The 72089-nt window shown below is 39.6% G+C and overlaps 1 protein-coding gene across 1 annotated transcript; it reads right to left on the reverse strand.

Annotated features, from left to right (window-relative positions):
• Positions 1-2523: 2523 nt before the first annotated feature.
• LOC113943374 (chondroitin sulfate proteoglycan 4-like) lies at positions 2524-43897 on the reverse strand. The gene is given in 13 exon segments (XM_027635045.1): positions 2524-8377; positions 8959-9521; positions 9524-10279; positions 10778-10961; positions 14846-15018; positions 18981-19112; positions 23107-23305; positions 28998-29174; positions 29785-30255; positions 31110-34679; positions 35273-35315; positions 35317-35431; positions 43809-43897. Coding segments are annotated over 13 exon segments (7182 nt in total). The 5' UTR covers positions 43882-43897; the 3' UTR covers positions 2524-7651.
• Positions 43898-72089: the final 28192 nt, after the last annotated feature.

Raw genomic sequence — 72089 nt, forward strand, 5'->3', positions numbered from 1 at the left:
GCACTTGCTGAAGAAAGGCAGTCATAGCCTCAGAGGACTCTGCACTGGTTGCACAAGTGGCCTTATCATTTTTGCTGTATTTTGTTTATGATGTCAATAGCTAAGAAAGAAACAGGTCCGCATCTTGCATCATCAGAAAAGAGTTGGAAGACAAAATACATCTTCCTATTTATCTCAAACTATTCCACAGTTACCCATATGTAGCAGGGTTGGTGTATTTTTTTTCCTAAAGCAGAAAAGGTGGAGAAGTTGCCAACAGCAGCCATGCTATTTCTTGAAATACACTTACCAGCTCCAAGAGTTCTGGAGTTACAAAGACTTTGAATCATTTCAAATAGAATTTTTCTGTTGCAAAGTCTATGCACTGGAATCCCTTCTCATTGAACTTTCCCATAATTTAAAGAAACATGTATTGGTGACTTGTGACCACTGAGCAATTAAACCAGCTCCCTAACACAAATAATTCCTAGGCAGTCAGACTTGTTTGAAGAAAATGACACAATGGACACATTAACTGTCACTGAGGTAATGGACAAAGCTGCATTCAGGTTTGTACATCCATCCTATACAGATTGTAGCTCTAATGCCTGGGAGGAGATGCACTGTTTACAACTATTACAACTGCTCCTGGCAGAGGCTCTGATTTATATATGATTTATATATATATTATTATTCTGTGTTTGTGTTTCTTAGAAAAGAAATAGGTTTTCTCTTAAAGAAAGCAGAACATGTGTACATATGGGTTTCTTAGAAAAGTACTGCCCTCTGCTAACAGCAGGCAACCCGAGAATTTCCCAGCTGGGTGGAAGGAAGGAATCTGTGAAACTAGATCAGGGCTCCACTGCTTGACAGCCATTGAGAGCAACTCCCTCTTCTGCAGCTGCACTCAAGATGCAGGAGAGGACCTCTCTCTGACAGCAGCAGCAGTGCAGAGGCCAGGCAGTGAAGGCTTTCATCCTCTGTCTGTGGAACAGCGCACTATGACATGAAACAGGTTGCCAAATGTCCAAGGTCTGCCAAGCACAGCACGAGCTGCAGCTGAGCTAGGTGTTGAGGGAACAAGCTGCTTCTTCCTGAGCTGTGGTGTCACTGAGTGGCACTATGAATTCACCATTTTAGAAACTTCCAGACTTTCTAGGGAACCAGTGAAATGGGAATGGGATTAAATGTGTCTTTAACTGTAACTCGTGGGTTCAGATTAGAGTAGGCTACAATAGAGATCTGTGATGACCAACTGTGACCTGCCTATTGGCTCTTGAATGGCACACAGAGAAGTACTGCACTTCTGAGGGCAGATCCCATGCTCAGAAGCAAGGAGATGTCTCCAAATCCCAGAAATGAGCACCACAGGGAAGACTAAATGAACATAAGTCCTGCAATCAGGAGCAAGGTGATTCAAGGAAGAAAAATGAGCAACTTGTCTCACTGATGATTATACTATAGCATTCCTAGAAGCGTATAGAACCTGAGATGGCCAATACAGATTGGCTAAGGGATTCTATAAAGTAGCCACTTGATTGTTCTAGTCAATTCATCATACTTCTGCTTACTTCTACTCCTTGGTCTAATTTTATCCTAGTGCTGCTCTTCAACAGTATTTTGTTCAGCCATGTGTAAGCAAGATCACTTCAAAAGCTACTTTCCTTTCTTTCGAGGACTAAGCTCAGGTCCATCTTTGTTTGCATTACTTAGCTCAGTGCCCAAAATCAAGACCTCTGTTGCCTTTCTTGTAAATACCTTTCAGTGTCTGCAGATAACTAGATTTACCATTAGTCATTAATTACAACTACAATCAGTCAAAAGCCCAAGCAAGTTCACCTTACTTCACTGTACTTTGAACCTTGCAGCTCTGTTTTTAAGGTAATATTCATGCCAACAGACTTTAACATCTGAGTTACACCCTAGGCAACTTAGCTCAGCCAGACTGGGAGATGGGTATATAAGAATTTTGGTAATCTGATCTGATGAACCCACAATTGGACTTCTTGAAAGGCAGCCACCTTCCTAAGTCAACATTCAAAATGTTCATGCCATAGGAGATTTATTTCTACTAGATTTCTTGCTAGCTGCAGAGGGAAGCAGAAGAAAAGGCAAACTGAACTTCTAGGTCTTCATACCCCTCTCTCAATACAACTGACCCCTTTAGTGGGAACAAAACTCCTCTTGATACTTTCTCTTCCCATTCTCTCGCGGTGAGGTGAGCTCTACAAGTAGTAGTGGCTCACAGCCTACTTGTCTGAGGCTGAACCCAGCACATCACCTCTGCCTTTCAAAGAAGCTCATAGGTCTGCTTCCAAATGACCTTCCCCTGCTTTTAGAAACTCTATCTAATGCCAGAAATCTTGTCTCTGTAATCCTACTACCTTCCCCTGCCTCTGTAAACAACCTCTTCCTCAGCACCCACTGCTAAGCAAAGCAGCTTCCCTGGTGGCTTTGCATGTCTCAAACCAACCTCCTATGTGCTTCTGCCTTTCATTTACATGTGCTTGAATATGTACTTGTATATGAAATACAAACTCTTGATTACTCTGATTTTTTTATTCTCTTAAGAATTTCTTCATCAATGTGCTTCCATGCACCATATATAAAAGGACCTGTGCAAGATGAAGTTGTACACTGTATGAGCTGGAGCAAATCTCTGTGATCATTCACATGCTATACATTGCATGAAGTTATTCTGATCTACTGCTTGTGTTCTTCAAAGAAGTTCTGACACTTGGTAACATCCCATATCAATGCTCAGTCTGCTCATCCTACATTTTTACTCAACAAATTTAGGCAAACTAATGCCCCTCTCACTGTGATGCTATGCAAATATTTTGCAGCTGAAATCTCAGCCTATAAATAACTCCATGTCTGGCAGTGCTGACCAGCATGTATGAAGCGTTCCCACAAATATAACTAAGCAGCAAGACTAGAAACGAGGAAACAATCACATAAAGCTAGCACTTCACCACACAGAATCTCCGTACAAACAGATGTGAAAATACAGATTTCCCCAGTTGCAATGAAAGAACATTTTGTTCTGGGATTACACATGCAAGCTCTAGCACAAATTATTTAGCTTGAAACGGGTGAAGATAAATTAATACAGTTTCCATTGAATATGCCAGGACAATTATTTTCAGCCCATTTAAAAATATTCACAGAATGTACTTCAGCATAGCATCACAAGGACTGATTGAAAAAACCAGTGTAGGTAGGATGGAAGCCTATAGTTCAGGACACGTAAGTACATTCACTCTGGATTTGGCCTTGTAGTAGGGAGTAATAGGATACTGCAGGGAAAGTTGTAGCTGGCCCTTACTAATATTTTAATAAAAGGAAAACCATAAGAGGTTTATAACCATTTCTGTCCTATTTTATCTTCTTCCCAAACCAACATTTTCTGAGCTGTAGGAGGGGAACTCGACTGGCTACTGCTGAGACAGATTTCTGCGCTCAGGACGCTGAGTCATGGTGCAGGGGAAGCTGCTCCCACAGGCCACCAGCATTTCTGATGCATCAAGAGAAAGTTCCTTACTTCAAGTTACAGGACAACTACGAAGCACCCGAGTTCTAATTAAGAAAAAAAAATCAGGTTGAACAATGCATTTGGTGTGAGGCTGGAGTAAGTGCATACTTTCGATCAAGTGAAAAATCAAAGACAAAACACCACTGATGTATTAACAGTTAACAGTGATATTTTAAAATCTTCTAATCATGTGTAGTTAAATAACAGAAAATCTTTCTGAAATTAGCCCAGTGTAGTCCTGTTTGAGCAAGTTCAAATCAATGCATTTATTCTCATGTTACTTTCATTCAAGCGCTGGACATGGCCAGGTTAGATGCACAATGAGAGGTCTCTCCTTTCCTAGCCATACACATTGTGTTGCACTGGGCACAGCAAAACAGCCATCCCAGCATATGTGTAATTTAAAAAATAAACATCATAAAACTCAGAAGAATGCTGTTACTGGCACAGGGATCCTGTTCTGTCTCTTCACTGTTGTGACACAGCATTTCACAGGTCTTTAAAGAAAGCATAAAAACTTAACCGTGTAGATTATAAACAAAACAGTTTATGGATTTAATAGATGTTTTCAAGGGACTTCCATGTTGCAGTTTAGAACTCCATTTGGTAAAAAAGGGAATCCTTCACAAACCTCATCTTCACTAAATAAAACATATAACTTTAAGGTCAAGTGAAACAACCAAAATATTCAAACCAGATCCTGACCATTAACTATGTAGGTTCCTGGAATTACAAAAGAATCCATAAGCACAAAAAGAGGGGTTTTTTTGAGTTTTCTAGATTGATAGTAATTTAGGAAACCCAGTATGTGATTCATCCTAGCTAGACTGTACCATCTCAGAGCTGGACTTCTAGCTAAGCCAGGACTGACTTCTCTTATCTATATAAAACATCTTTGTGTGAACAACATAGACTGTCCTCTGGCAAAGATTACTCTGTACCATCCACAGAGAAAGTTCACATTATTGTAATCAGATTTTTTACTTTTTTTTTAAATAGGGATTCAAGGTGAGGTATTAAAGCAAAATTCATATGTAGTAATCAGCTACAATATTACCTCTGCATTTTGCATTAAACCAAGTAATCACTGACACAATAAGCTCACATCATACACAGTTTTCATTAAAACATTGCATAATATGGTAGCCATTTTGGCACAGCTGCCTCACAGTAGCAACAGCTGAGGCAGAAAACTGAATGCTGGCACACTTCTCTGATGAATTAGGTGTTTAGGCTGATTTTAACAATTAAAAACAAACAAAAAAACAAAATTGGAAAAAACCCTCAATGTTTTAACAATTGAGCCAAATGCTCAAGATTCAATCCCATAATTCCTGATCTACTTGAAATGAGCATCTGTTGTCAGCCAAAGCCATTTTGGAAACAGAGAGTAAGACTTATGCTAAAACCAAAAGAGCCTGCACAAATTCTATCACTTTTTCTGAGGTTTTCATGTAGGATTCCTTGCTCAGAGCATGCAAGTGCTCAAACTCAGGAATGCTCAGTTGTGGAGTTCTAATTGCATTGCAGCTTCTTGTCTTCTTGTCACTATTATGTCATGGTCTCACTTTTACATTGCCAGCAATAGGGCAGCCCCATGCTCCATCTCTACTACACATCCCGATTTGGGCACACCTGTCCTTACACCAATATCTTTATTAAAATCTCACGAAGCATGCATTTCACTTTCGTATTTTTGTTCAGCCTGTCACAAGTCAGCAGTGTGCATTTTGTCACCAGACTCCACGAGCTTTCGGCATTGTCCAAACTGTACCAACCTGTTTGCTTGATCTCCTGGTCAGAATTGGAGCATCAGACCTCTTGCTGTTAACAGGACAGTCTCAGTGGTAGAGCAATGTGAGGCAGGCTTTGTTAGGTGTCAGGAAAGTGTCAGAATTACAATTCTTTACTCCTCCTTGGAGTGTGGCCTTGGAGAAGGGTATAAAGGGATCAGGTTGCTGCTACTGTCCAGAAGGCATTGGAAGCAGCCTGCAGCTGACAGCTGGGATCTGGAGGAAGCTGCTGTCTGCTTGGTATTAGTAGAAGAGGTCTCAGGAAATGGCAAAAGACATACAGCTGTACGTCCACAAAGGATGCTGGGTTGCCTCTGTGATGGCTGACACTACCACCTCAAAACAGGGCCAGAGATCTTCTTGGAAAAGCAGAAAAGTCCACAATGCAGATCTACAGTGGTCCATAAGAGACACATGAACATTCCGAGCCTTTTACACTGATCAGTTACTTGAATTCACATGCTGCCATCAGGGAAAATATGGTAATGACAGACAAAAACCCTTGGTGTTCAAATACATTTTAGTTTGAGCATATAAAGGGTTCATATCTTTAGTCTCTGGTGCCCTAACAACTTGACCAGCTGAAGAGATGGTTTGCATATTTTCTGGTGACAAGCTACTCTTCTTGAAGTGGGCTCTGAAAAATGTATTGCTTAAAAATGCACCGCGATCATGGCTGAACATGGCAGAGGTGGTAAAAATGAGAGGGACTATCCCTGGTGCTCCTGTGTTTAGTTATCAGAACACAGCACTATGGAGTTTAGGTCTGGCCCTCCTTGTAGGTAAAAATTTCCCATAATTGAAATATATAAATTACAGAAACATACCTAATCATCAACAATAAAAAAATCATCCAAAACAAAGCAGTATGAAATGAATAGCACCAAGGCTCTTGAGATCCATAAATCCATTGTATAAAAGTGAAAATTACAGTACCTAGGCCTAAATAAAAAAAGTATTCCAGTGTTAACTGAGAGAGTGCAGTCCTGAGAGTGCTGAGAACAGTGTTTTTACAAAGAAGCTATCTGGAAGCTGTAACAATATAGAGGTAGAAAATAGATGAGAATTTGAGTGGTAGTAGGAAACTGGTTATGATCACAACACCATTCCCTTGAGTTTATTCAGTTCATTCTTTGAAGTCAACAGGAATTTTGTCATTTGTCCTCTGTGGAAGAAAAACTGGACCTTAACTGGAGGCTGCACATCACTGTAGAGCTTGGATTTCCAAAAATGCTAGAATATTCCCTTTGAACAGAAACTATTGCACATTTTATCACCAGAGCAAAGTTAGTAAGTAGGTAATACTCTGTTCGTAGCGTGTAAGGCGTATGTGTCAGTGTTCTGGGAGATGAAGAGTAAATTGTGAAACTTCAGAATAGGATACATGCTACCTCACAGGATTGTTTCTATCAGCAGCTCCATGACACATGACAATATGCAGCACAGGACTTAATTCTACTGTCATCTGCTTGAATACACAGACTCCAGAGAAAGTTACGTTTGCTTCACTGAAAGCAGAATTAACCCCTTTGTCAGGAGTAGGAAATTTTGATATGCACATCTAGACATAACCTAAGCCTGAAGATAATTCAGCAGACAGGCTGGCTGGCAGATACACAGTTTTTGGCATGTAGATTACGGGTCATAGATGTATTTTGCCAGCCTGCAGACACTGAAGGCTAGAGTTCAGTATCAAATAAGGAAAAAGAAATCAAAAGAATAAACAACATCTCACAGCATTTTACCAGAATCCTTATTCAGTACTGTACTATTGTTGCTGAGTTGAATTCCAGATTTCCAGTTCAGTGACCTGGATGAACACCCGTTCAAAATAATCACAGCTTTGTTTCTTCAGTACTGGCCTCTGAACAGCCTTCAGGTCAAAATTATATTATTGAGATTAGCACCACGGCAATTACCTATTGGAACAGTTTAAATTTCTTTGAATGCAAGTCACGGTTCAGGAAGGAATACAAGATGTTTATAAAAAATTAATTCTTCCAAAAAAAGTAATTCTATTAAAAATATATAATCCATGACAGAACATTCCATTTTACCTGTCATGGAAAATAAAAACTAGTGCATACATAGAATGCACTACATGAGGCCAAATTCTGCACTGAATTAAGTGAGAACTTTGCTGATGTATGAGCTGGAAATCTTCTTTTATGGCCACTGTAATCACTAAGATTTTTATTATTATTATTATTTCACAGGTATTTAGATTTCATCTAGTGCATCATTTGACCTATAATAAATGAGTGTATAAAGAACAAATTATATGTCAACAATGTATATTCTCTGTTCCATACTACATCAATTAGCATGACCAAAACTGGAGTAACTACACCCAGTACTGATTGCGCTTCAAAGTTGGGTTTGTTTTCTGACAATATTGGATGACTTCAGCATCAAGATTTAAAATGCTGTTTTGCAGAGGCCTTTCTATAGTTGGAGAAACCACTGCAGGAAGCAGCTGCTCATGTCTTACTACCACGAATGTTGATGCTGTACTTCTCTCAGCACCCTTCAGAAGAGGAGTCACTGTAACAGTAGGTACAGTCAAGCTCCATTCCAGACACCGACCTGGACTACTGAGGATTGCATCTGCTTCACTTTTGACAAGTGATTTCGTCTTCTCTTTCTTCTGGCACATTAACAAAATGCACACAAACGTAACAGCAACAATGAGTAGCACAGACACCAGGACCAAAGGGATAATGAGGTACCAAGCATTGCTGATTTCACCCACTTGCTCTCTGGGACTCTTGGCATTAACCTGGCTTGTAGCCTTTATCTCCTCAGATACACTTGTTCTCATTGCCAGATTTAGCAATGGGCCTTTCTCATGTAGATATCCCCAGTGATTCTGCCCTGGCCACTTAGTTGATTCAGGCTTCTGTGGTGCTACTGCAGGCTCTTCCTCCTGTGAGAAAGCTGGTGCCTCATACTTTGAGGTAGTGTGAACCTTTAAAGTAGTCATGCTGGTTACAAAAGGCACTTCTGTCGTAAAACCCTGCACAAGTGGAGGACTGTGTGGCACAATGGAATACTGAAAACAGCCAACAGCTGTTGGAGGAGAAGATTCAGAATGGCAGAGATTTCAAGCATGGAGAAGGATTTATGATCCCTGACTGGACAGTACATTATTGAAATGGACACTCTTACACTGAATTGGACATCCACTAAACAGTTTTACTCCAGTTATCCCCAGTTTATTGTTGTACTGTTATGGTGTTGTATGTATCCCAGTTTGTTGTTTTTTAAATCATATCTTCCATATTGTCTCCTTCTCCCCTCACAGTTTTCTCGCCTAAACTTGTTTACTCCCTTGTTCTCCCCTGCTTTCCCGCTCCTCTGCATCTGATTGGCCACAGTTTGCTGCAGTGCAGAGAGAGCTCCCATCGGTCCTTTCCCCTGGAGACCCAAAGTTGCCACCCATCTTTCCCTGTTCCCCCAATCACTGCTTCCCCTGAGCTGCCTGTCTTTTACTCCTCCCTCAGCCTGAGTCCACCCCCTGAACCTACCCTATTTAAGTCCCTGTCACCCTTAATAAAATTGGCATTGCTTCCCACACCTCAACTGTGTCCCGAATCTCATTGCAGTGCCCAGTCCCATTACCCTCTACCCCCACGAGCCGTGGCAAACAGCAGGTTGCACAGCATCTGCCCTGAGTATAAATGTAAACAAGTCATTTAACAGATCAATGCCTGTTATATTTGTATCTATGTCTAGAAGCAAAACACCACCATCAATGTCAGCTTGGATGAATGTCTGAATGTCTTCAAACACTGCATCGCTCACAAACCTTTTCTTTACAATCTTTCCATGTGAGGGGGCCACTATCACTTCAAATCTAGGATTACTATTTGTCAAATTAGCTAGCTCAGATGCATCCAGGTCACTGCTTCCAAATTTATAAGCCACTCCATTTGAAATCTGCAGGTCAGGTACAACTTGTACTAAAGGCTTCACTGTGATGTTCAGCACTTGTCCTGTTAGATTGCCTTCTGCAGTGAAAAGCATGAACTTCAGTACTTCTTCGGATGCAGTGAGATTTGACAGGTGGTAGGAAAGCCTTCCCAAGTACAAATCTGCCTGCTCAAATTTAGTAACCTGCTTATTTCCAATCATCAGGTGCCCGTATTTGAGTGGCTGAGTTATTTCATACATAATGTTAGTGCTTTTTCCATTTGTGACAGCTGAGAGCTGAACATAGTGACAGATGTCTGGCCCTGTGGAAGTACAACACTGGTAAGGTTGACTAGGACAAGAACAATTGGTATGACTTCAAGACTGAATAGTTTGTATAAAGGGCGATGTTTACCATCAGTCACACTGAAACAAAACACCCCAGAAGATGAACTTCCATCCTGTACAAACCAAATCTTACCACTGTCAACACCAGCTTGTGTGAAATCCTTTATAGAGACACTGAGATTGCTTTCCATTGCTAAATAACCATTATTGGGGTTGCTAACAATGGTATATTTGAGCTCAGCTGGGGCATTATCTAAATCTTCAACTTTCAGGTTCTCTGACCCCAGCACTGACATATCTCCTTGCAGGACTTTCAAGTGCAGCCTTTTAGTCTTGAGTTCTGGAGATCGGTCATTCACTGGAAAAACAGTGATATTAAACATCTCCTCTAAAACTTCACTATGGGGCTTTGTTGCAGACTTGTTCTTTAGGTTTAACCAAACAGCAAAAGCGAAACTGTCATTAAGCAATTCAGAATTATCATGTACACACACAATTCCAAATTTGTTCAGTATGTATTGGGAGAAATTAGGTTTTTCTTTGGTGACGTTTCTTTCTCCAACAACAATCATGCCATGTTGGGGTAAAAAAACAACCTGATACCAGACTTCATACATGGAGCGCTGTATGTCAGGTAGTTTAATCAATAGATTTGAAGCATCTAAATTAGTTTTATTGATCAATACTCTGCCTCCTTCCTGGACTGTGGCACCTGACAGAAAGGAAAAGAGAATCTTAGTAATTGGCAATTTTACAGTTGCAATACTTCAGAAATTAGATATCAAACACTGATGATGCTCAGAAAATTTTCTCCTTCATAGTATCCTTGATTTCTGTATGTCATAACTAAAAATGTATTACCACTACTTTTAAAATACAATCACACATAAGAGACAAGATTTTCTAGTGATGCATATACTAAAATTAAAGAAATATCAGAGTGTCAAAACTTCTAAGTGTTTTCACCTACAATTATAGAAAATAGAGAATATTCTCTACAGCAGTAGGAATCATCAAATATAGGTAGTTAATCTCATTTCTAAAGATGTAGTGATGTGGCTTTCCAAGTTACTATCTACATTACACTGTGTCAGAAGTATTCTGTTTATTACTTACTGAAGAGAAAGGAGCCTTTGTTTTTCCTCAGTTCTTCAATGGAACCCTGACAGACCCAAAACAATTTGGAGCCCAAACAGTACAGCATTTTTACCTGTATTTGCTAGAAGACGACTATTCTGATTATCTCTGGTAATTTCATATGAAATGACAATATGGAACACCTGGAGGTCCAGAGCTGATGGTGGAGAGGAGACAGTAAATGTAAAGAAATCTTCTGCACTCCAGCCAGCTAACTCAGCATGTAAGTGTTCGTACATGATCACACCTTCATCAACCTATTTTGGGTAAAGGAAAGTCACAGGTGTAAGAGGAAAATTACTTCAACCAGAGGACTGCTAAGGACAGAAAAAAAAATCTTGAGAACATTGTTCAAAGAGGTCTTTGTACCTTAGTCCATGCACAGCATATATGGAACTTACAGAATTGTTTAGGTTGGAAAAGACCTTTAAGATCAAGTCCAACCATTAACCCAGCACCAACAAGTCCACTATTAAACCATGTCCCCAAGTGCCATCTTTTAAAATCTCCAGGTTGGTGATTCAATCACTTCCCTGGCCTGGTTCAATGTTAGATCACCCTTCAATCACCCTTCACATAAGAAAGATTTCCTAATATTCCAGCTAAATGTGCCCTGGGACAACCTGAGGGCATTTCCTCTCATCCTATAGCTTGTTACTTAGGCAAAGAAGCCGATCCTCACCTGACTACAACCTCCTTTCAGGTAGCTGTAGAGAGCAATAAGATTCCCCCTGACCCTCCTTTTCAAGTGCCCCCCGAGCCTCCTTTTCTCCAGATAAACACCCTCAGTTCCCTCAGGCACTCCTAGTAGGATTTGTGCTCCAGACTCTTCCCCAGCTCTGTTGCCCTCCTCTGGACACGTTCCAGCACCTCAATGTCTTTCTTGTATTGACTGGCTCAGAACTGGACACAGGATTTGAGGTGTGGCCTTACCAGTGCCCAGTACAGGGGGACTGTCACTGCCCTGGTCCTGCTGGCCACACTATTGCTGATCCAAGCCAGGATGCCATTGGCCTTCTTGGCCACCTGGGCACACTGCTGGCTTATGTTCAGCTGCTGTTGACAGCTGGACTGTATCTTTAGTGAATCAGAGTATCATATGTCTAAGGTTTTTCTTTACAAGGATGCTAGCAGGTCTGGACTCATTGTCCTGAAAAAGCATATGAAAGACTGAAGGACTGAAAAGGACTTTGATGCAGGTATTTCCTGGGAACAGCCAAAGATACTTGGTAAGAGACTAAGAAAGCCAGAAGGGAGTGTAACAACAATTGAAATATATTCTCAAGTATAAGCAAAGAGCTGATGAAATTACTTAGTGGGAAATTTATACATCACAGCAAGAAGGGGATTCCTAAGAAACAGGAAGAAACCTGGTTTGTTCTACATGTGCCTGCACTGACCTTGCAGATCATCATACTCAAGAGAATCCTATCAGTCCACTGTGAGTAATCAAGACACAGAAGTAAATCTTCAGAAAAACAAATGCACACACAACATAAAACCATTTATCTCTCTAAAACTCAAAGCAGAAGGCAGTATTTTCAGACTATTTCTCATCAACAGGAATTATACATGAATTTTAAGATCAATACCATAATACACAGGAACTGCAACAGAATTCCTAATAACAGCAAGATTAGAACACTCTAATAGATTCAGCATCTGGTCTGCTTGCTAATTTATTCGCTAGCCTGGAGAGAAGACAGTCATACCTATTAAATCCTTGGCAAATTCCAGGCAACTGCTGACCTGGCCTGCATGTGTTAGTTTGTAATTGCCACAGAGATCCCTGTCTGAGATGGCGCTGGTTCTGAGTTTACTATTGTAACACACTCCTCACAGCCTGCAAACAGTCTGACGGGACTCATTAGCACACGTTTCTATCACATAGGCTTGAAAGGTGTGAAAAAAGAAAACAAAAACCTCCCTGCTGCTATCACAGATGAAGCATTTTAGCAGTTTAGAGTCTGAAGTGTGAATACGGAGTTCTAATACTGAAATTATTGCAACAGCCCCCTTTGAGATCACTAGGGAAACTGAGCTTTCAAGGTCGGGTTTCTCAGCAGCCTCAAAACCATCCTGCTTTTTCTCTAAAAAAGTCAGACTGATGTGACAAAATCCTATATGCACATCTTCAGGTTTGTGCCTTCCCTATACTAATTTTATTTTTAATGGCTATTATAGGAAAAAAAAATTATATCAAAAGGATACGTTGATTCAGGGTAACTTTCCAAAACCTCTAGGACTTCAAGCTGGGAGAGAAAAAAAAAGCAAATATCATGTTGAAAAACTATTGTGTTATTCAAGAGTGTTTAATGCGCAAATAATTTTCTTATATTCCCAAACAACAACTGTTCAAGAAAAAATGCCTTGAAATGCAATAGTGATTTCAGTCCTTTTTTTTTTCCCCTCTGGCAACAAAGCAATAAACCACAGGGCACAGGAAGAGTTCAGCACCACAGCAAAAGAGAGAACTACTTTTATAAGCTAGCAACATAGTACTTTTATGAAGTGAAATTTGAAATTCCTCAACACAGAATGAAGAGTATGAAAACCCAAGGTACTAATCTAATGCAAAATATTTTCAGTTCCAATCATATTTACAAACTTCTTATTACTAAACACAAAACCGAATGTCTTAGTCTCCATTACATGGAGAATGTACAATGTTTGTAACATCAATGTAATTTTCCAACTGATATTTTAACTCTGTGTGCTACAACACACTAGACTGAAAATTTATTTAGATACCTTTTTTCTCCCTCATACCTCATTCTCTACCAGCATCAATAGCAAGCAATAGGTTTGGATACCTTAATTCTACCTGTAAGCAGTCACTTAGCTCTACTTGTTTGAAATTAAAATGGCCAATAGAAATATCTCCAAGAGATAAGAAAAGCATACATATTATTATAGCTTAAATCCTTACACAATTTACAGAGTTCAAAGGAAATTTAGCTATACATTAGTAAAAACTAAAGCTACAGAGAAATAACTGGCATGTTCTGACATGGCACTGTCTAATAAACATACGTAAAGATCATATCCATAGGCAAAAAGAGTGAAACTCCAAAACCGTAACTGAAAGATTTTCTGTCTAACATGCTTAACTTTTTCATTTAATGCTCATACAAAATCACACACTTTGGGATCAGAAGGGAGCAGCGTCATCATATAGTTCATCTCTTTCATAACTTAAGACAAAACTCAGCATCTATTGTAACAAGACCAATAACATCATGAGATTAGTACGTGGTTTTATGAGAACCATTCTGTGTTCATTTTGCTTTATAAAGTCCAAGTGGAGATTCATTCCATCACAGTCCTCGGTCAGGTTGTTTGAAAGTTTGACGATAAAAATGTCAAACTTTTTTCCAGGTTTTACTTATCAAGTTTCAATTTCTGACCAACAGATTTTCTCATTTCTTCATACACTGAACCAAACAGCCAGATTTAAAATCTGTAAACATACGTTTTTCCATTAGCAAAGTCAGAAGATTGACCGCCTTTTGTCTCCCTCACTTTGATTTTCTGAGAATAACTTAATGCAGAGGATATGGTCATATTCAGATTCTGCACACAGACATAAGTAATTTCTGTTGCAGAAGAACACTTCTATCAAGTTACATAAGCTGCCATGTTTTAGTCATTCAGTATGAGAATCTATATTACAGGTAAGATACTTTAAACACTTAGTATCACAGCCAATCAAGTCAATAAAAGTCCTCCTGGGGACACCCATGACTGTGTACAGATAAAATGAATATGATACTTTCAGAGTACAGACTTTTCATAGAGCAAAAGGTTGCCTCTTCTGCCAGAAACTAAAGGCTGCCAACCTCTGCCTGCTGGTTAATGGCACCAGAACAGCTTTTCTTGACAAATACTATTACAAGCAAAACAGTGGGAATTGCCAAGACCCTGCTAGTATCCAAGCAGAGAGGAACAAAGGCTGCCCTTGCATTCATTACTAGATGCCAGATATTTAGTGACATAGCAAATCTGGATGGTTGCACTGATGGATCACATATGCCTGATTGCTTAACAGATATAAATGGAATCAGACAAAGAATAAGCAACTGAGATGCCCTTTGAAGTAACAATATACCCCTTAACTAGTTATTATAGAGTAAATGCTTACCATAGACTGTGTAAAACTGAGCATTTCCTGAGTGGTATCATCAGAATTTACTCTGATCAGCCTTCCAAGCTTTAGGAAAGTTACAGTCATAAAAGTTATACTTCTGTTTCCTGCACTGATCACATCATTGGTTACAGCTTTAAGATCATGTTGTGAAATAGGTTTCCTGGAACCTAAAAAAGTGTCAATTATAGGAAACACATATTTACAAGAGCAATTTTACAAAAGGTTAAGTTTTGTATGCACAACTCACACTCTCACCCAGGTATTCTAGTTAGCCTTTTAATAAGGTTTTATAAGATCAGCAGGCTTACTCTTTCTAGTTACCTTCTAGTTGCAACGCTTTTTTCAATCAAAAAGGCCATTAGTGGGATGTATCTTTGTCTTACAAATGTAAAAAATGCAGTACTCTTCAGCATATGTAATCACTAAACACTAGCTTCTGCAAAAACAACCCAAAGTAAGAAATAGAGCATGTATAAGAAGCTCTGTTCCTACATGACATGTCTAGAACTGAGTTCATACTCCAATGTTTTGGGTATTTCCAGTTGCCACAAAAGACAGGATGATTTGGCAGGGAGAAGCCTCAACACAGTAAAGTTTTCAGTGAACACATAAACCAAAGCCAATTATTAACAGAAACATGAAGCATGCTTTATCAATATGAAATATTATTTTCATTAAATGAAATTAAAACATCAATACTGAATTAAACAAATTAGGAAGAACATCATATAACAGAAATGACAGCATGAGCTGAAATAATGTATTATTTATTAAGAGGTAAAAAAATCCTTTTGATACATAGCACCGCACTAACCTTACTAAAGTTACTAAATTCTGGCTTAAAAATGAAAAAGATTATTACAAGCTTTCTGGTATTTAGTCAAACCAAGACAATTTTTGAGATAGGTGTGACGAAACCACACTTAGTAATTTCCTGAAAGAAAAAAATAAGTTTTATTTGGCTTTTTTTGAAGCACTTTCAAGGCATACAGTCAGCACACTAAAAGTCACGTTCAGTGATAATTTTGGAGGAGCAATAGATTCTGATAACCCTATTCTCCCTATATCCCCACTTCTGCCTCAGTTTTCACATTTTCTTTTTTCTTAAGCAACAAGCTTTTGTAGGTTTCAATACATAATTTCAGATACTAGCAGTATATATCCTTGAAGTCTGAATTATCAATCCACCTTCAATAAACCATAATGTTTATACAGGAATAACACAAAACAACATATATATGCTACAATATTCAGAGGAAAGGGGATGCTTTGCAAGCCATTAGTAACATCAGGCTTACCTGCAGCTGTGCCATGGTTCAAATCACAACTACTTTGAAGGAGAGTTGTTATAACAAAATAAGATCTTCTGGCTCTGTCTGTTTTCCCATTTTTACCTTCCCATATCTCTCTGTGTCCATATTGTTTTGAAAAGTGAAGCTGTCCCTCAGGTCTAGAAAAATTCTCCCACACTGTATCTAATTCAAGAAAGCTTCCTTCTCTTTCTCTCTCTTCCCTTTTTTGTATGACAGTCAGGGAGGGAAGCATGACCTTGTGAATACAGCAGATGTGGTCAGAAATTTACAACTTAGAGCAGCAGTTAATCAGACCACATAAATCTGAAAATGCAGGTGTTTATCAGTAACCTGCTACTTATGTAAATCAGGCCTCATTGCTTTAACAGAGTAGGACAGAGTAACTCTAAAACATGGTCTCACTGCAGTGATGAAAGTTACTGCTTCAATTTTTCATAATCATACCAGGTTATCACACCACCACCACCACAGTGCAGGGCCAAGGATGTCTGTCACAAAACCCTGTTCCTTCCTCATAGACCTGACCTCACTTCACTGCTCAGCACAGGCTGAAATATAGCCTAGGGCCACAGACGACAAAGTCTATCATGCTCTCCTGTAAAATAGGATCCTCCCCCAAACATAACCTTCTCCTTTACCCACTCCTGTCCTGAGAGTTGAGAACCTTCTCCAGCACCCACAGTAGTTTTCCTCTAGTCTTCACCCACCCAATAGACTGGGTGAAGGAAAGTGAAGTGAGAACACTGCCCGTGTGTTCCCAAATACAGAAGCAGAGAGGTCACAAAGACAACCCAACCCAAAGGAACAGAGAGGAGGAAAACACACAATAAGGACAGGTGATGCCAAGTAGAGCCAAACTAATCCATACAACTAGAGTGCAACAGCATAAGGTTGGTACGTAATAATTTTGTTACACGTTTTTACATTTAAAATTTGGAAAATGCTTTGGCATGAGCATTCTGCCTATCACTGGTAGAGAGTTATGAATCATCTCATCTATGGACTGATTAGACAGCTCTGCTTCCAAATAACTAAAAGTCAGGCTGCCCCTCCTTCTCAGAGAGAAACTCAGCTCATTCCTTCTTTGAGCAACTGCTTCCCTGAAGAGAGCAAATCCCCACATTGTATCCGGGATACACGTGAAAAAACTCATGTATCTCACAGACAATTTGCTGGCACACTGATAAAACAAGCTCCTGTTAAACAGAAAAAAATCAATAAATTATGTAAACAAATCTGGTATACCCAACACAACAAAAGACAGCAGTACAGTGTATTGCAGAACAATACAGTTGAGAGAATAGTTTATACCCAGACAAGAAGACATGGTAAATTCCTCACAATTAATTCAATTTTTACCACCCCAGAGAGAAGGATTCTTAAGTTGCCTCGAAATTAACTTTCATTCTGCAGCGCTATAAAATATAACAGGACACTGGCTGTTGTTTTAATATATATTAACCATTTGGCACCATCATTGTTTTATTAGTCATTTCATGACAGCCAAGTACAGCTGAAACCCACACAGCTCCAGAATGTCCTTTAAAAATATCATAAAGAGAACAGGTGAAAAAGCTAGTAAAACTTTTTAACACCTAAAAGGAATTTTGCTCACCCAAAGTAAGTGAAAATTCAGGAAAAACTGTTATCTTAGATTAATACAATGTGCAGTGCTGAAAGAAATACTGTATTTTGCAAAGTGAAGAACTGATTGACAGTCTAGAGACTTTGCATTCTATGGAAGTATCTGGCATGCTTCTCTTACAATTATCATTGTCTTAAGATAGAACTTCTGTAAATCCTTGTGCCCAAGGCAACCTTACATACCAATATTGCATGGTAATAAGCTCTGTAAGTGGATTTATGTGAATCCCATTTATATTGATTGAATTAGAAGATCACGCTGCTACAATCTCATTTTTTGTTGCCTGTGTTTAAGTGGCTTTCATGGCAAACCTGTTTATGCAGCTTATAACTGGGAAGTTTAAGAAGATAAAGTGCTCCTCTTCTGTATCCAATTAATAAATCAAGGTACAGATTAATACCTCTAGAACATTGCCAATTCTACATCTCTCTCTGACTCTACAGACCGTATTCAAAGAAAAAGGTAGCACAGACAAAAGTGAGATGCAAGACATTGCTCAGAGAAAACTAACCTATTACTCCTTTAATCCTGCAATTAATGTTAGATTACTACCTCAGTCAGGGACTACTCTTGCCAATGTCAAGAAGCAAATGGCTCTGGTGAGACCCTCTTACATCAATTCCTGCAGTAGTACGACTTAGCTGCTGATACAACTAATTACAAACGTACCAATATGAACCAAAGTTTTCAGTCCTTCTGATTCATCAGTAAGTCTTTCCATAACTCATCTTAAACAATAAAAAAGTGAATTAGCAATCTGCAGACTTTACATGTGCTATTCAGAATCTCACAGACACAAGCTCCATTCTGCTTTTACCAATCAATATCACAACCATCTAGGACACTTCTAAATATTTGAATATAATAGAGAGCCTTTTAACAAATCTGAATGGGGAATATCCAGAGCTTAGGAAGACAGTACTATTGTCACACTGTGCTTGTATATTTCACTGTCAGTTTTTACTGACTCCAAGCATATCAAAAAGTTAGACTACAAAGCAAAAAAGCAATATGTTGTTTGAGAAAACATAACCCTTCTTTTCAAAATCATACCGATAGATGTTCTCAGGTAGAGTTTTCCATAGTTTAGTCAGTTAGGTATCTAACAAATAACTCTATATTATGCAATATTTTCAACTGGATAAAATCATCATAATCTTAAAAAACAGACCTGGAAAGACTCTGAGTCCTTTGTTCTCTTCAAGGCTAATGACCAGCGTATGTACTGTGACGCTAAAAATCTGTCGAGGTGCAAAGTTCAAACCATCTGTCACCTGAAAGTTGAAGCCTCCAGACATTGCTCCTGTAGAAAAGAAAATCATAAATTTATTCTTGTATTACTCTGTCACACAAAACACAAGCATACTTTTGGACACCTTTTGCTCTTGGCTATAGTGAAAGATTGTTGAGGAATAAATTTGGTGCAGGTAGCTCAGTGTGCAGCTGCAGTGCCAGCTACAGATTGAGCTCTGGGTGGCAGGATCCCCAGGCAAGAGGGCCCCAAGCAAGAGGCCATGAGCTGCCCAACCTTTGCAAACAAAGGGCACACGGACCTGTGGCCCAGCTGGACACAGAGAAACAAGAGGAGCCAAGAACCCCAGACTTCCTTTGTGCTTAGACTGTGAGGGTATAAAAGCCCAGGGGTCCTTGTTCAGGGTCCCACCTCAGAGGCTCCCAGCTTGAGCTGTTATTCTGTTATTGCACCATGATTAAATTATATTAAGGAACAGGTGCCTGAGACTCTGCTATGGGAAACCTGGGACTGAACTGGTAAGGAAACCTAATCGGACTGTGTGAGTGGTGTGTGTAGGGTGAGCAGTGTGTGTAGGGAGTCAAGCAGGGTACCTGTTGGGTCACTGCAACCGCTCACTGTGAAAGGGCCTCATCTCCTGTGGTATAAGTGTGACTGCCTGAGTGACTCCTGAATGGAGCAGACTGGAAAGTTTCCTTAACAATATATATCCAAAGTCATCCTGACAGCAACTTTTGATCAGGACCTTTGTATCTTAATTAGAATTAAATAAATTGATTATGCAGTTAACACCTTCCCAAGGAAGAACTATTGGCTGCTGCTTACAGTGAAGGCCAGCATCTCTTAGATGTAAATCACGAAGAGTGGGCCCTTCGTCTCTTTCTTTACTGACCCAGTGGAACTGAAACCAAGTTAAACTTGGGGAAACAATGACTTCTAGATTTCCAGCTTCTTTTATAGCTTAGGAGGGTCCAAAGCACTTAAGCAGTCGCATTTTGCCAAAGAAGGAAATGGAGGGGAAAGTAACTAGAATGTTCTTTCCTTTTGTTTTACGTTTAAAGGTCTGTATCTACCCTTGGGGTTGTTTCCTTTGCCTCTTTGCTGCGCTTCAGCTTTGCTGAAGTATGTATGTTGTCACAGCTTAAAATATTTCAGAGGTTATGTGTACTCATAATAAATGCACATTTTTGCCTTTAATCTTAGGACCTTTACATACTTTGGCACAAGCAATAGCAAAATACCTCCAGGAGTCTGAGTCGATTCCTGTAAAAATACATCTCTCAGTACTGACTGACTCCTTCAAGCAGAGGCTTCCCAGACTGTTCAGTTAGGTAGAGAGATTGAAACATTAGCTGTTGCAAAGAGTTACCATGCTCTTCTATTTGCTTTGCCCAATTTAGCGACAAGACACCGCTAAAAGAATATAGATCCTGAAAGCCAGAGGGTGCTTGCATGTGAAGATCAGAACACCTTGCCTAACTACAAATTAACATATCAGAAGAATCAAATGCGAGTTCTGAGATTATAGTTAACAACATCCCTAAGTTAACAACACCCCTGGCTCTTATATCCAGCCAGACAATGAAGCAGTTCTGGAAGATCATGTCATATAGTTTTTATTTTAACAGTTTTTATTCTCTGATGTTTTCTCCTGATATAAATGAAGAAGCTGCTTATTTAAAAAGGCATCAGGGAGTCTAGTATTTGCACTAGGTTGGAAAAAAAACCACCCAGCTTACATACCCTCATTTGCTTTTTTGGCTAATGCAGGTCAACTGCTTGATTGACCCAGATGTTTTATCATCAGCAGTCAGGAACAAAACTACATCCCAAACTTCTGCTTGGGTGGAGCATTTATTACTTTATCAATTAATTTTCAAAGACACAGCTGATCAGAAGCGATAAAAAGGACACCAAAAAGAGGGTGGTAAAAGTTGCACTGAAAAGACATTACAACTTCAGAACCAACAACAGTTCAATTCAGTACTGCCCTTAGAAAAATACTGGCAGGATTTGTGGGCAGACTCCATACTGAAAAAGTGGGAGGGAAGTACTCTAGAGTGAAGGAAGGGTGGAAGAGACAAGGAATTCTCATGCTGAAAAAGGAGTACAGAAAAGGAAAGGTACGTTCTGGTTCTGCTTTTATGCTGGTGAAAGAACAATCAGGGATTATGGAAGAAACAAATAAAACATTCAAGGTGACAACATGAGAAAGACAGGAGAGATTTGCAACTCACTGCACAGAATTAGCAGCATGATGTAATGCATGAGGCTGAGTAAAGATGAAGGGAAAGTTTTGAAGTCTAACTTAGAAGCATAAAAGCAAAGTACGGTAGTACTTTCTTTAGTACTCCAGTAAAGAGACACTAAGAATGGAGAGTCACTGCCAGGTACAGATGTTAAAGATGTGTGGTGCCATAACAAGTAGCCAGAGAATGGAAGAGCTGTCTCAGCCAAGCGGATGCTGCTCTTCCCCTTGGAAGGGCTATAGTGGGTAGAAGAGTAGATAGGGGTACTTCCCAAGAGGACCCAAATAAGCTAGTGCACACCGTAAGACTGACGACAAGGGACAGAGAAAAGGGATAAGGATCTGAATGTCAGCAGAACACAAGGAAAGGCCACAGGACAAGGCTGGGAGCAAGAAAATGAGAGTAACAAGTTCATTTCTAGCAACAGTTCAAGATGAGAGAGCAAAGAAAATCACTGACAGAGAAAGGAAAAGAAGTAAAATATTCAGAGTCCTTTCTGAAGCACTGGAGGCCATGAGGCTGAGCAGAGGCAGAGACAGAGCAGCTGCAAGACCTGACATATCACCTGGGCAATTTTATGTTACAAAATTACTATACAAGCCACACTCCTACTCACCTGAAAACGAAATTTTCTGTTCTTTTCACTTTTATTAATCAAGATTCACTCCCTAAGACTACAGATATGCATGTGCCCTTTCAGGAACACAAAAGGGAACTGATTTCCTCACACTGAGACTTCCACTGTCCTACCACCATAGGGGTTTTTACATGTCAGTCTCCCTCGGAACAATTTAAATAGCTTGGCTCACTTTTGTCATGCTCTTGACCTTTAATTTCCCGTCCAAATTATTTGAGCAGGATTCTTATAGCTCACCAGCAACTGCTTGTAAAGCAACTTCAGTAACATATACACACTCTGCCAGACAGTGCATCATAAGTCAGAGCACATCAACCTCATGAAGACACAGCATAGATCTGGAGTGACTGCTGCTGCCAAGGGAGTACTGGAATTCTAGCCTGCCTTGGGGCTGGCAAGACAGTGCTGTACCTCTTCTATCTCCATCCTAAAAAAAATGGTTTATTCCTTCTATAGAACAAGCTTCTTCTTTCAGCTGAGGTAACACAGTAATAGAGCTGGAGCAGGAAACAAGCACCATATAAAATCCCCACCTCTTCCTCTGCATGGAACTCTGTTGGGATGTTCATTCCTGTGGCTTCCCAGCACTACTACTCAAGGATGCATGAAGCTGCCCTGACTTCTTTTATTCCCCACACATTCTCTCAAATGCACAATAAACCCAATCTCTAGGTCTGGCCACTGGCACAAAGAGTCAATGTTTAAAGCTGAATTCCTTCACAGCCTGAAAGGGATGTTGACATCACACCATAGCTTGATCGTCCATCACCACCACATCATGGCAGGTGTCTGTGAGTCTGTTGGTCCATGAATAGCTCTGCACTGTAGTGAGACAGAAAGGCTTCAGGAGATTTTCAACCGCAGTAGTCAAAAACATGGATTTCATATCTCTGAAAGCTGCATGGCAACATTTCTTTACTGAAAAACTGCTTTCAGAAAGAAGGCTGCTATTAAATAAAGCACCAGTACACAAAGGTTTCCCAGTAAGCACACATTTAAGTAGGCATCAGACCCTTCTCTGTTTAGTTTGTGAGACCATGCAAACAGTCTCTGAAATCTTTGTGACATTAGAATGGCATCTGTAACGGATTAAAAACACCAGTATAATGAATAGGAAGAGTATTTTGGTAGCAGGCATGGTATTTGTGAAATCACATACCACTGTGTACAAATACCAGATGCCCTTCAGTTATATGAGCCTGGGTAAAACTAAGGATGCTCTTGTTTGGAGAAGACTTCAGAGCCAAGTGCCCACTGCTAGGTGGAGTAATGGAATACACCAATTCTGATGGTGAGGAATCTTTGTCTTCTGCACAGAGATCATCAATAGTTATTTCTATGATGGAATCCACCCAGACCTAGAAAAACAAAATAATAAAAATAAATAAAGAAAATGCACACAAAAGAAAATAGGGGGGATGGGGAGGGGACAGGGATGGATGATACATAACTCAAAGAAAAAGAAAGACTAGAATAAAGATTTGCTACACTAGTAGCTATGGCAAGTTTCCTTACTCTCCATCCAAATCTCTGATCACAGACTGGAACAGTTAATGTTGGCAAATGGTTTTCAAAATACAAGACCTTACATACACCCTGCACCAGTTAGAGTTTCAGTGAGTTGCAGCAGAAGTGCTCTATTTGTCAGGCACCATGCAAACCCTAACAAACATAACAAAAATTGTATTATGATAGCTGAGTCAAGGAGCTACTTTCCAACACACACACATGAATATTAGTGTCATGTACTTCACAGCAGGCAAGGCATTCAACATGTTCTACTTTCACCAGCAGAAAAGATAAAAGAAAAACAGCCTGGGGATAGCAAAAACTTTAATACAAATGGAACACTTGTTGTAGCTGCATTATTTCCTCCTAACAAAATGCACTAAAGACCCTTTTATAGTGCACCAAACAACCCACAGAGGTGTTCAGTTCAATGGGAGATGAAAGAACCAACACCTCCAATAGCTGCTTAGCACCTAGTGAAGTCATGATTCCAGACAAAATAGCTAACCAGTTTTTAGAAAGATGGTATAAATACCATTACTTAATTCTAATAAATAATCTGTTGGTGCAAGTTCAGAGGAGGGCAACAAAGCTGATAAGGGGACTGGGGCACCTCCCCTGCAAAGACAGGCTGAGGAAGTTGGAGCTGTTCAGCCTGGAGAAGAGAAGGTTGTGTGGAGACCTCATAGCACCTTCCAGTATCTGAAGAGGGCCTAAAAGGAAGCTGGAGAGGGACTCTTCGACAGGAACTGTAGTGACAGAACAAGGAGTAATGGATACAAACTGAAAGAGGGGAAATTTAGGTTAAATATTAGGAAGAAATTCTTTACTTGTCAGGGTGGGGAGATACTGGAACAGGTTGCCTGGGGAAATTGTGGATGTCCCATCTCTGGAAGTGTTCAAGGCCAGGTTGGATAAAGCCTTGAGCAACCTGGGCTACTGGGGGGCATCCCTGCCCATGACAGGGGTGGTTGGGACTAGAAAATCTTTAAGGTCCCTTAACATTCTATGATGCAATGATGATTGTATGAATGCTTCTTCATTTTTTATCTGAAGATATGGAGAAACTGTAAGATTCTCCTTTCAAGCAGAAAGGACTGCTTCCTGAGTTTTATCTGTATCTTACTGGTTAATTCCTTGTTTGGAAAGAATAAGCAACAGCCCATTTTATTCTTCATCTCTGCTGTATTTATTTGGCATTACAGAAAAAAGTGCTAACGAAGAAAAATACATATTTATCTCAATATGAAATTAAATTCTTAAATATTCAATATGTCAATATCAATTATTTCGATGCAGAATTTATATCAGAGATACAATCTTAAAAGCCTAAGCCTTTAAATATCTCAGTTTGAGCTTCAAAATACACACTGCATCATCCCTTCCTGTCTTCCTAAGGTCTTAGTACACTTAATAAATATCTGGTAGTAACATCACACCAAATGCCTGAAGAACGACCTTTGACAAAGGTCATTTTACCTCTGCCAAAACCAAAAATCAGCAATCACAGATTTTTCCCTAAGTATTAATTTTACTTTTTAATAAAAACCATGGAAGAAAACCTTTTAAAGACACTGGGGTTTTTGCCACTATACTTCAATAGAGGACAGATTTCAGTCTGCATTGTGTCACAGAATATGTGCCATGGAAAAAGAGATACTAAAATGAAATTAAATGGTTTTTTTTACAAGTAGGAAAAAAGTTTGAACAATAAGTTTATAACAGAAAATATCTTGCATCCAGCAAATAGCTATTTTCTCCCTTGAAATATATATTTCTCTGCAATGTAATTACTAATATCAAATTTTGATAAGGAATGACACCTATGAATACACAGGACGATAACTAATCCTAAAGGGTGACTTAGTGAATGGCATCAAATATGCGTATCAGTGTCACAGGTTTTGTATCGAGACCCTCATCTCACTAGCACTCGTGTAGATTAATCATCATGGCTGGGCTTCACGAACAAAGATTTGGGAAGGCTCTATCCACATTTGTTACAGGCACGCTGGTGGCTTATGAGGCCAATACGAGATAGACATAGATTATTCTACACAGAAAATAAAAGGTGACATAGAATATGCAAAAATATAAGAAATTACTATGGATGTCACTACAAATTACTTATTAAGTTTCAAATTTTTTCCTTACTAAAGGAAAAAAGAACTATAATTTCTAATTATAGAAAAAAGTGTTTTTCTATATGTCAATATCAATTATTTCAATGCAGAATTTATATCAGAGATACAATCTTAAAAGCCTAAGCTTTTAAGTATTTAATTCCATTTTTCTAGCACATTAACACACAATGCTTTTTAAGTACTAAACATGACCTGCAACATGATCCTTGAGGAATGAAAGGAGATCTAACAGCTGAAAAGAGCAGCAGGGAAGCAAACACTGACAGTACAGCAAGAATTGTACAAGCATCTTATTTTCCATATCTGGGATCAAGATGTCTTTGAAGAACACCATAAAAACTGTATCTGAACTTCCAGGATGTAGCATTACACTAGTTTTGCATGTGTCTAACACATTCCACAGCCACGGTCCAAAAAAGGTTCATGACCTTGCCAATGGGAAGTAATTCATTCTGCTCTACTTACAGCATTGGCTCATCAGTATCTCCTTGCATGCCACACATCTTACCAGACACTCTATATTCATAGCTATTTTAACACTTTAGAGAGTGACTTAGAGAAAACAACAAATTAGGGGGTTTTTAAACCTAATTGTAGGAAAATATAGCCCTCTTGTGGCAAAAGGAGGATACAGTCATTTCACAGTATTGCTACCTACAAATATCTTTAAACACATACATAAATGCAGCAAGGAATGCCAGGATGGCAATCTTCTTTAAAACATCCTATTTCCGTTACCCATTCCCAACACAGAAAAAAAAACGTCCACAGAAAGTGTGGAAACTTTAGGAAATTATACCTAAAATGCTGATAATATAAGTTTCTAAGTAAACGTACCACTCATGAATTTGTTCCAATGGAAAGGCTTTAAAAGAAATGCAAGGATTACCACCATATGTTACAGAAGCTCTCAGGACTACAAAACTTTCTGTATCTCATACGTTATGTCATAAATTCTTAGTCAAGGAAAAGCAAACAAACAAATCTAAACAAATAAACAAAAGAAAGCCACTAAGCCCCACCCAAAATCTTCACTTACTTTCACTTCCTAGAGAAAAAACAGAAACTACTCCCAAAAAGTTTGGTTGTCTGTCACACAAACTCCATGGTGTTCATAACCTTCATGGTGTTCACAACCTTGTCAACAACAGACAAAGTTGTCTGAAGAAAGGATGTTACAGATGCCTCTGAAGTGGGGGAGCTAGAGTTGGACTCGGTCAGTATATGCGCACATGACCAACAGTTTCTGGCATCTGGCCAGAAGCCCATGACAAAGGCCAAAATTAACATCCATATATCCACACCAACATCATAGCTGCTATATAATGCATCTCTTCACAGAAGCTATTTCTTAACAGATGCCAACAACAGCACTGCTTTCTAACTCTTTATACTGTAATCTGCAAAATTTCTGAGGGGCTGAACTTCAGTCAACTCAAATGGTTCATCTGGACTTTAGTTTTCACAGTACTGGTTCCTCATTTTATACATTCCCAAACCATAAAAGATATGAAAGAGCTACTGCATTTTTAAAAGCAACAGTCTATTACTCAGCTGCCACCACTAGCAATGCCCTTGAGGAGCACAAACTGCTTGGCTAGAACTTGGGGTCAGCCCCTATCACCCTACACAGGAATGCCTATCTCATCTCAACCATTTTCTCCCACCTATTTGGGATGTGCAAGTTTGATTTAAGGAAGAATCATCTCAGTGTATTCCTCCCAGTATATAACCTGACTAACAGCTTTGTTTTAGACTCCACACAAATCCACCATATGTGTGCATATTGGTCAAAACCAAAGATTATTTCCCAACAGCATGTGCCTGACTAGCATAATCACAGGCACAAAGGCAGCATCCTTGTTCTGGGTAAGCAAACAGCCTCCCCAGTTATCATTGTTCTTGGGAAGCCTACATTTACAGATATTTTTAGAAAAATCCATAACCTGCATTGCCATGCACTGCATAGCCTTTGTTTTGTTAAGACTGAAGTTCAATGCCAGTAATGCACCAGAATGGAGACTGAAAAGTCTGACTGGACATTTTGCCTTTTTCCCTGTGACTAAACATTACTGCATGCTGTGCTGATGTCTGCACAGTACATGTAATTACTTCAACCAGGAAAGTTTTTGCTCTGTATTACTCAAATGCTTGTAAAGGGAGTCTGCCCCTCTGCCCAGCAGTGTCTGCACCAGGCAGGGTGTCTTCGGTTGTGTGCAGATTATAACAGACTACCTGCTGTCACTGTGAAGTTGTGCAATACCACTACTGCTGATTTAAAATGTCTTTTCTCATGTGAAAAGGCTAAATACATAACACAGCGTTATGATCATCTCAAAATACCCTGGTTTAGCTTCTTTCAAACTTATTCCTAAGTATTTTCTTTGTCTTGCTGTCTCCCAGGTGGGTTTACTGTGACCACTGGCTCATTAGGTGATCCAAATTCCCTTCATTCTGCTTTTCTGAGTCACTTAATTTGTTTTTACTCATCAGATTTCAGATTGGAAATGGGAGCTTCATGGGCACAGTGCCTGTAATAAATTGTTTCTGGTTACTGAGTGCCATCATAACGCAAAAAGTAACAATGCTATAGCTAAATAAATTAATTAATTAATTAATCTGAAAGTGTACTGAAATTGAAGTAATAGTTGTAGATTTTTTTTTCAAATATCAATAGATTAAAAACTCAGCTATTAAGAGGTAAAAAAGGTATCATTAGTAAACAATTTTAACATTTTCTTCAGGATTTTTTTTGGGGGGAGGCTGAGTTAGAAACAAGTTAACATGCTGGTTTTTTAGCTTACAGTATCACACAGGAATAGCTTCAGTGCCTGCACCAATATTTTGATGACCTGTAACACCCCAGATTTGCATAGACAGCATTGTATTATTTGCAACTTTTAAAGAAGAGAACATTCCTGTTTTGTACAAGAAATACCCATTAGGCAGAGTGTAGGAAGGCATTCTCATCATCACTACTCTTGGCACTTTTCTAAGTTACATGTTCATTAACAGCCCTCCAGATACCCTAGCAAACAACACTAAAACGTAACAGTGATCCAGGTGTCAGCCATTCACTCCTACAAGCCCTAGGTCAGTCCAAAACACTTCATGTAACTTTAAGATTAAAAGAACACTCACTCAGCCTTCTAGATAAACTTGATATTAGAACAGCAGAAAATGTTCTCCATGATGACTAGAATCTTCCTAAACACAAATCAGCCATGTACTGCCTGTACTGCCTCCTTTCATTAGCATTAATTTCTGTAAATCCCAGGACTGCTATTTATTATACTGACTATCCCACCAGAGACAAATCTAATACTCCGTTAATGAAGGTGCATCAAATGGCATCAAAAATAATAATTTTAAGACTTCAAAATATTGACTAACATACCTGAAGAATTTTGTTAACTTTTATAACAGGAGCTTCATCATTTACTGCAGTAACAGTTACAAATACAGTTTGGGGCAAACTTTGTTTCCACAACTCCGTGTTATTTACTACCACAGTAAAACTGTCCATCAGTTCTTCACTGTCATCATGAACATAGTAGATTAATTCTTGTTCCACCTGAAAAATACAACAAGCTGAAAAACCAAGGAGGCTAGAAGAAAATATATCTCACATTGAAAAATACTCTAGTCATGCCCCTCTGTATTTATTGCATGAACATTTTATGATTTCTAAGACTTTATTTATGCTTATGTTAGTAAATGGTGACTTATGATACTCTTTTGTTTCTTGGAGCTAAAAGACTGAAAATCAGTATATCATGCATATACTGGCTGCCTCGGAGCAAAGACATGACCTAAAAAAATTACTTTTTTTCCACTTTCTTCTTTGTTCAATTTACACACCATATCCTCCAGTCTTTTCAAAATGTACCCACAGCCTTATGTCATCTTACATTTCCTGAGTATCTACAATGCTGCCTGAGAAGGACTGGCCCATCAATCCACTGCACTTATGACAGAAGCACACAAGGAAGTGATGTGGTTCAGTACAACGTACTCTCCCTCCCCACTCCAAATGACCAGCTAGAAACTGCAGAAAGATGTTGGGCTCAAGGCCAGAATAAAGCTCAAACTCATGTATCTCACCACCTCCCACAAAACCCCACAGCTTTCAGCAATACAAAGAATCCATCATGATTACAGTAAAGCGAATCTAAATGTGTTACCTGTTTTCTGGTAAATGTGGTTAACTTTATTCCAGGAACATGAGAGTTTTCAACATACCCATGTTTTGGTTGCTCAGTTAAAATGAATTCACAGCTGAGTCCTACACAATGTCTACTAGAAATTTTTAGACAGTCTTCCACCAGGGCTTTCGAGCCCCCTCCAATTACTGTGAAGTTCTGTACTTCCAGTGGAATGATTCTGGGGATGATGTCTACAGAGATCTCTATTCCACTCACTGTTCGGACACCGTTGGTCACATCCAGAAAAAAATGGTCCTCTAGTTGGTTAGAAACTGTCTGCACATCCTGGACTTTGCCCTCGTCGACATCTTGCTGTGTGAAGCTCAAAACTGGCCTTTGGTCAAAACTGAGATAACTTTCTTCCAAGGAAAACTTCTGAATGTATCCGTGTACTGGAAGCTTTCTTACTGTGAACACAATCTCAGATGGAGAACTGTTTTCATGAACAACCTTAAATTTAGGGAAATATCCCAAAATTATTCAAATGGAAACAGAAGAATTACTATAATTCTCTTCTGAATTTTTCACTTTTAACCCCTGGACTGTCTACCTAACTGAAATGGCATTCCTTAATTGAGTTACACGGTTCCCAAAACAGTACAATACTTTGAGCAGACACGTATTAAATATATGTGACCTAGGAGCCTTCTGTAACCACAAGTATGTTTTGTAATTTTAAAAAGGAATACACTGCGGAATTAAGTAATGGCCTCAGAGCTATAGATCCTGCCTGAAACAAGGATTTCAGCAGCACAGCAACGTGCTGTCAGAGCCCCCTCGTGGTGGTTATTGGAAGGCTATCCACAAACAACGGGCAGGAAAGAATTAACTAAGCAGAAATGGCCTCCGGTTTGTGATCTGATGTTTTTAAAATTTTGGATGTAGTCCTCGAACAGTTTTAACTGGGCTAGCTCCAAACTGAATGAACCAAAACCGTTTCTTCCTTGGCAGTTCCCACCATCTCAACTAAGAACAGTACCTGAAGTACCAACAATTGTTAGAAGTGAAACAAATATATACAAGCAGCATCCCCAAATTCTAAGTTTTTCAAGCACCAGCATATAACGAATGAAAAGATTATGGGCAGCCTTTTTTCTTTAACATAATCAGTTTTCCTTCCTATAAATGGAAGCTTGCTAGTGTCAGTATTTACACAAGTAAGCATCCAGAATGCAGTCATATTAGTGGTAACCAAAAGGAGTCAAAGATATGAAGACACAAACTAAAGACACTGCAATGGCTGAAAAAAACAGTGAGAAAAACTTGCAACAAGACTGGAAGAATGGACAGCACAGTTAACTTACTAGCAGTTTGCCTTTATTGATTTCAACTAGTTTTCCTTCTTCAACCAAGAGATTGTTTTTGTTTGCAACCCTTGGTGGCTGCTGCTGACTTTCCAAATATATGCGAACCTGCACTTCAGCATTTAGATGGACATCTCTAGCATAGACTGTAAAGTTGAATTTGTCAATAAGGTTGTTGCTGTCATCATGCCTGTAGGTTACATGCCCCTTTATCAGATCACGTTGAGTAAAGGAATCCATCAACAGATTATTTACATATATTCTTCCATATTTTGGGAAAGAGAGTATCTCATAGGTAAGCTCATGATCATTTCTTATGTCTTGGTTTGTAGTAGCACTCAGGTTAGCTGTTGAAACAGTTCCCTCTTTCCCTTTTTGAACCAACAATCCTGTATTATTTGCCAGCCTAACATAAGGATCAGTGGCATTAACTTCTAGAAGCAAAGAAGTATAGTGCTTGCCATCTGTCACAAAAAGAACAAAACACCCAAAATCTGCACCACGGTGTAGAAACAGGACTTGCTTTTGCTCCAGGTCCGCTTGTTTGAATTGGCAGAGTCTATGCAAAGTATCATTTGTTAGCACCAAGTCCCCATTGGAAATACCACGTCTAGTATATAGCAACTGTCCATCACCAAAATCAGAATCAGGATCATGATAGCAAAGATCTGCCAAAGTCAATAATCACTGCCCATTTCTCACTATGTTAAATATCGTATCAATCACACGTATTGGTTTCTCATCATTCTTCAGCTGGACAGAAATGTTGAATCTAATTTCTACTGACAAAGATTCTACTTCTGGATCAAAGTTTGCCCACTTTCCTGACTCTTTGCTGGAAGCTCTGACAAGAAATTCATCAAATGCTGTCTCAGAATCGTCATGCACATACATAAGGTGGTTATTGGTTATATCTTTATTAGTGAAAGTTGTGAGACTGTCATTATTCTCAGAAGGGCCTGAAAAATCAATAAGTTTTAATTTCCCATGCTTAGGAAACTGTATAACTTTGTATTGGAAAGTTTTATTATTTACTGTTTGCACAAACAATTTCGTGCTCGTTATTAACTCTCCTTCACCTTCAGTAACATTAAGGCCATTGTTAGTCAAAATAATGTTTCCAAAATCTGATTTGATGTAGACTTCAAAGTCATACAAATTTGATTCCAGATAATTTGCAGAAATTAGGAATCTAAATGAATCATAGTTGTCTTCATGGTATCTGCTGATTAATTCATATGCCACTTTTTGATCAGTAATATCTTTTTGGCTAAAGACTGAATCTTTTTTCAAAGGCTGGTCATTAAGCAGTATCTGTCCATTCCTTGGTAGAGACAGCAATTTAAAATGAAGCTCATCTTCAGGTATTTCTAGATCTGCAATAACAGCAAAAAGATTATCAGAATTCAAGTACTTCTTTTTTGACTTTTCAGTTTCTAGAGGGCTGTGTTTCAACAAAGTGTACCTTAACCATTTCACTTTGATCGGAAATGTGTGCTCTTCACTGATTCTGTTTCCTACACTAACTTTCAATTTAAATTGGTCGGTAACATTTTCCAGCTGAATTTCTTTAGAAGTGCTACAGTATCTCACACGGCTGCGCTGAAGAGAGCGTTGAGAAAAACAACTGACTTGCTTCCATTCCCCCATTGAATGCTGCCTTTGGACTTGACCAAACCGAGGTGGCTCTGTGATTTCGTACTGTATTTCCAGTTCCTGGAGGACAGCATTTGTTTCAACTGCCAGATGCCTAGGTGTTATAAGAGTTGTAATACCTTGGAGTAGATTTATTCCTGAGTTGTTGATAACTCTGGAATCCAAAGGAACTGCCATGGCACGTAACACAACAGTGTTGCTCACCTTCTCACCGTCACTTGCCCTGAGAACAAGCCTTGAGTTCTTGACACCTGTGTGGACAAAGAAAACAGTACCTTCTCTTAAGTCCTCATTAGAAAAAGTAGTAATGGTTTTTCCAGGATGCTTTGAGTTTTCTAAAAATCCTGCATCTGCATTCAGATTTCCAAGGACTGAAAGACTGAGACCCTGAGAATCAGTATCCTTATCTAGAACTTTTATCAGGTCTCTAGTCAAACGTTTCTTTGAATTCTCTAAGAGAAGCAGCAAGTTTCCCTCAGGAGGTGCGATCTCAGGTGCATCATTTACTGGAGTGACAGTAATGCTAAACACATGCTGCTCATTTTCTTGAAAATATGGAGGCATGATCTTCTCACTGCTGGTAGAAATGGAGAAATTAAAATAATCGTAAGTGTCCTCAGAGCCATCATGGACATAAAGAACCTTCCCTTGCCACACATCTTGCATAGTAAATGTATTTACCTCCTGCACTGGTCCAATATTTAGTTTCAAGTTTCCATGAGAAGGTGGTTCCTTTATTTCAAAAAGAATTTGTGACTGATGAATTCCTAACTTCTCAAAGTCTAAGCTGACCTTAATATGCTTAGATTCGAGTGAAGCTTGTCCACCCTCTGGTACAATCAAGTTACTTAGAACTAAAAGGTGGCTCTAGTCTTCCTTGCCCAGAGAGACAGAGTTTTCATGAGAAATGGCAAATACTGGGGCTGTTTTCACAGGAGGGTTCTTTACAGCCATCTCTAAAGAAAGATTTGTATTAAAAGCACTCTGCATTTCACATCCAGCTGAAATGTCCTTAGTTACCAGAACATTCTTCAGCGATTTCTTTTCTGAGTTGGCTTTCAGGTTTCTTAAGCAACCTTTGAAGGATCCTCCTCTGGCATACTTCCCAGATACTGAGATTAGCTTTTATTTAACCACTTCTGATCGTATGCTGCCTTCTACACCACCTACAAAGAGGGATCCCTTCAGAATTGGCAGCTTACTATGGGGAGGCAATGATTTTTTCACAGTTTCTTCATCCAATGTCAGCTGCAAATATTCTGCAGTAAATTTCAGCTTGATGTAGTGCCAATGACTATCATTGACCGATCTACGAGAAGAAAGATGGGTTCTATGTCTATGTTTTCCAACATAAGCTTTAATTAAACCACCTTCCATTTCCATTGCAATGAAATCTCCCACTTGCCCAGGGTGGTAAAGCAGCAAGCCACATGCAGCTGAGGTTTGCAATGTACACTCGAAACTTGCCTCATCATCCACATTCCATGATGGGAAAGAAACATAGGACCTGGAACTGAAGAAACTGATGGGTTCTTCTTCACCCACAAAGAATTCATCACTGCATCCCACTGAAACTTCATGGATGATTGTGAAGCCAGGAGAAGGTCTGAGAGGCATCAGAATGTCTCTGTGGTTGAACAACACATCATCAGTGCATCCTCGGAAACTGGGTAGTGCTCCAACAAGGTAGGGAACATCAAGTTTGCTAGTACCAACTATGTAGAATCCATAATTGACGTTTAATTCATAGAGAATTCCAGGCATTTTTGCACTAGTTCTATCATGTTTATCAACTACCAATGTGACATTATCATGTTCATGATGTAGTTCAACCAGGTGCCAAGCTAAATCATTCAGCTGAGATCTTTGCTGAGAATGCAGAACTCATTCCCCCACACCAAAGTTAATTCTCAACTGCAAGAGATAGAATTTTAACTACCAAAATCCAAAGTGGTATTTTTTGCAGTCATACATTAATATATGGTTAATACATTAATTTTCACACATTTTCATAGTAAACACCTAATTTACAAAATATAATTGAAAAAATAAAATCGCACTAAAATTCTGTGTAGGTTTACTTGCCATGACAAATATGACCTGAATAACTCCAGAAGCAGGAACGGACTTCTCTGCAGTTCTGCAAGGAACAACAATCCTGAGAACTCAACTGACAATGATCTTTCAAGACCTTACCTTGCAGAAAAACAATTACTTGGATCCAAACATTTTTTATGATGCTAACATCATTAAATCTGAAATTCTGCCTTTACTGAATGTCATGCTTTGAACACAATGACCTTGATTTTAAAATCTAGATATCTCAAAGCCTATGGCGATATAATTGTAAGAAATAAATACCATATTTTGAAATTATCAATTATATTTTGTGATTTTTCCATTTCTTTAAACAGAAACTTTGAGACTTGTTATAGACAACAGCTTAAAGAAAAACACTGAGCAATACAGGTTACACATACCTTTTTACGTTCAGTTATAAAGCATACCTGTACATATCCTGAGTGTAGCTCCATTAAACAATAATCTGTCTGCTGCAAGAAAAAGCAGTCCCTGTGCCTTGCTTGTTCGAAACTGCAACTGTAAAGATGTCTGAGAGGATACCTCTGCCGTGTTCAGCTCTACAAAGCTATCACCATAAAACGATACTGAAAGAAATAAAGGAAAACAAACGGGAAATTTAATTGCACATAAAAAACCTCTCTTTTTCTTATCTACAGCTAAATGTATGTAAAAAAATTTATATTACTCTCTATAAACTTAAATATGCACAATTTAAAATAAATCTCAGATACCGAATTCACCAGTCCACACAACAAAATAAGAGCCCCATGGCCATACCAGTGTGTACAAAGTGTGAATACAGCCCAGTATTCAATTTCCAACAGTGATGACTGAGAACTGTAGTAGTGCAATTATAATGAATAATTTCTTTCAAATATTCTTTTCTGCCTTGACTGTAACATCAGTAAGCTTTCTCATTTGATTACTCACTGCCTTTACCATCCCCATTACTACTATACTGAACAACACAAATCCTAAGACCAAAGCCTCAAAAACTCTGCTAGTAACTTCCCTCTCACATATGAAAAAATGAAATCAATCATTTACCCCTCCTCCTACTTAATCCATTACTTAATATACAAAGCCCTGCACTCCTATTCAATGGCTGTTCAAAAGCCTCTGATGGCAAACTTTATCAAAAGCCTTCTGAGAATCTAAATCTTAGATGACTTGCACACCCAGGTCAAGAAAGCCGCAACAGGTTTGTAAAGCAGAACCTATCTTTAAAGAAATTGTACAGACTTTTCCCAAGTTGATCCTACTCACTTGTGCATCTTCTATCCTTTGTTACAGTATCTACAAATTTGACAGGTATGGATGTCAGGCTTACAGACCCCTGGTCATTCTCGTTTTAAATACTGGAATAAAATCTGCCACCATCCATGCTTCAGGTACCCAGGGACTTAAAAGCATGAGATCAGACATCACTCTTAGCAAGCAAGTTATTTCACCCTCAAGTTTTTTTAGGTCAACCCCTCTCTTTCCCTGCCTCCACCCCAAAAAAACAAATTTCAGTTTGGGTATCCTCCCAGTTAGCAGCAAACACCATTTTATTTAGCTTCTCTGCAGTAGCCATGCCCCTTCTTTTATACAGATAACTTAATCAACTGGCTGCACAGACCCTCAGCAGGGTTTTTATTCTTGATGAACTTAAGAAGGATTTAGTAAGAGCTTTGACTCCTTCAAGCTGATCCTTGACCTTTTTTATTTTTTCCCCCAGATGTGTCTATTTTCAAATTACATCTGCTAGGGTTTATGATGCTTCAGCTGTGTTTGGACACAACTCTCCAAGGACACCACCAGCTAAATATTTATTTTGCAGTTTTTAACTTCATTCTGAAATAACTTCCTCATTTTAACATAGTTCTTTTGAAAGTCAAGCCTAACTGCAAAGGACTTTTGAGGTTTAATTGTTTCAGTCTCTACATTAGCTGTCCCCGTGCTGAATCTAATACACTCTGATGACTCTTACTAAAAGTGTGGCTTTAACTCAGACTCTGTACTGGATTCTGCACAGACTACCAAATCAAAGATCTCATTAAGCAGCTGATTCATGAAATAATCATTAACAGTATCTAAAACTTTGCTGTAAGATATATAAAAATTCTAGCTAGCTCTCTCAAGAAAAACATTCAGTAAACACCACAGCCAAAAACTATGTAACAGCAAGTTATATAAAGTACCCAGAGAAACACAGGAAAAATCCTCAGATTTATCCTCAGAAATACACATATTTCTTCCAAAGGAAGAGTCACCGCTGTGCTAAGAAACATTGGTTCCAACTGGAATCAAAAGGAATTCTTCCTCACCAGGGTACTTCTAGCTCAAAAAAAGCTTTCATCGAATAGCTCTAATACCCCTTACAAGTCTTACATAAAATTTATACACTGCGAGAACCTATGCCATTTGTTGTACATAGAAATGTTATTCTGTAGAGTCAATAAAGACAGACCTCCTCTTTAAAGCAAGTATTGGAATAACAGAACTATAGACAAATCCCCAGTATAAGAAATTACTAATAACTCAGGAAACAGGTTAAATATTTATAATTTTTTATTTTGTGCTAAATTCATATTTTGGCAGTGTCTGGGACTGTCACTGTACTATTTAATGTACAGATGGACTATAGGAGATTGTCCCTACCCTACAGAACTGCAGATCCAGTGTCACAGGTAAGGAGAGGAGTCCCCTGATTTCCACCTCAGTAAATGATGCACAGAGATACTGTCTTCCTGTTCTGGTTTCAGCAGGGATAGAGTTTATTTTCTTCCTAGTAGTCAGCATAGTGCTGTGGTTTGGATTTAGTAGGACAATAATGTTGGTGACATGGTGGTGCTCACCCTAAGTTAAGGATATTCCAGTGTCCCATGCTCTGCCAGCAAGCAGGTGCACAAGAGGCTGAGGGGACCATGGCCAGGAGAGCTGACCTGAACTGGCCAAAGGAATATTCCATACCACAGACCAACATGCTCAGTATATAAACTTGGGGACAGCTGGGCATCAGTCAACAGATGGTGAGCAACTGTATTGTGCATCACTTGTTGATTTGCAGTTTTACTTCTCTCTTTTTGTTGTCTCCTTTTTCAATACTATTATTACATTTTACTTTGTTTCAATTATTAAATTGTTCTTATCTCAACCCACAGGTTTTACTTCTTTTTTCTTGATTATCCTTCCTGTCCCACCATGGGGTGAGGGACTGAGCAAGTGGCTGCGTGGTACTTAGTTACCAGCTGGGGTTAAACCATGACACTTCCTGAAGATCACAAGTAGCACAACCCAGCTGTCTGAAACAACCTGTCCTAATCAAAAGAAGACTCCATTTCCATCAGCATCATAGTAACATCAGAACATCAATATAACGTTATGGGTACAAAAGAGGTTTCACCTTGAGAAGACAGACCATTCTCCTCACCCTACTGAGCCTCCAAGAAGCAGTTACGTTCATTTACGTTCATCCTCGCACCCCCACAGAACAGGCAAGTAAGAGATTCCATTAAAATTTAGCAGTCAAGTTCCTCAGAAATTAACAAATTAAATCAAAATCTTTCACAGATGTCAATATCCTGAAAGTTTCATTATGATCACTATAACACGGCCCCCAAATTTAGTTAATTTCTGAATGAACAGTAATGATTGCTGACGGAAATTGAAAATTACTTTTAAATACACTACATTTTCAACAGACCTGAGTATGTGCGGAGAAAAAAAATTGCATTTTTTGGGAGGCAACTGAGCAGAAAGATAAATTTATCTATGAATTATTAAGTGCAACTTGGAATAACTAGAATGAAGCTGCAAAGTCAATATTTTGCAGTGTACCACTGGGAAAAAGTTTGATATTTATCCTATATATGAATTTCTCAAAAAGGAAAAAAGAAACATAAGTTAAAGCTTTTGCTTTCCATAAAACTCTTCAGAGTCAGAATCCATCACTGCAGGTGGGGCAGGTAGGCATTGATCCAACCCTAAACGAGATCTTGGGCCAAGACCACCCACAATGCCTTGACATAATTTCTGCTTCTGTACCCACCAAACTAAGAAGCGTGTTATTACAGTATAGGAATCAAGTTCCTCTAGAACAGACACTTTTAGAATGCTTTTTGGCTGAAACCATGTTATGACTGACCTCAAATTTAATCTGGTGCTTTTGAAACAGGGACATTTTGTCATGGACCATCTGACATTAATCACCTCATTACAGAAAGTACATGCAGTTCAACCAGCAATACCAGCCTGTAAGGTCCCTTGCTGCTGGAATAGGTGAATTCAGCATATCGTGTAGGGAAAGATTCCTCTGCAGTGCCTCGGCAGATAGCTTATTCTGTAACACCTCTGGGCCTCAAATAGAAAAGACAAGTGAAAGCAGCTGAGAATGACAGCCAGATCTATGTCAGTTATTAATGTCCCGTTATGGACACAGAAATAGATACACAAAGGCTCAAGAAAATAGAGGCATAATCACTTGGGATGCAAATTTAAAAATCTGTTCAAACTCAGTTACTAATTTGTGGTCCCCATCCCTCTTCCTTCTCCCTTACAGACAACCCTCAACGCTAGGGCTATAAATTCTTCCCGATATTTCCATCACAACAGGTAACATTTATACAAGAAGTGTAAGTTTTGAAAATTGTGTTTCAAATAATATCACTGAAGATTCTCGACCAGCTCTGTCCACAACATCTTTCTTTGAAGCAACCACAAGAAATCAGGCAGGCATAGCAAAAGCCTCCATAGTCACAGAGCAAAAGGTTCTTCATTCATCACTTAGTGGTGGAATTTGGTTGACATCTTATCTTTTTGTTCAGCTTTCATTCTCTAGTGCTAAAAACATTATCAAATTCAACCAACAGCTACACCTTGAATAATGTTTCTCTTCTTTCTGTACTCAAAGCACAACGAAATATAAGCCTCATCACTCCTCCACTGCCAAAACTAAAAACTGTACAAATGTATCTACAAGAAACCAATCTCAGAGTCACTACACAGCTAACATGAGCAATGCACATGGATAACTCTGTCCCCTTCTTGGGGCGGCTTTTGTCCCTCCATTCTCAAAACAGTTTTTTTTCATACCTTACATTTCTTCTGTACTAACAAGTCTTTTATGGTGCTTCAATAAGAGGTGGAGGGGTTGTACAATCTAGAGATGAAGGCACGTTTCCAAACAGTAAAAACACGTTTAGCTATATAGAAGTATAGCTTGAATCCTCATTTAAGAGTCCTCATGCACTAAATGCTAGCCAAACAAAGAGATAGCTTGAGTCCCAATAGCTTCTGCCATAACTAACATAAAACATGCAGGTCTCAACAGATGAAGATACAAGTCTGATCTTTATTTCCCTAAACCAAAGGAAAAACAGCTTGCAACCTTCAACATAAATAAAATAGGAAGACTCTCCCTTGGGATAAGATTTGAGTGATGGAAACAAGTGTTCAGAGCCTCTAAATACCAAATAGAAAGCTGTTGTGATATTAATAACTTTAAAAGCCTTGTTTGCTATGACTGTACAGCACAAGTGGAGACAGATCAAAAAGAGAGAAAACATTAGTGAGAGAGCATCAAATTCCAGGTACCCTATGTAACAAGCTTTTTCAAAAAAAGGCGGAATGATTAAAGGATACATTTGCAATTACTGCATGGACTCGCATCCTGCACTATAAACACGCCTAGAGCTTTCCCATAGAACCAAACCATTTCTTTAGCTCCTTCCCACTAAAACAGCTTTGCACTCAGGTCCAAGGTTTCAATCACTGCACCACATGAACAGTTGTCAGTCCTCTCCAAGGAGAATTCCCTAGTGTACAGACACTCCTACAAAAGTTTGTAGCTTTAAAATGTCTCAGTTCTGTGCTGAGTAACTTAGCTGGAATCGTTCATCAGAACTGACCCAAAATGATTCTTTTCACATGCTGCAAGTATCTGTTACTAAATGTTGTGACTTGTACATTTATTTCCCTATCTAGCTGTATTTCTTTCTTTCATCTTGAATCTGTCAGTAACATGTTTGAAACCATTGTGAGTATCGGAGAATCTCAAATTTGGATTTTGGAGAAAAAGATATTGAGTTCTAGCAATTGCATAGAGTTACTTTAAAAGTAACTAGTTTATACTAAAGCTTCTGAAAAAAAACTAAGTGCTCTGATAAAGATGCTATGAAGATAAGAGAAAAAGAAAAATTCATCAACTAACTGAAAAATAATTCTTTTGGGCAAAGTACCTTACATGGGTAACATTCCATTGGAACTTTGGAAAGGTCTGCATAACTGTCCTGGGTTTGGCTGGGATAGAATTAATTTTCTTCTTAGTAGCTGGTACAGTGCGGTGTTTTGGATTTATAGCACATCAGTGATAAAAATCACTATTTTTTAAAATATAATCCAAATAGCAAAAGAAATTGCCATAGATTTCATGGAGTTGTCCAGAGCGGTATATTCTGGAAATAAAGATGGTCAGTTCTGCTGATTCAAACCTCAAGAAAATAGCAGTTAAAAAATGAAATTTGATCGCAATTACTTTAAGTGATTTCCTACTTGCTTTTTTTGTTTCTGAACAACAGTGAAGAATCAGATTGGTAGCTAACTTTTCTCAAGCTTCTGACTGAAACCTGACCTCATGTCAGAAACTCTTACAGTTGGTGTGAGTGCCCATTAAAACTAGACTGAACGGGCTTTAAAGTCCTAACCAGGACTTCATGAGCATGATGACTGTCCTTACACTGGTGTAATCCAATGCTGGTCACAGTCCTGTATCTTACAGTGAATCTCAATGCCTCTCACTTTTGCAGGAGGAAAAAGTGAAACTCCTTTCAGTCTGATTCAGCATAAACTACTATTAATCGCCTGTGGAAAAAAAGCTCCAGAAAATATACGCTTATAAATAAAAATGCACTTCTTTTAAAATGGCTTCTTTTTTTTACTTCACAGCTAGTTGAAACTATACTTAGAATGTTCTTTTTTTTTTAACACAGTACATGCTGCATCACAAATATGATCAAGTTCAACTGATGAGACTGAAAAACACTACTAGTACCACAGAATTCATAATACGGTTGGCAAATCTTACACTCTCCAAAACACGCTGCTGAAACTTCGAAAAACAGGAGTTTGGTTAATGAAACTTTGCAACAAGGATAAAGAGCACAAAGAATACCACAGAATGATGGGAGGAGAAGAAACAAAACCAATCAAAATAGGACATTTCATAAAGAAAAAGTACTACATCCATCTTTGTTGGTAGCAGGTGACATCAACAGCAGGGGACAGGACACGGGAAAAATGGAACTGGAAAAGGAAGCTGTCAGATTCATTGGGAATGCCCTTTAAGGCTAACATAACCATTATTCAAAAGGGAATTCTCAAGTTGATTCACACTTTGTAAGTGTAGAATTTAGTGAGACTTTTTGGGTAAATGAAATACTATCAGAGTCTGCAAGCCTCTTACATTCACCTAAAAAGTATACAGTGAGGAATAACCTTGTGTTGCATCTACAAATGCTTTACACACCAGACAAGATGATGTTTAAAGGTCCCTTCCAACCTAAAACTTTCTGTGATTCTATGATTTCCAGATAAAAGACAGTCCTGTAGTTAAAGCACTGAACATGAAACGAATGGAACTGATGTTATTTTCTGGTTCTATAACATAAACTCACTGAAAACTGAAGAATTGGGAAACCCACTTAACACCTAATTTCAGTCTGCTGTCTATAAGAAGCAGTTAGTCCTTTTTTTTTCCTTCCAGTCTTCAATTGGTTTTTCTTCTCACTAGATTATCTCTGGGTAAGGCTATAGCTATAATAGCACCTGGAGTAAGAGAAAAGAGCTGGAATTTAACCTCCAATTAGGCTCTCATTAATTTCTGAAGAACTAAAAACAATTTTTTTAAAGTTACAATTAAATATTAGTTTGTTTCTAACTAGTCTTCTCATCTAGTGAAACAGATACCACATAATCACAGATCAGACACTCAATATTTCTAAAGACAGAGTTACGGCAATTGGTTCATCTCACATGGAATTGCAAAGAGCACGAAAGACCACATTACTTCAACTGCTTGATGATCCATTATTTTAAAAAGATATTTAAATAATAAACTCTACTACCAGTCTTTGATGCTCAAATTATAATTTACTTCAAGTTGTATCTCAAGAAGAAATACAATTCCTAGCTAAAGTTTTTGGCTGTTCCAATGATTTTGGTGACTGCCCAGGCCCTGCACCATAAGAAGCATCACCAGCAGTGAGATGACTGGCATGTCTTGGCACATCTGAAAAGCCAAGCATAAAACAGCTTAAGTTGTATGCTAAAAAACAGATACCTGCAGTTACCAGCTGACAAAACATCGAGACTACTGGTTCACACCCATGCCAGAGCAGGGGAAGGAATCACAGGGAATGTTCTTGCACGTACCATAGCATATTCCTTGTGACATATTACAGGGAAGGCATCACAAGGAATGTTGTTGCACGTGCCTTAGCACTTTCCTCATGACATACTACAGTTATGACTGGGGTCGGGGGGCGGGATGGGGGAAGTTTTCATCCACGTGGCTTGGGTTCTCCTTGTTTTTATTAGAAAGTCTAGCTGTGTCACAGCATCTCCACAGCGGGAGGAGGCCGCACGGGCGCGGGCTCACAACGAGCGGCCAGGCTCGGCCTTCGCTTCAAGGAACAGGGACATCAGTCTGTCACAAAATGTCCCACCGTCGGCAGAGCCCCGGCATCCCGCCCCCGGCCGAGCGGCTGCCGGCCCGGGCACCGGGCCGGGGCAGTGGCCAGTCCCCGCTCGGGCTGCTCCTTCCGCGGGAGCACCGGCGACAAGTGGCTCCAGTGCTCCGAAGAGCCCCAGGGCCGCCCGGCCTGGCCCGCCCGGAGCTGCGGCCCGGAGCTGCGGCCGGTCGGCGCCGGGCCGCCCCTTCCCTCCGGCCGCAGGTGCCTTCCGGCCCCGCCGCGGCCCTACCTGCGAGAGCCGCCCGGCGGGCAGGCACTGTTGCCACCACCGCCTCCAGCAGCAAGGCGGGCGCGCCGTCCATGCCGGAGGGGCGGCCCGGCTGGACACCCCCAGCACGGCCTGGCCCTACGGAGCGGCGGAGTGTCGCCGCCCCGGCCCCGCGCTCCCCACCCGCTCTCCCGGAACGGCCTCCTCCCTCCTTCCCTCCGTCCTTCTTTCCCTCCTTCCCGCCCTACTCACAGCGCAGCTCCTGCGCCGGCCCGCCCCCAGCTCCAGGAACACCGGCCTGGCATGGGACACAGGGTAACTCCTTCCTGCAGCTCCGGCTGCCCCCACCACGGAGGGCTTGGCCTTCCTCAAGGCTGTGGTTGAATCTGTGCTTCGGAAGGGACCTGCCCGCATGTGGTGTACAGCTGTTGCCAGTCGTTCAGCCACTTCAGTCTCCCTCCGTGGCCTGCCTGTCGCAGGGGGAGGCTGCTCTGAGTTATCCCCAAACCTTCCCCTCTTCTGGCTGCAGCCCCCTCCCTCGAAGTGTTTGCATACCGTCTGTAAAGAAACACATCACGTTGTTTTAGGGAAGAAACATGTGACAGAAAGTCCAACCAATGGGATCAGAAACTGAGATGAGTACAGAACCAGAGAATCAATTATTTTGGAAAAGACCTCTGAGACCAAACACCACTGTGTCAACTAGATCGTGGCATTAAGTGCCATGTCCAGTCTCTCCTTGAACACCTCAAGCCCATTCCAATATCTAGTCACCCTTTCTGTGAACAAATTCTTCCTAATGTCCAGCCTGAACCTCCCTTGGTGCAGCTTAAGACTGTCCTCTCATCCTGTCACTAGTTGCCTAGGAGAAGAGACCAACTCCTACCCGGCTACAACCTCTTTTCAGGTAGTTGCAGAGAATGATAAGGTCACATTATAACCAGTACAAGACCTAAATTAGAAGAAATTATGCATTTCACACCTCATCACTGGTGTCCTGTTCTTGAAAACACAGTTTCAGTTCAAAAAATGTTTTATAGAGCACACTTGAGCCACTCATGTATAAGCCTTTACTGTACTTAATTCAAATATGCAGATATGCCTTGAGTTACATAAGTCATCCATTCCAGGAACAGCCTTGCAGTCATGAAATTTTCTCTGATGTTATCAGCTGCCAGGGTGCACTGCAATGTGTCTCAACAGGTCCATTATTTTTTTAACTTGTTACTCCCTTACACATAGAACCGGAATTTGTGACCTGAAATCTGACACTAAGTAAGCAGAGTAAAACTGAGACAATATTCCAAAACTGCAGAAAGGAGAAAAAAGGTTATGGCATGAATCTTTTCTCTGTGTCAGCTGTCTGGTTCTTTTCTTCCTTTGAGGTTTACAGTCACCATTTAGTCTAGATTTTCCCTAGAAATTTTTGGCAAGCTTTGCTGTCTATGTTTTTAGGATAATGTATGTGGCAGGAGAGGGGATCTGTGCCCAGAGGGAAATTGTGGGGAGTGATCTTCCCCCAGATATCACTTAAAGGCTTTACTAAAGATTTCCAAGACAGCGGCCTAGTAAAATTCATTCTCTTCACAAGGGCACTCAAAGAAGATTTGTGAAAACCGGGAGGAGGAGTTGTAAAAAGTGTAGACGCCTGAAAGACATGAGTCCAGATGTGAACGAGAAGGGTAAAAAGAGAACTTAACATGGGATAATAATTTATAACATGACAAAGACTGGAAAAGCAGATCTCCACATATGCATCAGCAAAACTCTATGCTGCAGTAGGGAAGCCTGGGGAAAAATTTTGCCTTGGCATCATTCATGAATTACATGTGTCTGACTTAACATATCCCTGCCCTGGACAAAGAATTTTGCTGGAACAGTCCTTGGATTATACTTCAGAAAGAACAGCATCATTTGCACTGTAGGCTTTGAGAAGTAGTAGTCAAAACCATATTAGGAAAAAATACTGCAGCAATGTGCTTGAATGAGAGGCAGAAGGTAGGTAAATGGGACTATCCCAACCATACCAGGAGTTTTGGGGTTAAATGCAGAAACAGCGGGACAGGGAGTGCAAGAGCCCTGGTAGTGGACAGGGAGTGTGCTCCTGATGAGGCCACATGCAGCACGCTGTGCAAGCCAGGGGCACTTCTGTGCTGCACCAGGTCACCACCTGGAGGTCTGAGTTAGAGAAGGGAAGAGAAATGAATAATGTGATTGAATGTTGAGCTACCAAACCTTTGTAAAAAAGAATAAGCCGTATTTTTTTCTAATACCTTGTGATTCATGGTATAGGACAAAATTTGGGAATATGATGCAGTTATTTTAGGGTATGTGAAACTTAAAATCTATTCTACATTGTAGCTACACCAATGCAGTCACAAAAACATAATCAGTCTCCAGTGAATAACATAGCAGTCACTGAACTAATATTTTCCTTAAACACAGTAATCTTTTTTTTTTTTTTACCATGCTCATTTCAAAATTACCTCTTGTCCAAAGAAAGGCAATCTGCTCTGACACAGGAGGAGGAATGGACAGAGCTGGGATTGTTCAGCCCAGAGAACAGGAGCTTCAGGGAATTCTTACCAATGTCTATGAACAGGTGATGGGAGCATGTGAAGGAGAGGGAGCAAGACTTCTCAGAGGTATCCAGGGAAAGGTCAAGTACAATTAAGCACAAACTGAAATGTAGGAAATGGCATTTAAAAACAAAAAATATTCCTCACACTGGAGATCAAGAACTAAAAGAGGTTGCTGAGATAGGCTATGAAGTCCTCATCCTTGTTCATATTCAAAAATCAAGAGGGCACAGTCCTGAACAACCAGCTGTAGGTGCCTCTGCTTTGAACTGAGAGGTGAGACAGTCTCCAGAGGTGCCTTTCCACCTCAGCTGTTCTGTGATGCCATAATTCAGAAATCTTCATGGTAATTTAGAACAAAATTAAGAGACTTCTGAAAACGGAAAAGTCACATCTTGAGAAAGGCCTAAATAGCTATAGCTTTGAGTCACATTTTTAAGTCATTCAGGATTTTCCAACCCTGAGTCCTGCTTGCTTTCAGCGGGACTTAGGTTTCTTAAGAAGTGTAGATTTTATTTTTTTTATTTTATTTTATTCTTTTAGTTTTTGCAGTTTCCAGATTTCTGTGGTTTGGCTTTTTAAATTTTTTTTTCCTGTTTGACTTTTATTACTCAAGGATTTATTATGTCTTGAAAGCATACCAAGATTTGTTTCCTCTACAAAAAAAAATTCCAATCATTCAGTCAGAGAGACAGAAATGCACCATAGAAAATATTCCAGTTTCTGTTCTTTCTTCCTCCTCTGTAGGATGGTTCCAATATGCCAACTGCATATGCAATAGTTGACCTCAGATATAAATAAGTTATGGATGTCATCTCATCAAAAGCAAACACAAACCTTCAGTCTATATAGATTCCCAAGATCATGTTTGTAACGACACTAGAGGGAGTCCTGACGCTGCAAGAAAATCTTTTTCCTGTGACAATTCCTTAAGTAAATAGTGCCTTATAAATGAAAATGTTGTTGAAATAGAGCTTCTGAAGAAAATGAAGGAGCCATTCAATTCAGATGAGATCAGACAGTATTGAACTCTAAATTCCAAGTTTGCAATGGTTCACATATAGAAGTGAATTTTAATAAGGGCATTGTTAATAAGGATTTTATTTTTTTAGTAAAGAACATATTTAAAGTCAGTATTCAAAATTAATCTCTACAATATTGTTCTGATAATTTAAATTACAAGGGACCTGTTCTACAAAACCTATGCTCTTCTTGTGATCTCTGAATACTTAAGATAGACCATGTGGCCCTGAGTTTTCAAGTTGGACTTAGACAACAGAATTTTTACTGAGGTAAATATCAGTTCAGCACTCAGCACCTCTTTTTCAATAAAGATAGATTCCCCAAAAATGCAATGGTGCATCCCACAAGTTACTATGATATGCTGGTCCATGCATGTTCCTAACCATGTTAACAATTTTAAAAATCATAGATGTTTGAAAGAGAAATTTGCATGCACCCAGGACTAGTGGTACTCAGTATCTCAGAATCATAGTTTATCCTGTTTGCACTGGGATTGGGAATACTCATTGCGCTGTGGGAGATCATAACATTCAAGCCTAAAGCAAGGCAAGGCACTATGCTCTGAATGAAGGAGGATCCAAATGCAAGGGATCCAAATGCTTCCTTTCTTCCCCTTAGTGGTCTATGCCTCAAATGAAGACCCCTTAGCCTGCTTCATGTATTCACCATATTCTTGTCCCTTTCAAGGTTTCGCAGAGTGAGTGAACACCTCTTGCTCATTTCCTGATGCTGGGTGAGCTCTATCAGAGAACTCAGAGATTGCATTCAGGAACAGGGCATCTAGGAAATTAAAACATTCCCTTTTTCTGGTACAGTGGCATAGCCTGAGAGACTCAATACAGGAGGCTGCAGCTGCTACTAGAAGGAAAGGGGAAAAATTGGTGGAATGATACTGGTGTGTAGTGGTGCCTTTTACCTGCATGGCAATAGTGTGTCCTTGAGATCAAGCTGTTAAGTTGCCAGCCCAATGGAGATTCCTAGTGTAGGAATGTTACCAGGGCAAGAGGAAAATCACAGCTATGTAAGCAGGCCAGTTAGCAGATTTTTTTATCCCTTGAGCTCTTCATGGGGTAAAAGCTTAGGCATGCTCATCCTTCTTTTTCCATCTGTGGGTGGCAAGGCCCAATTACATCAGTTTGCAGCTGTGCACATCTGCAGGCTGTGCAGTGAAGGATCTGCTGTCCTCCCCTACTGTCCTCGTATCTATACCTGGCTGCTCAATTACACTACTAAAGGCTGCTCTTTGTAGCAGTCGGGTTACAGGAAAGCTGTTGGATGAGGCATCCTGGGAAATGAAGTCCCGAAGTACTCCCACACATGGGCAGTGAGATGCCCTTGGTAATTGGTCAAGGGAGTCACATGTTACTTTGAGGTGTATTTAAAAGGTGTCGTCTTATTTGAATAAAGAGGATTTGGTGCTGAACTCCCAACTAGCTAGTGTAATTTATTTACCTATGATATTAATACACCACAGCTCTTTCTGCTAAAGCAATAGAATTTTAGAAAAACCAGACTTAAAGAAGCATGAGAATATATAATATGCTGCCACGATGTAGAGTCTGCCTCATTCCCCATAGAATATGTGCTAGCAAACACGGGACACTCACCCTGTGATCTCTCCTAGTCACAGGTCAAACTCTTATAATTTCCTAACAACACAATTCCTTAATTCACAGAATATAATTAGTATATTACCCTCCATATTAAGTATTATTGAAATCAAACTAGTATTATTAAAACAAATTTGGGAAGTGCACCAACCAATGCGGTAGCCTTTTTGTATTATTATGTATATGTAGCATTTAGCTTGTATTATTTTTGCTTGTTTGTTCACTTTCATTATGTGGATATGTGGTTTTTTTACCCCAGGTATTTACTGATTTACATATATGCAAGAACTTCCTCACTGGCCTTAAAAGGAATATTCTTTTGCCCCAAATTCAGTGTTAAGTGTTGCACTTTAGTGTCTGCTCTTCTGCAAATCTGTATGAAAGTCTCAGATCATTTCTTTCAAGGGTTCCTATTTAAAACATCCAATTCCAGAAGTTTCCACAAAGATAATATGTTAGAACTGGGAGTCTTGAAACAGACCTTCACCCCTGTCTGCCAAAGCAAAGCAACTGTCAGTCAGCCAAAAGTCCAGCAAAGGAAAAACACAAACACAACTACAGCAAAACTATGCAAGTTATCTTTCCACAGGGAGGAGACTAGAATTTGGCTTTTGTACAGGTCAAAGGAGACAGAGGAACTCAAATGGATGCTGCTAAAGAAAATGCTTTCATGCCCCTGGCTTCAGTACACTGAAAGAGATAAAGCAACTCCCTGGAAAAGGGCTTCACTTTCATGGCAGTGATATGTGGTCTTTCTGAAGACATTTGCGGAATTTAAATTCTTAGGTTTTAGTGAAAAATATGATCTCATTTCGTTAAATGACTGAGTTAGAGATTGTGTAGTGATCAGACAATTAAGCAGCTCATTTCCAGGGAACATATATCAGAATGCTAAATAAAAGTAGTTAAATAGAAAAAATACTTTTATACAGTTTTGAGTTTTGATGGGTTTTTTTATGCACTTCACTGTTTTGTGCAGTTTCTCTAATCTTTTTTGCTTCAGCAGTTTTTTATGCACTCCTGCTGATCAGAACCTTCATCACTGTTGTTTGTAACTCAGTTCCCTTTGGTTAGACCCTTTTCATCTAGAAAAACCACTTATATTCCTCCACACTAATCTGTTTTTCTCATTTACCTGTGCAAATGGTTTGGATTCTTCCAATAATGGTAATTCATCTTTCTTTCAGCAAGTGAATCCTGGATCGGTGAGAATTGTCCTCGGTGTCATTGTTATTGTTCTGGTTGAGAATCTGGTAATTTTTCATGCGCTGTCTTTGACATCACTAGAAATTAGTGGTGCCTTTACAGCTCTCCTACTCTGGTACTCACATGGCTCTTATTCCTGCTGCCTATATTAAAAGATGCATTTGCAAACGTGTTTTGTATGGCTTTGCTTTTTAGATGAATTATCAGATTGTACCTGTAGTAACTTCATACCATTGCTAGGCAGAGAAGTGTCTCTTTCTCTAAATTATTACCCTCTGTTGGGTATCTGAACTGGATTCCTGTCTTGCATCAATCTCACAGAGGTGCTGCTGCACTTGCTAAATTTCCTCTGGCTCATGGTAGCTATCTTCACAGCCTTCACAGTTCTGACTGTTTTGCTCTAATTAAAGCACTTGAATTAGAAATAATGGGAGCCTCTCTTTTATTTTTGTTGGCCATGGGGATGGAACAATGCTGGTTGTGGGTGCATAATGACATGCAATGGAAGAAACCACCTGAATCATTAAATTCCACCTCCCAGCTACTGCAAACACTACTTCATATCACTTCATTATCACTTCATAATAACTGTTATTCATTTTTGAACTCTAACTTAAAAACATCCAGATGGCCTGGACTCATCCCTGTCCTGTACCTGATTCCATTTTTGCAAAACTGCCCCTGAATGTGATTGGGAACTACTGGTTTTCAGCTGAAGTTCTTTATGGGCAGTTGATACCTCATTTGTACTAACGTTGCTTTTTAATCTAAATGGTTACCAAACCCTTGGTGCTGAGCTTTTTCCTCAAGGTATTTGTAGATGGCACTCTTTTCCTATCAGCCCTGGCTGAACAATCCTGGCTTGTCTATCTAACCTCCTCTTACAAATTATGTTCTTAATAGTCTCACGGATTTTTTCAGCCTGCTCCCTTTCTGATCTGAACAGAATAATGCACAGCCACTTGGATCTGATCGCAGAAAGGCTTTGTCTCACACCTTTCCCTCATTACTTCAGATGGTCTGTCTCTGCCTTAGACCATAGACCAGATTGTCAGATGTAGGGGAGACCCATTTACCTCACACCTGGCAAAGGAGGGGACAGCTACAACAGCTAACACAGGAGATGGCTGTCACCATACTGCTATCCAGAGGCCCCAGCTTTCTCCTTTTGTGCTGCCTGATAGTGACCTCTCAACGATGGCTCAGACCCATAGAAACGGCTGACTTAAGGCATATGCTCCCCATGCCAGATGTGTGGAGCACAGATGGGATTATCATGGGCATTGTGTCACAGCAGGATTTACCACACCTCTCACTGCAACCTGGAGCCTGTGTAGTACACAGTATATTGGGTTCACTATTGTGGCTATTTAATGCCAGTAATTTGAACATTATTCATTTTATGCACCTTTTAGAAGTTGTGTCCTCTAGTTTTTCTCCTATCTAAACAAGTTGCCTCATTGCAACTTTTCTTGAGGACCCTCTGCCAGTTCTTTGTTGCTCTGTCATTGTATTTCTTTGTCTGGAAGTGCTGCTCTTCTCCCTGCATAGACAGTTTGGAAACAGTCCCAGCCCAACAGTTTAGGAAATTCATCTGATGAATAATCAGAAAAGAGTGAAATGGTAGACTAGATGAGATAAGCTAGGCTGCAAAGGGAGAGAACTGCCTGTAGGTTTTGAATGTTTTGCTGGTGTGTTTCTGTAATGGTTAATAGAATTAATATTTTATATATCGTGTAGGTTTTGCCAGAGGGTTTGGAAGAAAGAGTGGGAGTCTGGGCTGTTGGGTTGGCTGTTAGGTGCTTGGGAGCATTGCATTGGGGAAAAAAAGCTGAGAAAGTACAGAAGAGATTTTGAGTAAAGAGGATATCAAAAAGACCATCAAAGCTGATGTCATTGATGAAGCAGATGACACAACTTTAGTGATATATGGCCTTAAATGAAAAGGCAAATAATAGTACTGACATAAAGGCCCTCTAACATCATCAAAAAACATTTGCCTTGAGCTTCACATGGCTGGGATTTAATCAAAAATTTTTTACCTAGTACACATAGAAACATGGCAGGTGTCAAGGTGAGTTGACACCAGTAGGATGGATTCCTAATGGCTATAATTTTTACAGGCAGGGGGAACAAATTCTTATATATCTGTAGTTTTTGTTGCTCTCTGGCTAACTTGTCGTTCAACCAGATTTCCCAGTGTCTCTGAGCCAGAACAGTTTCTTATACAAAGAAGAGGAAGATTGTTTTAATTTTTAATTCATTAATTTCATTAAGAAGGAGGGTGTTAATTTGAAAAGTAACCTCTTAACCCTTCGGGCATGTTTGACTCATCCTGTCTGACTGATCCCTCAGTCTATAATAAACCTAGTGTGAACACTTTGTTCTGGTGGGTGGTAGTTCAACCCTGAGATTCCATTTTGGAAGCAGTCTGGTTATTATATCCCATGATACTGTCCAAACCAACTGAACTGAAGCCAGTTCACTCTGCACTGTTGCTGCTGAGGAATGTTTCGGTAGTTTGGGTGGCCCTGTGGCAGCTGGGAGAGAGAAAGATGTACTCTGAAACCAACATGACTACAGACTTCCCCATCTGTAAATGGTGTTAGTAATGCCTACTCCATTTTATCAGGCATCTTCACTACTCCAGGTCATATTCCTGTAAACTGCTATATCAGAGGTTCTGGACTTCTACCCCATTCCCTACCTTGTGTGTAAGCATAACCATTCTGCATTTCATTGCACATCTGTGTGGCCACCCCTTCAAACAGGGGCTCCAATATCAGTAATGCTGGTTTTCTGTGTTTTTTTCCAGCTGTAAGACCCCATGGTGCTCCTATGTATCTTTTTTAGACTGATCACTGATGAAAGTTTTGTTTCCTTGCTGTTATTTAGTGTTTAGGCCTTGACAGATCATAAGTGATGGCAGGGCTCATCTGCAATGTCTTTCAGTGCAAAATCTTTATCAATTGTTGTGCAAGATAGTTTCTCCTTCCAGCTTTTACTGGTGATCTTAGATCAGTGTAGTGCTGTTGTTCTTCACCTGGTGCTTCAGGCTGGAATGGAGATCACTTTTCCCCTCAGCAGTTTAAAAATGGCAGATCTCAGCTGAGCAGGCTTATCCCCATGCTTCCCCACTGTCCCTGAGCTGGGATGCTGGTAAAACTAGTGCTCTTGTTTGAGACTGGGTCTCTAAACTTGCAGTGACACACTAAACACCATGTATGTTCCTCCCAGCCAGGACAATCTAGGGATATGGTGGCTGAAAGCAGTAACTGGGCCTGGAGACCCACCTTTGCCAAAACATGGCATCGTGAAAGTATGCCTCAGTTAGCTCTGAGAGCAGAAATAGGTCTAGGTATGTGGGCTGCCAGTATTACTTCCAAAATCATATCCAGGCTTCCCCAGGCTGCTTTAAAGATGCGTCCCAAGAGCAGCTTCAAAGTAGAAATTCTTTCCTGCAGCATTACTGGTGTCAAAAGCAAGCAGCCATGAGATGCTTCAAAACAGAGGGAGCCTGGATGCTCGTGGTATGTCCAGCTTCTGTCAGGTGGACCTAGAAAGGATTGTGGGGGGTGGATAAAGAAGAAAGAGGAAGAGAGATTGTCAGACAAGGAAAAGAAATGTGTAAAGGAAAGGGAAAGATAAATGAAAGGCTTTCTGCCTTGCTGTCTGCTCTACAGGTGGTAGGTAGGTATCTCTTTATGTGTGACTGGGATATAGATATACGAAATGAGAGTAAGTATCCTAATAAATTAGGGAAGATGTTTCATTGATCATTTATTTTTACGGTCTGTCAGCATTTTCCCTAAAGCCAGGGTAATTCAGAGGGGTTATAATTACTTCATAGACAGACCCCCAAGCTTCCAATTGCAGTCCCATTCCCCTTCAAAAAAAGAGAGCTTCTATCCCCTCTTTACTATGCTCACAATGAAGTGTGATTTTCCAAGGCTCTAAGTTTGTATTCTTTGCACAGAACAATACCTTTTATTGTCACACACTCTGGCCATGCTTCTTCTGCAAACACTTTAGCTTTTAAACACAGCATGTCTGGTTTATTTTGGCTTGCTTTCTCTTTCTACCCAACATATTAGGAAAACAGACATGCATCTCTATTGCACTCTGTATTCCAAGCAACTAATCTGTGCCATTTTGCACCTCCTGGAAGTGTTGTTCTTGTACTGTCATTGAGAATTCTTTGAGGCAGACATTGACCAAAACACCCTAAAATTACAAAAAGCTTTGTTTTCCCACTATTGTCCCAATTTTTTCATTAGCAGTGTCAGAGGTCAGCCAAATCTAATACAATTCTTGTGACAAGATGTCAGGCCTAACTACTTGCATGGGTGTTTCCTGAGCAGCCTGCCTTCAGAGAGCCCTACTGCCTCCTCAGTCCTACTGCTGTGGCACCACCAAATCCAGCTGAACTCCAGTGTTTGAAAACTACTGACAATGAGAGCAGCAGCAGCCCCATGACTGTGTGTGTTTTATGTGTCTCTGTAATTTTTTCCAACCCACTCCTGACTCTGCTTCAGATCTGTGACACTGACACTCATAAAACGTAATGCTTGATAGATCAGGATAGATCTTTTTTTTAGTTATTAAAGTGTGTAAAGTTTTGAAAGAAAGCAGTGAGTTGCCTTCCTTTGTGCAAATGCAGTTTTTCATATTGAAAAACAGGATTAGTCATTCGATAGGTGGCATTTGAGCCATGTTGCAAAGAGCCTTTTTCCCTTAAATGTGGTGACTACAGCAGTACCTGTTGCTCTGACCATCAAAATCCATCTCTTGTAAAAATGTCCTTAACATTTGGGTTTGCTTGCAGAGGTATTTTTAATCCTCTGTCTGACAGTCAAACAGGGATTTTGCCAGCATGGGTTGCCCAGGAGCTGTAGCTGCTCGGCATTCTCTGAATGCAGCATGACTTCAGAAATAGACCCATTGAGAGCATTACTTTCCCCGATATTCAACCTTCTTTATAGGATATTACTCCATCTGTGTAGCAGTCTTCAAAAGGGAAGTAACAACAAAGGGAGAAATTTCTGTTATTCTTTGTTATTCTCCTCCTTTGACACTATCACCATGCAGGGAATTCATGACTGAGCTCTCCGTCCTTCAGCAGAAAGAGTAACTTCATTTGTGCTTTCAGTCCTCTCACCTGCAAGTCTTGAGCATTCATCATTTCCTTCCAGTTCCAAGACAAACTGTTTTCAAAAACCTGGCAGTTTGTTCAGCTATGTAGAAAATGGAGTTGTACACATCTTAACCAATGAGTTTAACATCTTGTCCCTATCTTGAAACTTGATACTCTCCAATTCCTGTTGTTTTGGGTGATCAAACTAAATGTTTAACACTTTCCTTATTATGTTAATCTTCAAAGGATTGCAATTAGAGGTTTAGAGTCTTGGAATTAGGATTTCCCAAAGAAACTGCCAAGTCACCAGTTATTTCTCTTTATGAAATCACAGAATAACCATGGAATCTTGCCTATGCTGCCTAGTGAGGATTGGCACACGCCAGCACCAATGTAACAGACACCACAGCAATATCAGGCAGAGAAAACTTTCTAACTGTGAAAGGAGATGCTTCGCAGACCATTGAGACTTAGGGATAGATGTCCATTAATTAATCACTGGTGTTTGAACATTACAGTAATTTGCTTTTCCACAGAGAACTTACAAAAACTTTCAACAGACTAGCCTGGTCCCAAATCCAACTGAGATAGAAATTGCCTCAGTTCTGCTTCAGTGAGAGTAGCAATGATGATTTATGCCATCTTAGCATTTGAGTTTGTGTTGCTACTTGTAACCATGGTGAGAAAGGTATATTCCAGTGAACTGAGTAACATAGCATGCTGGATTTAAATGATTTTTCTTTTTCTAACTCCTCATTTCCTCTTTGTCTCATTAATATTGTAAACAACATCAAGAGTAATATGGAAAAGGTGCAGAAATTCAGATACAACATTTTATAAGTAGCTTTACAAACTTGGACTTGCTGAAATGGGGATACAGAAAGTCGGTATGTTTATTTGTCTGCAAATATTTTCTTAAATTCCAGGAAATATTACCTGCTCTTTTTGTAAAAATATCAAAATCTGAGATTTGTTTTCCAGTGTGAATGTGATTCACTTCTAATGTTTCTGATGATTCATTCCCCCTTCTTATCTTGGCTTCTCCAAGATGAAAATTGGAAAATATATGCCGCCTTTGTCTAATTGTCAGGCCTGTTTTGGTACCTAGGTAAAGTTCACTATGTGTTTTAAGTAATTCTTCAGAAGTCACATTTTTCTTGCAACAATGGAAAATAATTCTAGAGTGAAAATTGTGGCATCTTTCTTTGTTATCAATTTTCTGGAAACACTGAGAGCAGTCAAACAAACAGTTAACTCTAAAGTATTTGTGTCTTAGTTATATGCTTATAGAATTGTGCAAATGATTTCATCTTTCAATTAAGGAGCTCAACAGAAAGAAATCATGGTGAATATTTTGGATCTACCTTGGAAAAAAAGTGGTAAAAATATGTTGAAATTAAATATGTTATTGGATCCATCAGCATAACATTTATTTCATTTTCAGTAGTGCTGGAAAGCAAGCACAATGAAATACAGTTTGCTACTTATAGGCATGTGCAGATGAGTTTGCCCGTTTTATCACAGCAGAACTGATTTCTTCCTTGTCAGGGACAGCAGGGAGAAGAGGCATCTTTACAACTTTTCTCCTTGCGTGTAGCTGAGCTTCATTTTAAGAGTGTCTTTTAACTTTGGTTTTTAATCCTAATAATCAGTTGAAAGAATATTTTTAAGAAGTTGCAAGCCAAAAATAGCAATTCTATTGCCGACACCGCCTCCCCTTCTCATCCAACTCTGGCAGATATTTCCCTTCCTTTCTTTCTCCTCTTGTCCAGCCATGTCCTCCAAGAGGACCAGAGGCTGGTATCTGAAAGTATACAGGAAGGCAGCTGGGGAGAGAGGAGATAAAAGCATTTAGGTTTGGAGAGGACAGAGATGTTTTCTCTTGTTCTTTATATGCTTTCTAAGCATCCTGTCTGACTTATAGGGAAAAGACACTGCATCTGCCAACCAGCTTTAATGTCTTTTAAATGTATATCCTTTTCCTAATCTGGTGTTTGGAAAGCTGGAATGCTAGTTGAATGTCATGAAGTGTCATTTCAAAAGAACATTTAAAATGGTCTCTTTGGAAACTTTAAAACTACATGTCTTGAATTTTCTAGAAAAAAATAGATGGTCTCATTTTGTTATTCTGAAACTGTTTACAGAACCAAACTGTTTACAGAAACCAAATGTTTACAGCTCCATTCAACCCCAGAAGTACCTTTTTTTAACAAAACTAAATGTCTGCAGCCTGCTGTCAGATGCCAAGTATCATCTGCAACCTGCCAGCCACTGACTTACATCTTGATAAACAGTGTTTTTCATTTCATGTGAAGTGGGTTTTGTTCTTGTTTACACTCAGCAGCTCCTATTGTCCATTGTTCCCCTATGTACTCTCAGAAAATGTATTTGTTTCTGACAGCCTTCTCTTCAAGGAAGGTGATGCAGAGCACAGATAAAAGCTCAAGCATCTGTTAAGATGACTGGCATTAACCTCACAACAGTGTAGGAATTGTCTGCTTAGGAGGACTGGCAGGCACAGCCAAACCAAATTAAGAGTAGCTTTAATTTGCCACAGCTGTGATAAAGCATATGCTTTGATTCCAGGAGACTACACAAAGCCTCATGCTTATTCCTGGGATTCCTATCCATGGCATGCATGCACACACAGATTCACTTACCAGGAACTGACACTTACATAGGTGTAAGTGTCAGTATCCTCCAACATAGTTTTGAGGATAACAATGCAGATAAAGACAAAAAAACCCCATAGTTCTTCAAATATTAGTTTGGTTTGGGAGCTTTAGGAAATGTTTGCAATCCTAGAAGGTGGTACTTGACAGACTTCATGTCGATGCTTCATTTCAGTCCTGAGTGATAGAGGAAAGTCTCCACATTCATCAGTGCTATTTCAGGCAACACTAAGAAAATTCTTGATGTTTTCTAGTTCGAGCTTTGACCTGAACTGACCCTACTTAACTTTAAAATTTGACAAGTATGGTCTAGAGTTATTTTTTCTGTAGTGTCCTAGTTAGAACAGCTGGGACCAGTTCATCATTGTATGAGTGTAACCCAAAACTGTGTATTCTATAGCCTTCCATACCATTTCCCAGAAACTGGTATCGATGAATCATTTACACCATCTGCCCATAGAGCCTGACTCCTCAGGCTATAAACTGGGTGTTAAGAGGCCTGCGAGATAGGAGGGTGCTCTTGTCCTCACACCCATTGTGGAATTCCCCGCCCTGAGGGAAGTACTGAGCATTCCTGCCTGAACTGGAGGATATATTGTCTTGGGGTCTTGGGACTTTTTTTAACCACTCGTGGGATCCAGAGGAAGACTGCAGATCACTGCTCTCAACCAGACTGCAACCACCACTTTTCAACCAGACTGCAACAGCACTCTCACCAACAGGTTTTCCCCTCTCCTTTTCCTTTGGACTCAGGGGGCCCAACGAACACCACTCTGTTCATGCCCCAGGGTGCTGGGTTATACATTTGGGTTTTGTGGGTTAAAACCAATTGTTTGTCTGTATAATCGTACTTATTGTATTATTTTATTAAATTGTTATTCTGACTTATAATCTCTCTTTTGAGTTGAGTTCATTTCCCCTGCTGGTTTACCTTTAAACCAGCACATGTAGCTAAGAGTTGAATGCATATTTAAATGCTTTAGGCCTCTACTATCAATGTTGCTCCTCTGTTCAAAATATAAATTGTTCTATTTGGCTTTCACATAACTGATTTTGCCTTGGCATCCCTAAAAATACTTCTGTAGGGAAAAATTAGTGAATACTGACATCCTATGTGCTTTTTGTATGTCTCACTAAAACATATTTTTAATAAGGAACTAAGAATCTTCACTGGTTGCTGAAAGGCACCACTGCATTCCTGCAATGATATATTTTTCTCATTGTTCCTTGTTTGCTAGCTAGATTCAACAACTTAATCTTTCTGAAAGGGACCAGCTGTATATTCCATTGTATGCTCCTCCAGTGTTTTATTTTTGGTTTTTGATATGCAAAATGCAGAGATCCTTCTAGATGCTTTCAGCAAACACAAGTGTTAAATTCCCTAAACATCAGAAAGCAAAAATAGCCATGGACAGTCTTTTGCAAGACCCTAATCCTCAGCACTTTCATAAAACAATCAAAGTGAGATGACTGACATGAAAACCAGGGAAAGACTTCCTCTTATCACTGATGTTTCACCACAGGCTGCAAGGGGATATCAGGTTGATACTTTGATAGATTGCAATCTGTTTTCAGCAGCTGACCCCGGCATAACATCATCATTTCCTGATTATATTGATATGTGTTTCTATTATTTGCTTATTTTGCGCCTTGAGAAACAATTCCTTTTTGTTGTTAAACTGTAAACAGCATAGCAAGGCCTCATATTAAATCATAATTATTTACCGTGCTGTTCACGCACCTTTGTCCCTGGGGAACGTGGTGACGTGAATTTACAGGAAGATCGGGGTATTTCTCACCAACAGTTTCCTGTTATTGATATGCTTTTGTTTAGTTGTGATCTTTTTTTTACTCTTTCAGGTTCTCAGGGGAAAAATAAACAGGCGCATGACATTAATCACAGTCCTTGGCTATCATATTGGAGGCCTCAAAAATACTTTCGATGTGGAATTGTGAACTAGGTTTGGATCTTTGGAAAATGACAAGTTATTGTTTACTAGTACTGACCCTCCTATTCTGATAAATTATTCCAATAATTCTTAAAAATTCTTTCATGACTATGTTCCTTTTTAGAAACCAGAAGGGTTCAAAAGTTTATGAAGACAGCCTTGAACAGTTTGCATCTGCGTGTGTAGATTTGCATAATTGGGCTAAGTTTTTGTTTGAGAGAAAACACAGATCATATAAAAGATACAGAGGTAATTAAAAAATCCGGAGTCCTTTCAGCAAATAGTATAAAACATGGCAAAAAACCGTTTTCTTCAAAATAGTTTGCCAAGTTCTTTTCTTTAAGAACATATGAAGCTTATATTCTTTCTGGAAAATAAAGTACTATATACATTGTATTCACCAGCATAATTACCAGGGTAGATATCTAACACATATAAATGTAGCTCTTGTATCTTTTGCAGTGTTTTTGGCTATTCTACTTTTATGTCTGTCTCTGTGGATATGTGTTACACTCCTAGACAACAACCATTGCATAATATCTTGATTTTGCAATAAGGAGCTGCAGTGGAACAACCAAGAAATTTAATGTCAAACCAAACTTCGGGAGGTTTGGATTTTTTCTTCGAAAGCACAGTAAGAAATACTGTGGTAAAAGGCAAAATGACATTATATCCCAGAGAACCCACACCAGGAAGACCACTAAGAGATAGATCTGTAGGCTAAAAGAAACCATTAAAGTAATCTCACAAGTAATGTAGTAGCTATTCAGATTCACAACCAAATTCTCAGAGTTTAATATTTTTGTTTCATTATTGTTAGCATCTTTTTTAGAAACTGTGCTGTAAAATTTAGAGCAAAATTTAGAGTCAAACCTACATGTCTACACCCTATTTGTGACTACAGGTTTATTGTATTTGGTACTTAGTGTTCTGCTTTGAGTGTGTGACACTGTTGTTTTCCTTAATTTCTGCTACTAGCATTAAAGATTAAGGATAAACCAACAAAAATTGTAGGTGATATAATATTAATAAAAATCATAGAATCATAGAATTTGGGTTTGAAAGGGAATTTAAAGATCATCTAGTTCCAACCCTCCTGCCATGGGCGGGGGCACCTTCCACTGAGACCAGATTGCTTAGAGTCCCATCCAACCTGGCATTGAACACTGCCAGGGACAGAACATCTAAAGCTTCTCTGGCCAACCTCTTCCAGTGCCTCACCACCCACACAGTAAGGAATTTCTTCCTAATATCCAGTTTAAACCTACTTTTAGTTTTAAGCCATTCTCCCTTGTCCTGTGACTACATGCTCTTGTAAAAAGTCTCTCTCCGCGTTGTATAACTTCATATGGGGGTTTTTAATTACCTTCTCGTTTTGTAGTATTTAACATCTGGATAACATATAGATATTATATGATTTCTTAAAATACTCAATTGTTCCTTTTGAAGCAGGCAATGTAATCTAAATGACTATACAAAGTTTCTCAGTGGCCACGCAGAGTCCTGCTCCCACTGGATTTCTGTGGATTTTTTGTCCTCATCTGTAAGCTCAACCAAATGAGGTCTGGCTGTTTTTCACATGATGAAATTCTAAGAATTCTCAGGTTGTTCTAGGGACATTGCATTCTTTGGACTTCCAGACTTTGCAAGCTATGTGCTGGTTCCATTACTGAATCAGGTATGTTTTCTTCAAACACCATCAGTTTAAGAATTCCCAACAGAGGCAAAATACCTTTTTCCTTGTGGAAAAAAAAAAAAAACAAAACCCACAGATACTTTATTAAGCAGACCAGAGCAAAGCTTTCTATCTGATTTTGTTCATTAAACACATTCATCCCTCACACTGTAAAAGCGTGCAATCCCCCCAGTCAAGTTCTTTCCATTCCAAGTGAAGCTCAACACTAACACATGAAGTCCCCATCACATCAACAAGCTCATCTCCCACTCTCTGATGTCACTTTTGAAGAACTTAGGTGTTGGATTCTCTCCCAGCGCATAGTCCTCTAGACTCACTATCTAAAGTCCTAAACTTTCACTTCTTTTCCAACATGCTACTCTTTTAGCAACACCTGTTGGAATGTCTACTCCAGGTTGTGTACCTGTACACTGTGCCCAGGCTGTGCTTGAACAATTGGGTGTCCTGAATGAAACCATGGCTCAATATTTCACTCATACAGCTGATGCATCCTTTCACCTGCTGCCAGAGCCAGTTGACCTGGTGAAGATGAACTCAGTTAAAATGTTTTAGATTTAAGGAAATACCTAATTCCCTAGACATATCCACAGTTGCACTCCAAATGCACAGAGTTTTAATGCAGTTCTTCCTTCCTCAGTAAGGCTTTAAAATATGAATCTGGATCTCCTATTTAAGTACTAGAAAGGATGAAAGGAAGTCATAATTACATTTTATCCAAGGTGTCTCAGGCTGTTTATTCCTTCTGGTTTCGTGTTTAGGATCGGTCCTCAGCAGAGAGGAAGAGAAAGGGTCTGTCATTTCTCTCAGTCATTAAACATTTTCTTGCTGTTGTTTCTCTGTAGTTCTTGCTCCCTGCTAACCACCTCAAGAGCCATTTCCACCAAGATGGTGAGACCAGCTTGTACTTTGTTATATCCCTCTGAAACCTGTTTTGATACTTTCAGCATCTCTGTAGAGAATTTTTATTATTATTCTTTCATGCCCCAGGAAAAATTTGTTTCATTTGTTGTTGAGCACCTTTGGAAAGCAGAGATGTCAGTATAGAATTATGACACTAAATTAGAATACCTTTCCCTCTGCATGGATACTCATGGCCCTTTGGTTTGTTTTATGTTTGTTTGAAAACTGATTGTTTTCATGTTTGTCACAATTAGGAGGAAAAATACTCAAGATAACAGTCAAAGGCTGGGTGTTCGAAGGTCGGTGTTAGTTAGAGAAGCTTATTCACAGACACTATCCTGTTTTCAGAAATATCCAAGTCCTGGGAAACTAAACTTTCTTAGAAGCTCTTAAGTCTCTTCTGTTTCCACTGTTCAATTCCTTATTGGAAAATACTATTTTCACCCAGGATATGCACTTATCTATTCAATCAGCTGATATTTTCATATTCCTCTTCTCCCCTAATGACAGCTTTATATATTTCTTATTACTTCCTACTGGTCAAATTCCAATTAAATAGGCCTTGATTTCCTTGCTACTGCATTTTAGCTTTGCATGATATTTAACTAGTCAAATAGTTGGACAAGATGATCATTGTAAGTCCCCTCCAATTGAGATAATTTGTTCTATTCCATCCCAATTTCCACTCACCACCTGCAGGGTAAAGTACTTCCTTGATGAGTTCATGTACTGTGTTGTCCTCATCATACTGGTTCACATCTAATCTGTCTATAGCTATAAATGTTATTTTAACACAGGGTCCAGAGGAATACTGAGGTATTTATCTCAGTTAAAAATGTCGGGTAGTATTCACCTCACTTAACTCAGACAACTGCAATGCAGACAACTACTGCTTTATCTGTTCTCCCTAGTCTCCCTATATAATTTACAGAGAAAAATAACTTCTTTGAGTGAATTTCTCTCACCCTCCTGAGAACACCACGATCAAGTCTGGTGAGTGTGTACAGTTGTTGCAGCTGACCTGGGTTTATGAGTCTAGAGGTTTGGAGGGAAAGCAAATTACACTAAAGCTATAGCTGTATGAGCACTTTTAAATACAGAGTGGTGTAAGTGGCACAGTTGGAGGGGACGCTACAGTGGTAGCTGGAGGGTCCAACCTGCCCTTCCATCCAAGACTCACCATCACTGCATCAGGTCAGCCACAGCTTTGTGTAGCCCTATGGCAACCTCGCACTAACACACACTAACTGGCCACACTGTTAAGCTCTATTAGTCCAGTCTCCTGGTCTTTGCAGCGTATCTCCTTTTGGTGTGTTAAGCCCCACTCAGAACCCTAGTACTGCATGTGCATCCCTTTCTCACCTTCGGGGGTTTTCATCTTTTCTGGTTTTTTTGGCATTGTTCGTTGTCTAGATGTGATTTAGCTGTGAACTCAAGCACACAGAGGCACCCAGCACACAGTGGGCAGTGCTCTCTCTACAGATTGTCACTGGATTATGCAGTGAATGCTCTGAGGGCTTAGCCACAGTTACAAGGAATGACAGATGTATTCTGCCTTTGAGAGGCAGGGTTAAACACGAGTCAGCCTTAGGTGAGCCTGTACACTGTCTTAGATTCCTAAAAAAGATATCAGTTTTGCAGTTCAAAAGTATATTATCTACTTGAGAAGTCAGTTACACGGGTCGATTTTAGATATGCAAATGCCCGTGGTCGAAATGGGCACCTCTCTTATCTGCTATTTTGTTTGAAAGTAGAGAGCAGCATCCCTTAGTGAGGCTGATCTAGAGGTAAATTTAGGCTGGAGTTAGACTTGAGGGCCAAGTGTAAATACTAGACTTACCATCTTACTGGGCAGGGCTCTTAAATATTTTGTCTAAGGTAGGCCTGAAGAGAGCCTGGTCTCACTGAGACACTACCCAAACCCAACATGAAAAGACGGAAGGGGAACTCCAGGGACATAACCACAGGTCTCCAAAACAGGTCTCCAGGAGCCCCAGCTACCTTGATTGTTCAAATCTGGCATTTCCAAACAGTTTCAAGCCACCTGTTAGCTAAGAAAAGGTAACACAATTGTAGTAGAGTCCAGGTCCTGAAGACATTTAGGTGATTTACTTAGCTAATGAGAGCTGAGTCGTAGCAATCAGGGGACTGACTCAGAAATGGGAATGTTTGAATGCAGACAGCCCCTCCATTTATTCCAGAGGCAATTACAGTGTCCCATGTCTATGAGATGCTCTCACTCACATCTCATGTAGGGAAATTTCCAAGTGTTTTTAGAGCTGCACAATCGAGTAGAGCTTACAATATTAGTTATATTCTTAAATTTAAGTACACCAGTCAGAAAGCTTATCCCATGGGAGAACTGAGCTCACAGCCATTGAGGTCTACCGCAGAGAGTATATTTTTAGAACATAAACCCCTACTATCTTTCCTCTTGCAAAATATTTATTCTTTCTTTTTCTAAACTATGTTTTCCTCTGACATTTTTCAGATATTGGTACTAATGTCATTTTACAATGATTTTTGGCTCAGAGTGCAGTATGTTAAACTCTTCGTCTCCACACAAAACAAACAAATGAAAAGAGAAGCAGAAAATCCTTTATTTGTTGTCCTTTTTTTTCCTCAGAATTATATAGTTACCCATTGTTAAAATAACCAAAAATCACTCATCAATGTTATCAACAATATTCTGGGGTAAATGAAGAGTGATACATATGTCACTTAATACTTCTTAGCTAGAAAAAAAAAAAGCAACAAAAATCCTCCATAATATGTTATCATAGGAGTAGGCACTGATTTTATTTATAGAAATTCATTTTCAATGACAAAATGCCTATTTGCACTTATAGTGGATTGTGGCATGAACTAAGATGTATGTTTTTCATTATTTTTTACCTGGAATTCACATAAAATTTAGCAAGCTACAATTTAAAAGAATGTTCAGCAGTACCCAAACCTGCAATGTTCCAAAAGCAATTTGCTACTTTTTTTAAAGTAAAAAACAACACAATAATTCTTAAAAACCTCCAGGTTACATAATTTGTCAATTCTTTATTTGATCCGACCTGCTTTCTTCCATTGCACTTTTAACTCCCCAGATTCTATCCAGTAAAAATCCTATTTAAATAAGAGATTTAAATGAATATGAGCTAAACAACATATTTTCAGTAAAGCTGGTGGATTACAAGTATAACCCCAGTAGAGTTTGCATAGGTAGAGAAATTATTTCTTTCTTAACAGAATGGAGCAGAGCACTTGACTCTTTCACTTGGAAATAGGGTTCTTTGGCATTATGATTTCACCAAATTGCCATTCCACAGTGGGCTAGTGCATCGTGGTAATGTTGGCTGTGAGCCTGAAGAAAATTGCCAACAAAAACCATAGTAGGTATGCAGTTATTCTGGGAAAAAAGTATCCAGTCAGTGGGGCTTATTCCACTCTGAACTGATTTGGGGGATGCCAACAAAAGTACTTTCTTGTTCAGGTGAAGAGATGTTGCCAATATTGCTATAACAGAAAGTCTTTTACATGCAGACAGCCCAGCACTGTGTACCATGTGCTGCTGGTAAGCAAGTGAGATAGGTGAACCCTGGGGATGTACCTGGCCCAGCCGGTTCCCCAGCGCTTGTTTTGTCTAAAGAGATGGTTTCAGTTTGGCAGCAAGAGGAAGAGAGTTCAAAATGACTTGCCAGCTAGCTACCAGGCTGCTTCTACAGGTCCTCGATCCCTTAACCCACGCATGCAGGAGTGTTACTGGTTGTGTTCATGTCACCCCTCAGAGGTGGCATCTCCTGCCCAGGAAGGATAGTGACTGCAGTTTCACATTGTCAGGCCTAGAGGGTAACCCCCACAAGCCCATCTAGCTCTACTCAGAGCATTTTCAGAAGGGCAGTGAATGGGATGCAAGGGGGTAGACTGGACAAGGTGTGGGAAGCATGTGCTGCTCAGCAAGAAGCCTGCCTGGGAGAAGGGGGACATAGCCAGGGAGAGGACCAAAGCACTAGCAGAGACGTCACACCTTGGAGAATGAAAGAAAAACAGGAAACCAAGGTGGAGGGAAGTAATGAGACAGACAGGACCTGGCTAGGGCACAACCTTGTAGGGAAGATGAGACACTTGCAGTAAGTACTACTGGCTGTAGCTTTACAGTTTTCTCTTTGCTTTTGCTTTATATGTTTGCTTGTTTTTATTTCTCCCTACAAGTTTGTGTCTGTGTGTATGAATTCAGTGGCAATTGCCTTTCTCCCAAATTCAGAAAGACTCAGTGGAATTTGGAATTTATACTTCCAACTTGCAAGGCATAAATAAAGTTCTTTTCCCAAAATGATACCTCATTTTAACGATCCAAGTAGTAAATAAAAATTTCAAGCATAAAGAGATTTGTTGTCACATTTGTAATGAGTGTCTGAGTCTAAACAAGATTTTTTGCCTTTTTTTTAAATGTACCTTATTAGTGATAGACTACTTCTCAAATATAGCTTTTGACTGAATCATTTATTTCAAACAAGAAGACAGCACCACGTGGCTGATGAAAACATTTGGAAGTGCTAAGTGTACAGATCAGAAAGAAAAATATTTACCTTTCATGAAGGCATGATGGCAAGGAAAAGATTCTGACGACGTTTTCAGCTGCTGCTTGGAAACTTGGCACCATGGCCAAGGGACTTACTCTTTGCAGTCTTCGCATCTCTTGTACCAAATCATACTTGCCTTCTGTGTAGCACTTACTGGGGAAGCACTGAAGAAACAGACCCATTCGTCCTCAAGGGGAAAAATCTGAAGGCTTAGGCTTAGGTTTTAGAGTGACAAATGATTTTCAACATCCCAAGGATTAACAGGAGGCCTGCGTTTGTTTCCAGATCTCCCCCATCCGGTGGGTAAACCCAGCTATGTTACATTGATACTTTGGGTCTCACTTTCTTCCTCTTTAAACAGGAAAAGGAAATGTGCTTTAGAGATAAGGATGTGATCATTATACAAGGGGTAAATATCGCTATTATTTTTTATTACAAGTGTAGGACATAGTCATTGCACTATAGTGTTAAAAGCTTCACAGCTCTCAACACTGCCTCAATGTTTCTTCTATTTTTTTCTGTTTTCTTTTTCATATGTTCCAGATCATGGAAGGAAACTTATGAAGAAGAACTGGACAGAAATAGTATAAAGAAGTAAACATTTTAAATATAGTTAAAATTATTTAAAACTGTGACATGGGAAAGGGAATACATAATCAGTTCTAGAATGAGAAGTCATTTTGTCTTGCAGAATTGGAGGAGCATGAACACGATTTGTCTACCAAAACATCTTTAACTGCAGCCTGAAAAAAAGTATCCGTGGTGATAAAAATACATAGAAGAACTTTTTATAAGAAGAATTAAAAAAAAACCAGACAGGAAGAAACAAATTAACGTAGTAGAGAGACTCAATATGCTTTAGCCCAGCAAGAGGCAAGAAGAGAACATTAAATAGGAGTTCAAACAGCTACTTTAATAGAGACAGCAGTGATACATAACATATCATAGAATCATGGAATGGTTTGAGTAGGAAGGGAACCTAAATATCATCTAGTTCCAAGCTACCTGCCATGGGCAGGAACACCTCCCACTAGACTAGATTGGTCCAAGCCCCATCCATCCTGGCCTTGAACACTTCAGGGACAGGGCATCCACAACTTCTCTGGGCAACCTGCATGTGGCTCATGTATAAGGTTATACTTCTAGTCTGATTCTCATTCTGTATAACTCATGCCTTAGAGTCATAGAGGAAATATCAGGGATAATGAACTTAGATTGTGAGTTACAGGTGTGATACATCCCTATACATGTTGACTATAACCAAAATTTAGAGTATACATGTTCACACATATATGTGCTTATCTGCCCGGGTTTATTTGTGTTTGCATTTCTCAAAGCAACATGGGTTTGCTCAGCCCTGCATGGGACTGGAACTTCTTTGTACTTTACTCTCTGTAGACTCACAGGAAGACATGGTCTTTGTCCCAAAGCATTTTAGTGTCTACCTAGAAACAATGGCATGAATCAAAAGCAGGGAAGCAGAGAGGGAAAGGGACAATGAGGTCTCAAACTTATGTGAGTCAGCTCCACATACAATGGAATTGACCTGAATCATCTGAAAGGATCCCTGGGTAAATAGCTTTGCTGTCCTGGTATGTGTTTGGGCAGCTGGTGCTTTTATACAGCTTTGATGATCTCTCTATTCAGTTTTTGTTCTGATGTGGAGGATGTTGTTTGCTTTGTAGGAGACACAGCCCTGGTTTTGAGGAGAGAAGCAAGACTTCCATATTTCCATGCCACTGCAATGAGTTTGGGAACTAAAATAAAACCTAGGACATATAATGCTTTTTATGGCATGTCTTAGGACTATAACAGGAACGGATATTGGTGTTATCTGTTATTCTGGACTTCTTCTGCCATCCTGGCAGGTTCAGAGTGGTATGTGGGCAGGGGCTGTGGAGAGGATCTTGATTTAATTTATGTTCCTTGAGAAATCTGCTTGCTGCCTTCAAACTGTAGTGGTTTTCTGTCTGTGAGTGCAGCCAGGGAAACACATCAACAACTCCAAGACGCTCAAGAAACGGTAGAGGAAGAACCTCACCATATAGTGGCAAAAAGTTTTTGTAATACACAGGGCTCCCTATTGTTTACAGGAGAAAAATATTCCTACCTGTTCAGTGCAGATTCAGGTAAGATCCTATAGACATTGCATCTGAGCTTTTGGAGCACAAAATCTACAGGTAGCTCATCTGCTGTTTCTCCCTATGTGAGCACTGCCAGTTGATCTCTCAATGCTTCTGTCTCCTTTCTTATTGAGAGTACTATTTATAGCCCCTCTGGCTGCATTCCATCTGAAGGCCAGATTGTTTATGTGGAGTGAGGATATATTGTGTTTTTATAAATAGAGAGCACATTTTTTGATTCATAAAAAAAACCCACACCAACTCTGTTGCCTGCAGACATTAATAGACAGACCTTATTTCTCACTCACAAAAGAGACCTGGCTGCAAATCCAGTGCATTCCAGAGAGTAGAAGTGGCTGAAAAATTGGGAAAGTATATTAAGGGTGTTCACGTGCATGCAGGAAAGTAAAGAACATCCAACAAACACAAATAAACACAAATACAGTTTAGTACAACAGCATTTATCTCCATTGAGTGTTTAACCCAGGTTTTATGTTTGTTTTTCTTCCAGTGACTCCCACTCTGCTACTAAACAGCACATGAAGTGCTGCACAATTTCAGACTTCTCAGACAGTGCTACTGTTCTCGTTATTCATTTTCCAGTCACAAAATTTTTTCTATTTCCTTCATTGGAGGCAAGATTGAGTTAAAGGTTTTCAACCTCTACAAACCCAAAAAGGAAAATGGCAGATACTGTATAAAACAAAAATGTCAGTTTATGTGCATATATTACATATTCTATCTATCTTTTTTTCACCAAATTCCACATGTAATATTGAAGTACTTCATGTGCTGGCGGAAGAGTCCCTGAATATGACATGATATAGTTCTTCCCTTTCTCTGTTACTTTATAATTCTTCACCATGTCCTTGCTTTAACATGGCAAGGGGGAAAATATCACAAAGATAAGAAGCAGTCCCATCATTCAAATGTTTTATAACATAAATAAACAAAATAAACCATTTTAGAACTTTGATGGTGCAGCAGTTTGCAGGATAAAAGCACATGGAACAGGCAGAAACTTACACATGGAACCAGGCAGTTCACATCGATCAACCAAGAGAGCTATTTTTGGCATTTTATTTGTTCCGAGTAAATTAAGTGTCCCAAGAAAGAATTTTTGTCCAGTGTATGGTAAGAGAGGACAGTGTATGGCCAGTGAGCTGATTATAGGCTCAAGCTTAATTGGAGAAATAAGGTCTTTAGCCTCTCCTCTCCTGTTAATTCCAGCCACTGCCACGTCATGTGGTTACAACAGTACAGCCCGCCCCTGAAATGCAGCCTTTCAACAGCTTTTAAGCCTGATCTCTTCTTTGCATTACTGAGACTACTGCAAAGTTAAGAGCCTAAGAAAAAAGAAAAAAAAAGGTTTTAAAAAAATTGTTGTAAATTAAGTGACTGGAAAGGGTTGATAAATATCCTCTACTCTGTGAAGGCATGCAGGGAGTTGGTGTGGGAGAGGGGAGTACTGCTCAGCTGAACTCTGCCCAGGTATATCTCAAGGATGGCAACTCCCTTCCAGTATGTGATGGAAGCATGCAAGCCTTACAGTAGCTGAAGGGAACCTACAAGAAAGATGGAGGCAAACTTTTTACAAGGGCATGTAGTGAGTGGACAAGGGGGAATGGCTTAAAATTGACAGAGAGTAAGTTTAGGTTGGATATTAGGAAGAAATTCTTTACTGTGAGGGTGAGGCACTGAGACATGTTTCCCTGAGAAGTTGTGGATGCCTCATTCCTGAAAGTGTTCAAGGCCAGGTTGGATGGGACTCTGAGCAACCTGGTCTTAGTGGAAGGTGTTCCTGCCCATGGCAGGAGGGTTGGAACTAAGTGGTCCCCTTCCACCCTAAGCCATTCTATGATTCTATGATTCTCTGAATCTATGATTCTATGAAAAGAGCAGATGCAAATCCCACAACTGAACTTGCTGATGTGCTGTGAATAGCTGGGAGGCTCACATGGCTCACATCAGAGAATGAACTCTGTGGGCCCAGGGGTTAGGTTTGGATGGTGCTTCTTAAAAAGTCACTTGAAATCACAGAAAACCAAGGGTTTCAAAGAATTCATCCTATCTCAGACTAAAAGAAATCAGAAGCTGCATGTGGACCAACAGTTTAGTCATGAAGTGACTAAACTGGGGTCTTCTCACCAGGCCTATTCACAGATGACTCTTTTGGCACAGCATGAGCATCTCTGCTACCTGCAGGGGTAGGTGCTTCCCAGAACAGTCCCCTGCCTTGTTGTTACAATAGATCTGGTCACTAGAAAGAGCTGCCAGATCCCAAGGACATAATGAGAAAAAGACTGGCAGTTTTCTTTAGGGAGCTAAGGATCATTATGAAGAGCATATTGGGCTAGAAAGATCTTCAGCCTTATCTAATATGACCTTTCTCCCTGCTTATAGTGCATTCTTTACTGCACCAATGGAAGATGGCTCTATCTTACCAAGTGTAAGGGTTGAGATCAGCCACCATGTACTTCCTATGTGAAGTCACCAGCTTCCAGGTGTCCCAGTATTTGCCCTTTTGAGTCAACTGAGATTGATCTCACCTTCTTCTACCTTTTATATGTCCACCCTGGAGATCAATAGAAAACAGCCACCACACTATGATCATCTGCTTATCCAAGACAGAGCAAAGCTAGCTACAGACTTGAACACCATCAGAACCTGGGAGAGATCTGGACCCAGGTATGGCCTTTGTTGCTGTATTGAGTTTGCATAACTAGGTTTTGGTAGCAGGATGGCTACAGGAGTAGCTTCTATGAAAAGCTGCAAGAAGCTTCCCCCATGTCCTGCAGAGCCAATGCAAGCCAGCTCCAGGACAGACCCACCACTG

Source organism: Corapipo altera, unplaced genomic scaffold (assembly GCF_003945725.1).
Source record: "Corapipo altera isolate COAL_440 unplaced genomic scaffold, ASM394572v1 61411, whole genome shotgun sequence".
NCBI lineage: Eukaryota > Metazoa > Chordata > Aves > Passeriformes > Pipridae > Corapipo > Corapipo altera.